Below are 71,818 nucleotides of genomic sequence, written 5' to 3'. Positions count from 1 at the left end.
TTTTGCATAACTTTTTTGAAACTTGATTCTTCCTGGTAAATAATAAAAGCTAACATTTGAGCCCTTACTCTGTGCCAGGCACCCATCTAAGCCTCACAATGACCCACAAGAAAGTTGCTATGGATTGAATGCTTTGTGTCCCTCCAAGTTCCTATGTTAAAATCCTAACCCTCAAAGTGATAGTATTAGGAGAGGGTGCCCTTGGGAGGTGCAGCCCTCATGAACAGGATTAGTACCCTTATAAAACAGATCACAGAGAGTTCCTTGACCTTCCCACACATGGACACAGAGAGAAGAGAGCTATCTATGAACCAGGAAGCTGGCTTTCGCCAGGCACTGAATCTGCCAGCACCTTGATCTTGGACTTTCCAGCGTCAGAACTGTGAGAAATAAACTTGTTTATAAGCCACCCATCTCCCGTATTCTCTTCTAGCAGCTCTAATGGATCAAGCCAGAGTCGCCATTATTATTCCTATTTTCCAGATGCCCTAAAGAGGGCCAACATACCAGAACCAGGAAGTGGCACAGCCAGGATTTGAAGCCAGCGGTCTGGGCCCGGAGCCTCTGCTCAAAATCAACTTTACATTCTATACCCCTTAAGTAAATTGTATTTGCAGGAGTCAGCTCTGCTTGGTGTGAACGTGATGAGTGAACTGTAACATCACTAAGTATGTATGAAGCACTACCGACTTCTAGGTCTGGAAATCTATAGTGGTTTCTCAAGCCAGGTCTTGATCCTACTACTAAAAGCAAGTAGGGAAGTAACAACGCTGCCTTGACTTCCATGTGCAAGGACTCAGTCTTGTGTTTCACGCTCCCTAATTACCAAGAGTATGTTTGCCAAACGGCCCCTTTCCTGAGTTTCCTGGACAATGTTCCTTCCAGGGAGCCACAGACTTTGGCCTCTCTTAGCAATGAAGTGGATCTTTACAATCCACAGTACTATTTTACCTTATGAGGCACCTGTTAGCACTTCGCTTTTCTCCAAGGTTTTACCATCTCTTTGCTACTAAGAGGTCATCTGTTGACTGCTTCACTCCGTGAAATACAGGGTTTTAAGATTCAGTCATCACATATTTGTCAGTTAAGATGGACAGTCTGTGCTACTATCTCTGAAAAAGACATTTTTCCTATTTCTTTAAACACCATGGGTTCTAGCGCACCTGGGTGACTCAGTGGCCTGGGCATCCTGACTCGATCTCAGCTCAGGTCTGGATCTAAGGATGGTCAGTTCAAGCCCCGCGTTGTGCTCCACAGTGGGATTGGCACCTACTTTAAAACAAGCAAACAAACAAACAACAAACAAACAACAACAACAACAACAAAAAAAACCCCACAAAAAACAAGAAACAAAATAAAAGCACCATGAATTGCAAACAGGGGTATTAGGTACTCCTTGGGTTTTACATTAAATTCTGAATACAAATGTCTTCATTTGACTTCAAAAATCTGAATTGTTCTCAATTCCTCCCTCCCCTGTCATCCACGCATTTGCTCAGGCTTCATGCTACCGGACTGCACTTCCTTGCCTCTATGCAATGTGCTTTGACCAACTGGAAACAGACAGGAAACAGAGGCTAGAGATGTACCTCATCACTGTGCTTGCCCTCCTGTCTTCCACCAGGAGAACATGTTTCAGGCATCCACTGGTCCAAGGAGGATGAGAGGCATGTGGAGCAGACCTAGACCCAACATACAGCTCAGAGCTCAGCAGAGCCCAGCGCCGATCAGCTGAACGCCAGCTAACCCACAGGTGGGCGAGAGAGAAACCAACACTTGCTCCTAGAAGCTGTTGAATCTGAAGTTTGCTTGTTAGGCAGTATTACTGCAAGAACAGCTGACTGATACATAATAAAGCCTCCTCTGTTTGCCATCGAATTATCTCTAAGACCACCTGTATTCATTTCCCTGGAAGAATGTAACAAAGTACCACAAGCTGGCGTGCTTAAACAAATTTATTGTCTCACAGTTCTGGAGGCTAGAATGCTGAAATCAAGGTGTCGGAACGGTTGGTTCCTTCTGAGGGCTGCAAGAAGGAATGTCTCACGCCTTTCTCCTGAGGCATTCCTTGGCCTGTAGAATAATGTTCTCCCGTCCCCACAATTTACATGTTTCTGGGTCCAAATTTCCCTTTATAAGGATACCAGTTATATCACATGAGGCCCGCCCTACTGACCTCATCCTAACCTGACCACCTGCAAGGACCCCATCTCCAGACAAGATCACGTTCCCAGGTACTGGTGGTTGGGACTTCAACAGCTTTTGCAGAGGACACAATTCAACCACAGCACTACCCCAGATGTCCTTCTGGTGGGGGAGAAAGAAGACTGGTAGGGCCTAATGGCCTTTGGTTAAAGCGAATCTAAGAGTTAATTCTTTTTAAAGAGATATCTATCTATCTATCTATCTATCTGAAAGAATCTCGAGCGGGCCGTGTTGAGCACAGAGCTCAGCAAGGGGTGGGGGGCTCAATCTCACGACCCTGAGATCATGACCTGAGCCAAAATTGAGAGTCAGACGCTTTTTTTAAAAGGTTCATCCAGGGGCCCAAGAGTTCTTCACCTTTTTGTAGAGTTGTAGCTGGGATAAATATTGGGTTTTGCTGTCTTCTTCTAAACATTCAGTGTTTTTAAAGCCACTGGTGTAAATCACCTCCTTCCCTACCCATCCCCTATCGAAAACCAGTGTTCTCTTTATAGCCGTCACCCTATGAAGTCTCATACTCATTCCTGCGCGCTTCCGTTTCCTGCAGCCCTCATAGTGAGCCCTGTTGCTGTAAGCTGGTGTTTTATGCTTATCGTTCTTTGCTCCTTAAGAGGCTGCCCACAGGTTTTCTTCCTCTACACGGTGCACTGAATAGCCCTCAAACGTCTTCCAAGGACCCCCCACACAGAGGCTGCTGTGGCCAGAGCGTCCAGTGCTACTGAAAGCTCTCAATGTGTCAGAACAGAATCAAGTAACCTCTAATCCTTCCCCTTGTTATTCTTTGCATTTTGAATAAACCTGCAGAAGACCCAACCTCCAAATGGAATTTGTTCCGGTTTTGCTCTCCACAGAAATAAACAAACTTCACCTAAACCCATGAAATCAAAGCACAATCCAGGCTTCAGTTAAGTTGCATGTTTAGCTGAATAAGAAGTATAATACCTTACCCTTGTGTTGAGAACCTTCTAGCTGTCAGGGCAATGTCTGCACCCCGATATGTTGTCCATATCCTTTCAGAATTGTGAGGACAACTTGAAAACTTCAACAACGTTCCTTGCCTCAAGGTCTCCACTAACTGGCCTCCATCTGCTGCCAATCTTTCAAATGCTGGTGGTGTAAATGTCTTTTGGTTTGGGGAGTACTGGGAGCTTAAAATCAAGCCCCAAATTAATGGTTTATCTAATTGCTGTTTTAACAAAGTCCACAAGGACATTTATAACCTGCGGAAATCAAACAGAAACTCACTTGGGCAGTTACGACGGCCACAGCTACTCCTTCTGAGGCTACCTGTAACAGTAAGTCCATAACCAAAACATTTGGATTCAGCCATGTGTGCCATGGCCTACAGGGCCACCCATCTTCCACCTACAACACTCTTGCTCAGAACTCCTCTGAGCGCGGTCCACAGCCAGGCAGCACTGACGTTGGCCAACTGGACCGTGAGACGTGCAGACTCCCAGGCCTGGCCCCAGACCTACTGAACAGACTGTTTTTTAAGAAAATAAAATCAGGTACTCCTTCTGCGCAAGTTCGAGAAGCACTGCCCTCATTTTTCTATTCCTGTTTCTGACTAGCAGGACAACTACTGTTCCAGCTGAACCTTTTAAAGTCCTCGGCCAGCTTCCCTGTAATACTAATTAAATAGCTTTTGATAGTGATCCTATTTGTCAATCTACAAAAGTATGGGGCTCTTTGCCTTCAGTAAAGAGGCGGCTTTGGGCTGCTCCCCTGTCCCCATTCATCTCTTCTGCCACATGCAAGGGGAAAGAAAACAGTCAACCTCTTCACGCCCTGTGGCGTCTTAGCAGAAAGAACATCTCACAGCAAAGAAACAGTGGGGTCTTTGAAAGATCTTTGCCTGAGGGCTTTTGCCTCTAAGCCAGCGGGACCCACAAGAATCCACAAGTGGACGGAGAGCCAACTGCCACGGGATCCTGATCTTGCTGGCATGCATTTCTGCCACAGCCTTCATGGTCTCCAGTAGGGCCCCTGCAGGTACTAAGAAGGGACAGTCAGAAGGCCCTGAAACCACTCCTGCCCTGGGAACTTCTGCCTCACGATCACTGCATCCTGTACTAGATCTTAAAAGTAGCACATACTGGGGGCGCCTGGGTGGCTCAGCGGGTTAAAGCCTCTGCCTTCCGCTCAAGTCATGATCCCAGGGTCCTGGGATCCAGCCCCACATTAGGCTCTTTGCTCAGCGGGGAGTCTGCTTCCCCTTCTCTCTCTGCCTGCCTCTCTGCCTACCTGTGATCTCTGTCAAATAAATAAACAAAATCTTTAAAAATTAAAATTAAAGAAAGAAGTAGCACATACTTACTTGGAGCTCCTGCGCCTTATTTCTCTTAGGTTTTGGTTCCGTGTCCAAAAATCCTGCTATCATGTCCGTCAGGCAGATGGGAGACCAACTATGCCAGGAGCACCCCTGGGCCACCTTGGTGGTTCGGTCGGTTAAGCATCCAACTCTTGATCTCAGCTCACGTCTTGATCTCAGGGTCGTGAGCTCAAGCCCCATGTTGGGCTCACACTGAGTGTGGAGCCTACTTTAAAAAAATTATTTTACTTTAAGCAATCTCTACACCCAACATGGGGCTTCGATCTACAACCCCGAGATCTAGAGTTGCACAGCCCACCAACTGAGCCAACCAGGCACCTCTGTTTTTTCTCTTAATGTTTAATGTTTCACTTGGGAAGAATTTCAAACTTAGAGAAAGGTTGCAATAAGGACTGGAGTAAATATAATACCAATACAATACTTGTATGGAAACTACCATTCCTATTCCAACTTGTCAACTGATACAATAATCCCCTTTAAGCATCTCTCCTCCGATATGTGGCCCAGGGCAGGACCCGATGTCCCGTTTTGTTGCCACATCTCTTTAGCTTCCTTTCATCTGGAAATCTTTTCACAGCTTTTTGTGTCTTTTGACATTAATGCTTTTAAAGAATATAGGCCTTTTTAAAACAGTGTTCTCCTTGTGGGCCTAATGCTTCCCCGTGGTCACAGGACTGCACAGGTGGTGATGGGCCCTTCTCAGAGCACTGGACGCTTGTATGTCCAACTGCCCATTGTTGGTGATTTTGATCACCTGGGCAAGGAGTTGTTCAATGTTTCCATTATCAAGTTGCTTTCACTAACAGTGTGTGGGAGGCTGAAGGGCCCCCCTCTGGATGTCCACATCCTAATTCCCGAACCTTCTCTGTTGCTTTCTGTGAATGTTACCTTACATCACAAAAGGAACTTTGCAGCTGTGGAAGGGATCTTGAATTGGGGAGATGGTGGATTCTTGGGGATTATTCTGTAATCCCAAAGGGGCCTTACCACAGGGACGCTGACGAGTCAGAAGCAGAAGACAATGTGAAGACAGTAGCAGAGAGGCTGCAAGAGGAGACAATGGAGCTGGCTCTGCAGCTGGAGGAAGGCACCAGAAACCAAGGCATGCAGACAGCCTCTGGAAGCTAGAAAAGGCAGGAAAATGGTTTCTCCCCTTGACTTTCCAGAAGCAACCAGCCCTGCGACACACCAAGGACAGAGACATTCAAGAGGGTAAGTTGACGGGGCGCCTGGGTGGCTCAGTGGGTTAAAGCCTCTGCCTTCAGCTCGGGTCATGATCCCAGGGTCCTGGGATCCAGCCCCACATCGGGCTCTCTGCTCAGCGGGGAGCCTGCTTGTCCTCTCTCTCTGCCTGCCTCTCTGCCTGCTTGTGATCTCTGTCTGTCAAATAAATAAAATCTTTTTTTTTTTTAAGAATTTTATTTATTTATTTGACAGAGAGAGATCACAAGTACGCAGAGAGGCAGGCAGAGAGAGGAAGGGAAGCAGGCCCCTCCTGAGCAGAGAGCCCGATGCGGGACTTGATCCCAAGACCCTGAGATCATGACCCGAGCCGAAGGCAGTGGCTTAACCCACTGAGCCACCCAGGTGCCCCTAAATAAAATCTTTTAAAAAATCTTTAAAAGAGGGTAAGTTGACAAGTGACCACAAACAATAAAGAAAGAGAGAGAGAGAAAACTAACTCACAGAAATGGCTGACACCAAAATGGCCACAGATCCTCAGGTCATTCCAGTTTTACACTCTGAATGCTGTACATCTTCCTGAGTTTGAGCTTCTTCGGCCCTTTAGGGTACCAAGAAGGAACCCAAAAGACACAAGCCCGAGTGAAAGGCCCCTTTCACCAACAGAGCACTTTCACCCATACTGGGCCAGTGCCCTCACTCGGGTAGGGGAGACATTCTGGCTCCTTCTGTGAGTGAAGATGCGAGGACTTCTCCCTCTGTCTGTTTTTCTCCTTGAGCATACCAACCCTGTGTAACATCTTCACACCTGCCTGATTCCTCCATGTCCCATTTGGAAAAAGCAATCCCAAGAACCCCCTTTTATTGTGCGCTTTAACCTCCTAAGTACATACTACACGTACAAAGCGTTACACCAACGTGACCAAGAGGGACGGATCGTGACCGTTCGAGCTTACATTCTAGCCAGCTGTCAACCAGACTTGGCCTGAAGAACTTGCCTCCTGGGCCCCCAGACTTCAGTTAAAAACCTCCAGCTCTTACACATCCATCAAAACCCATACCGAGGTGTATTCTTTCTCACCTGAGAACAAAGGCACACCGTCTCTCCAGACGTTAAACATTTAAACATATGTGGACGATACGTAATGAAGAATATTTACTATGCCTTGAGGAAGAAAACAAACGCTGAGCATGAAGGGCCCACGCGATGACTGTGCCAGGTGTGTCGGCCGAAGCCCCCTCAGCGCTGGGAGACAGGACGGGGCATTTCGCGGTATCAAACTGAACTCACACAACCGAACCCAGGCAAAGGAAGAGTTGTCTAGAAAGTGGAAGACCGGAAACGTAGCCCAAGGAGCATTTCTTTCCCTCTGCAATGAACTCAGAGCTGTCCGAATCACTTAGTGAGAACCTAAATTACTAACATAATCATCAACCTATCAGTAACAATCTCCTCTAAGTTAACACCACATCAAAGCCCTCGTCTACAGAGACCTGCCCGTGGCCTGCATTTGTAACCCTAGCTTTTCAACTGTAGTCCATGGGGTGGGAAAACCCTCCAGTCGTCCCTCTTTGGGTAGTGGGGGGCTGCTGCCAAAACAGACCTGGCTTATTTAGCTTGCTTCTCCAGGGTGAGCCCCCAATTTCCTCTGCCACATTCCTGAGCAAAGTGGCAAGAGAGGGGCCTGTTCCCTAATACTTCATCATAAAGCCACAGCTCACTGCAATGGCCACATCGCTGGCTGCTGCCCAGGGACGGCATCTGCATTAATGAGCTGCCCCGCGGGTCTCCGAGCCCCCCAGATACAGGTGATAAGCGTACCTGTCCAGTCACATTTATCATCTGGCTTCCCAGGGAAATCACATCCAAGAGTATTCAAATAGCCTTCCAAAAGCACTGGGCTACTTCTTGCCCATGTTCTAGTTCTCATTTTTTGAAATAATGAATAAAGCAGAAATCAGTGGGATGACGGCACAGGTAATTGAGATTTTAAATGGTTCTGGCCGAGAAGAACTGACCTGCCAGCATCGATTTGAGGTTCTGACAGCAGGATGAAGGGATCCAGCTACCCCTCCCCATTACCTAAATACAATCAAACAATAGAAGCAAACACCGTAGGCCAGAGGATCTTAAACTGAGACCAATGGACAGAACTGTGTCCCTAAACTTGAATGGGTAAATATTTCTGTCTTTACTTGCACTGACCTCTAGCTGAAATGTACTAACTTCCTTTAAGCATGAACCTAGGTAACAAACTGTATTAGTGCTGGCGCTACCTGGGACTTTGTCAACAAGAGAAATCAGATGCATTCTTAACTGCATTCATTTGCTGCAGGTCTTATAAATGTTTATGTTCGTTACTACTCCAGAAATTATGGTATCTGATCCACCACAAGACCTAGCAATGTAAGAAGTTATTACAGCACAAATATTAAGTCATTAATTTAAAAAAATATATAACCCATTTCCTTATAATCAATCATATCTACTTGATATATTAAAAAACAGGTTTCAAACAGCCAAAGGTGTCCAAGGTACTCAAAAAAAAAAGTTTAAGAAGCCCTGTGGTAGGCTAGATTCAAATCGTGACTAGCTGTGGGACCCCTGGGGTACTTTTCACATTCTGACTAGCAGCCTACTCGGTGAGAGGAACAGTGAATTCACCAAGTTATTTTAAAACTGAGCAAGATAATGTAAATAAAAGGGGTTTACTAGCCCAAAGCACAGCGATCTAAAAGATTATTTAGCACAAAGACACTCAGCAACACAGTGATGGAAAGAGGTGGGTTCTTCGTGGCCACATAGCGGCTCCTATCAAATGATGAGGCCCGACTCGCCTCTGGAACAGTGAGTGCCACGCCAAGTGTGATTCCAGACTGAGTAAGGAGCACCGCCACAGTGGGAATCCGCAGGCCGCTTCCTTCATCAAGTTCAGCTGAAGTAAACCAAAGCACTTAGAAAACCAAGAACTGGCCAAAGGACCACACTCTGAGTTGTGCCGCTCTCCAGGCTCAAATACAGGCCAGTGACATGGGACCTCACACACACACTTCTTCACCCAATCCCAGGGGTCACAGGAATGGAACAAAATGCAACAATCTGAGGCAGATGCAAATTCCTATCAGTAACAGTTAACGTGAGCAAGGGCACGGGTATTCAACCTTTTTATTCTGACATCAGCACTGCTTGTGCCCAGTGAAGAGTTAAGCCAGCCTTCCTCCAGCCCACCGTTAATCAAGCTTTTAAGATATTCAATCACCCTCTCCCTCGGTCCGTCCCCAAGCTTGCCCTCTCTCAAATAATAATTTTTAAAAATTCATTAAAAGGGGGGGGGGCACCTGGGTGGCTCAGTCGGTCGAGCATCTGACTTTTGATTTGGGCTCAGGTCGTGATCTCGGGGTCGATCATGGGACTGAGCCCCACGCTGGGCTCTGCACTCAGCAGCGAATCTGCTTGTTGATTCTCTCTGCTCTCAACTTTAAAAATATTGCATAAAATATTCAATAGCATTTGAAGGAGAAAGGAGCATTTTAAAAAATAAACCAATTCTTGGTTTCTGCTCATGTGTTGAATGGAATTTCTATTACAGCCAGTATTTGTCCTTAATTAAAAAATGGCTGTATGATAGGATGTTATATTATTTTCGATTACCTATAGATCATATAAAGCAAAACACCCATTAAAGTGAAATAATATTTTAGATCTAACAGTTTAGATCTTATTACATTTCCTTAAAATGCAGCAAAAGTAGAGGTTGTTTTTAGCTCTCATGGTTCAGTTCGCCTCAACAGTTATGAAAATGTTCAAAAACAGTAAGGCATCATCCTTTCTCCAAGACAATGGAATGCGCAGGGTCGGAATCTACCACATCACCCACAGCAAGTCTCTCGTTTCCCTCTCGCTCCCACAGCGCACCCCTTACTCTCTCCCAAATACACCTTTGTGGTCTGGCACAGCCCCTCCCTCTCAGCTCTGACTCTTGGCTCTGGCGGCACGAGTGTGTCACCAGACTCGGCCTGGGCACCGAGCTATGCCCCACATACTCGTACCACCATATCCAGACAGCAGACAGACTTGGTTTCTTTCCTAATATGGAAAAAAAAAAATCCAAACCATTAAGCTAAAATGGTGTTCTAATGGTTATAATACCACCATTTTTTTTAAGATTTTATTTATTTGCCAGAGAGAGAGAGAGAGAGCAAGTACACACAAGCAGGCAGAGGCAGGCAGAAGTGAGAGAAGCAGGCTCCCTGCAGAGCACGGAGCCCGATGGGGGACTCGATCCCAGGACCCTGGGATCATGACCTGAGCCGAAGGCAGCGGCTTAACCCACTGAGCCACCCAGGTGTCCCAATACCACCATTTTAAATCTCACACGGTAGGCAAATACAAAGCCTTTGCAAAGCATTCTAGAAGTTGTTCAGGGGCGAGGTAGGGTTCTTCATGTCTACCGATGATGTTTTTAAGCTCTGTGCACAAGAAAAATATTTACTGAGAGCCGATCTAGTTTCAACCTGACTAACTCTCCCTTTATTGTTATTGTTTCTTCTCCCACGCCAATCCCGTAAAAAAAAAAAAAAGACAAGTCGGCATGCACTCATTTTTTAAAGAGTATCCGTGAGAGGGCGCTGGCTGCCTCAGACAGTAGAGCATGGGTGCGAGTCTTTATCTTTGGGTCTTGAGTTCAAGCCCCCATTGGTAGAGATTACTTAAAAATAAAATCTAAAAAAAAAAGAAAACAAATGATTAAAAAAAAAATCTGTTAGACAAACCTATCTTGATAGGAAGGATGTTCTGGGTTGACACTAATTCTCTGTCAAAACACACACTGAGTATTTCCATTTTTAATGCTTTGCTTACTGCAAATTCGCCATACGTGAACTCAATCCCTTGATATGGCATAAACCTTTTATGAAAACAATATAGCCACTGATGTCTAATAACCTGAGTCAGTAGACCGCCGCCCCGATGTAGCTTGTTATCCACAAACACGATACCAAGCCTTTACTTGCCTGCATGTCCTCAGGGGAGTTTACCCTCTCTTGTTGTGGTCTCTCCACAAACTACCATCCTATCTCTGTGCATCTAAAGATCTTCTTAAAAAGTTTCACTGCAGCAATCCAAAATGCTCTGTATTTCCACATCTAATACACTAGTAAGAGTGGGAATAGAAATAAGCTTCTGACTTTCAACTTTACAGTAAGGCCAAATCTTTTCCTATCCTCGGGTCAATTTTATAAAGAAGAACTGGTGAATGTAATGGGTTGTGTATCATTTACCACGGTGGTAAATGAAGTCATTACTACTGTTCAAGAAAGGCCCTACGGCCATCCCGTTATAAAGAGATAAATGGCACTGAGTGACAGAGGAGAACTAAAAAAAAAGACCAGGGGACACCTTTGTTCTGTGAGATCAGCAGTGAGAAAGTGGGGACCTGGCTGAAATAAAACAACAAACACATGAAATTTCTCATTTATAATTTTAATCGAAGCATTACTATTCATTTTTTTCTTAACTCTTTCTTATAAGCACCAAATTTTAATAGCTAAGTCAATTTTTTGGGAAAGAAACACCATCAAAGAACTTTCCTCCAGAACAAAACAATGATGTTCATTCCTCCAAATAACCAAATTCGAAGTCAACCGAAACAAAAAGAAAAAGCCCACACACACACACACAAAATGTAACAAAAATCACATTCTAGGGGTTCAGTGCATTTAGCAGCCTTCGCTGTGCTGTCTAATCATCCTTCAGCTGACTTTCAAAAAAAATTAACACCCTAGCACATCAAAATATACATTTTCCATTTGCTTTGTTTAAATTAAAAATAATAATTAAAAAAAGAAAACTTGAAGGAAATCACAATCAATTGCCTGACTCATTTCGATGTCATGTACAGCACACATGATTGGGAGAGATTGGTCTTCAAGGTTTAGCTTTCTTCCAAACAGTGTAAAATACCCACCTGGATAGGGAGTCAAGGAATAAGAGCAGGTAATTCAAAGGAGGACAGACAGCACTGAGAATTTGTTTGCTGGCCTACAAACTGGAAGACGGTGAGTTTCATGGCTGAAAGCACTGCGGTGATGGGAATTAAGTCCTCTTAAGGGAGGCCACGTTTTGGCCTGGACACCTCCCACCTGTGACCGGGACGCCGGTGGCGTGAAGGGAGCCGAGTGGAGAAAAGGCTAAAGGCATACGAACACTTCCTCGGAAGACGATACCGCTTCCTAGGTCTTAAAATGTTTTAGGGAATGAGTATGACAAGGAAGGCTTGAAGGGAAGTGAGAGATGGGGGGGGCGGGTGAGGGAGAAAGTATGAGGGAGAAAGAGGAGGAGACAAAGATGGAAGCATGGAGCGGACTCAGAGGTCAGAAGCCTTTTCTCCAAATGTTATCAACTGACTGCTACAGTGTCTCAATATATAAACAGATCTGACTACAAAAATGTTCCAAAAGGAAACCGTGATGAAGGTGGACGGTTTGGAGCGGGGAGAGAGGTCAGGGATCTCCAGAGGTCATGGAAGAAAATGGCCGCCCCACAGACAGACTGCTCCCCTCTCCCAGGGGGACCTAGGGAGTTTCCTAGGGCCTGTGTCTCTGTCAGAGGCTGCCGGGGCTCGCAGGCAAGGACTTCCCTGAGGGCCAGCAGTAGTCACAGGATCCTCGTAGTCACGGGACCCTAGATAGCAATGAAAACTGCTGTGACAGGAAACTGGACTCCAGCGCCTCAGATGAGGAAGTTTTTATCTGGAGACCAGAGTCTGCTTTAAGAGAAAGAGAGGCATTTTAAATTTCGAATCTGGTTTTTCTCCGGACTAACTTTACTAACGGGAGCTAATGAACAACACCAATATTAGCTCTGTAATCCCCCGCATTATTTTTAGCTCTTGGTTTCTAGTGCAAATCGGGATCAAGTGAAGTGTAGAAACTAATATTAAGGTGGGATTAATTTTAATATAAAAGTCGAATGAGCATATTCATTCCTTCTGCCTGCTCCAGCTCAGGGGGAGCTTTTGAGTAGAGCTTCTGCAGCTTTAGATGCACAACGGTCTCCAGGCAGGCAGGCTAGTTAAGATGGCTCAGCGGCCCAGGCCGCCTGGCTGGCTCAGCGTCTGCCTCAGCTCAGGTCCGATCCCAGAGCCCGGCATAAGGCTCCCTGCTCAGCTATGAGCCTCTCCTTCTGCCTGAGCTTGCTCGTGCGCTCGCTGTCATAGGAGTAAATAAAATTTTTAAAAAACAAACAAACAAACAAAACCCAAAAAACGAAAAAAAGATGGCTCACCAGGCCTTAAAGCTCCAGCCTCTGCTAGGTGGGGCTTGAGAAGGAGCCCGGCGTAATCAGTAAAACGACCTGGGGAGCTGTGGCAGGGAGCTATGGCAAGGCCACACCCCAGAAGCTGAGGGTGCGGCCCAGGAATCAGCATTGTTTTCAAGTTTCAGGAAATGGCAGCCACGTCTGAATACCATGGCCGTCTATAGTACAGAGCTAATTTCATCTGTGATTGGACGGAAATGTTGAAGTGGCATGGGATTTAATTGGTGTTGTGATCTGGCAGCACAGTGGTATGGTCTAAGGATACAATTCCAAGTATGAAGGAACACAGACGATCTCCTTTGAGAATTCCACAGGACAATACAGGCGCCCAAGCTGTTCTTCGTAGAGCGACAAGGCTTCCGTCAGATTGACACAGTTACCCTAAATCAAAGAGAAAAGCAAACAATGGGATTGTTGAGTCTCACTGAGGGTCCCCCCCAGCTCATTTGAAGACCTCTAAACAATGAAAACAATTCTGGCTTTAGATTAAAGTTCATCTTTGAAAATGAGATAAGGCTTCTGTACTTTGACAAATTGTTTTCAGTTCTACTTACAGATCGATTAGCTCATTATTCTTCTACCTCGTTTATCAAGCCATTTCAAATGATTCGGCGTATGAAGCAACAGAAAGTAGAGAGACCACTTTCTCATCAGGAACACAGTCATTGTATTAACAGCACTCAATGAGCAAAGATGCATACACACCGCCGTTCAAGATGTTTGCGCCGTCATCACCACGGTGTTGAGAATGAAGCATCAGAATGATAATGTTCTCGATTTCCAGAATGGCTTAAGACTACAACCCTGGGGGTGCCTGGTGGCTCAGGTCATGATCCAAGGGTCCCAGGATCGAGCCCCGCATCAGGCTCTCTGCTCAGCAGGGAGCCTGCTTCCTCCTCTCTCTCTCTCTGCCTGCCCCCCTGCCTACTTGTGATCTCTGTCTGTCAAATAAATAAATAAAGGATATCCCACAATTCCACTCCTTATCAAACATCTCTTGACTTTGCTGTTTTAATATTTCTCCCTTTCTTGCCACCACCTTTTCAACCTGCCCCCAGCACCCCCACAGCAGCCAATGGTCAGGGAGATAGAGGGAAGCCTGCTGGGGGCATCTGGGAAAAAGTTTCAGCTTCCGGACAACCAAGGATAAACAGAGTGACCCGCCTCTTCAACTTCTCTCCTACCTAGTACCTAGAGGTGACATCAAAACCCGCAGCAGCCACTCTGTGACCACAAAGGAAGAAAGGATGAATGAGATGCAGGCCAAGACCAGAGCAGAGCGAGGAACACAGGATCTGCATAGTTCTAGAGCAGGACTGCCACTGCTTTCTTATTTTTTTTTTTAAAGTTATCTCCACACCCAACGTGGGGCTCGAACTCACATCCCAAGATCAAGAGTCCCATGTTCCACTGACTGAGGCTGCCAGCCATCCGTAAAGGAGAGCTTCTTCCTCTGTAATGCGCATAGGAGTCACAAGTGATTTTCACTCAGTAGGTCTGGGGTAGGGCTTATAATTCTAGCACCATTTCCCCCAAGGGCTGCTCATAATGGGTTCTTAATACCACCTACTACCTTTTAACCTCTGAAGTTCCTAACATTCTGAAGACTACTGAATGTGCCTGCCGATTCTAGTTCTTGTTAACAGCTTCACTTCCAATGTGCCTCAGAACAGCCAAGTACAATGTAAAATGAAAACCATTTACAAATGAAGCGTCCTGTGATGTAAGCATCCCCACAAAGGGCATTTCAAAACCAACCAACCAACCAACCAGCCACAGGCAAGTAGGCAAAAAGAACTATTCTGAGAGCCGCCCTTGGTGGTTTTAACTTAGCACATTCGCTCAGCATGACGTCGTCCTCCAGTGCCAGCCCGTTTAGTAACCCATCATCTAGGGTCCCGCAGTGGGATTTGGCCAAAGAGCCCTTCACCAGGATATAATTTGGTTTCAACATCAAGTTCACTGTGAGAGTATATAAACACCACACGTGTAATTTACGATTCACAAATAGAAAACACTGCCTGGATGTTTTTAGAACACATCACCCCTGGGGAAGCTATAGAATGGAAATGCCACCTCGGTGCACATTTCAATGGTTTTTCTTGCCATCTTAAAATTGACACCACTCTCTCTCCACTGAGGGCTTATGGGAGGATGTCCTTGCTGAGAATGTGGTAAGGAAATAGGAAAGTTTTAATTTGTTCTTCCCCAACATTGTCACAAAGCAGTCTTAAAAAGGAAAGGGAAAAAACCTCACCACAAATGGAGACCTACCCCAAAAAAGTAATGTTTCCTCTGTTTTTAAATGGAAATGCCTTTCTTTCTTTTCTTAAGAAAAACGTATCAGGTCTTTCTCCGCTGCCATAATGGTGCGCACGAACATCCCGGCCGACGCTCTCAAGAGCATTAACGGAGCCGAGAAGAGAGGCAAAGCCAGGCACGTACTAAGCTAGGCTCCGAATTCCACGTCCAGTTTCTCCCCGTGATGTTGTAGCGGCAAATCTGTGATCACTGATGATCACAGAGCTGGGAACACTGCCGGGAACCTCACAGGCAGGTCAGACAACTGTGGCGTGATCCTAGATCTGATCTAGAAAAATGGCAGAATAATCTGCTCTCATCCCACCAGTTTGGTTTCACTCTTCTGACAACCTTGGCTGGCATCATGGACCATGAGAAGAAGCAAGGTGAAAATACACAGGAGAGAAAATCCTGGGATTCTTTTTCTTGGGATGTAACACAAGCAAATAAAACCTCTCAATGGATTAAAAAAGACATTGGAGATGCAGAACAAAAACCCAATAACAGAGAATTAAACACCTTTTAAGGATGTGAAGTGTAAAAACTAATATTAAGTTGGAGGAAGAGAAGGGAATAATGGTGTGGGGGGGGCATTCTAAGAGGTGAATGTATCCCAGTTCATTAGTTTGGTTCTAGAAAATCTTCCTCGGCCCATGTTAGGTGTGGGTAGGTAACACTTGCTTTTTTACTTTACAGATTTCTGTACTGTTTATACCTTTTATTATTATTATTATTATTATTATTATTATTATTTTTAGAGAGAGCACAGGGGCAGATGGCTCGGAAGTTGTGAGAATGAGGCCTGCACTGGACTCTGCGCTCATGGGGGAGTCTGCTTGAGATTCTCCCCCTGTCCCTCTGTGCCTCCTACTCGTGCTTGTGCTCGCTCTCTCAAATGAAATAAATCTTAAAAAAAAAAAAAGTCACATGGTTAACCGACTGAGCCACCCAGGCACCTATTTTTATCTTTTAAATTTAACAGTTAACAGGTTATGATTTCGGGGTGCCTAGGTGGCTCAGTTTTTAAGCGTCTGCCTTCGGCTCAGGTTATGATCCCAGGGTCCTGGGATCAATCCCCGCATCGGGCTCTCTGCTCAGCAGGGAGTCTGCTTCCCTCTCTCTCTGCCTGCCTCTCTGCCTACTTGTGATCTGTCTGTCAAGTAAATAAATAAAATCTTTTTTTAAAAAAAAGAGGTTATGATTTCTGTAATGTCAAAAAAAATAGCAGGTCCAGAAGAATACATTTTTTTAAAAGATTTTATTTATTTTATTTGACAGAGATTACAAGTAGGCAGAGAGGCAGGCAGAGAGAGAGATGAGGAAGCAGGCTCCCTGCGGGGCTTGATCCCAGGACCCTGGGACCATGACCTGAGCCGAAAGCAGAGGCTTAACCCACTGAGCCACCCAGGCGCCCCAGAAAAATACATTCTTAACACCACTGTTCTTAGCAAGTTCAAAAGCAAGGTAAACAATATAAGGATTTAGGAAATTTCACGCATGTGAAACATCTATAAAGAAAGTATGAGGGGGTGCCTGGCTGGCTCACTAGGGAGATTGTGTGACTCTTGATCTTGTAGTCACGAGTTTGAGCCCCACACTGGGCACAGGGAAGGAAGGAAGGAAGGAAAAATATGGGAATTAAAAAAAATGGGTTACCTTCTGAGGTAGACATGGATTAGGGAGGAATGTAGATGTGTCAAGCGAGGGTACTAGTAATGTCCACTTATCAAGGGGGGGTCGTATTTTGCCTAATTTACACAAATGCCATAGACATTATTTTGTATCAAAGAAACTCTACAGCTTTTCCTAATGTGAAGCGGAGAAGAGAAGGGAGGCAGATCAAGTCCGAGGACCTGTCTCGTCTAGTCTCACGAAAGCCTATCTTCCCCGTTCAAACTACCTGCCTCCCCGCCCTGAGGCAGCGCAATTCCCACCCCTGTGGCTCTTCGCAGCCCTCCCCAGGTTTCATTGTAGACTTCCTATAAAGCATGGGTCTGCAAATTTCTTCTGTAAAGGACCAGACTGAAAATAGTTGAGGCTCTGCAGATCCAATGGTCCCCCATCACAACTACTCAATGCTGCCCCTACAGCATGAGGGCAGCCAAAGGTAAATTGTCACGAAAGCGTGTGGCCGTCTACCAAGAAAATCTTATCAAAACAAGCAGGAGAGGAGATTTTGCCCATAGTTTGCAGACCCCTGCTTTGGAGTCAAGTCTAGAATGTGTTAAAAAAAAAAAAATCGTTTCTAAACATCAAGCCCAAAAAACCCATTCATGAGCAGCTGTCGGTTTCCCAAGAAGCTTCCCAATATTTTCACCAAGTACAAGATCTAGGATTAACCACCATGGGGTGGATCTTCGTGCAGGAAGAGAAGGAAAACAGGATCAGCTGAAGACCAAAGTGTCTCTTAGAGTTGCCAAGTTGTTTTCAGCATTATTAATCTCAGACCCCATCAACCGCCCTGTACCTGCATTAAAATGCCTCCTTGGGAGAATAAAGTTAAGACCTCTCTACTAGTCCTTCACATTTAAACATACTAATGCTTTTTAAAGGGGTGCGGGTGGTCTCCCAAAAGCCCGTAAGAATTATAGGAACCACAGTGCAATACCACCAAAGTGCTTATCTTCTGCTTATAGGTCAAGGGATTGTTGTACCAAGTAAAGAGACGCAGATCATCATTTAGCTCCTTTCGTGATCATTTTCAGAATATTCTTCAGGGCTTTGGTAGATTTTATGTATATGTATGTTTTACATAACAAAAGATACAAACTTTAAATTTAAGAAGCCCATAGAAAATGAGAAAAAAAATTTGCTTCCATCTGGTGGTAGGAGCACATACTACAGGCAAAGCAGTTTATGAAACTTATGTGGATAAACTGGCTTTCCAATGAACAATCTCCTAGAGGAAAAAGTCAAAAAAAAAAAAAAAAAAAAAAACAACCCAAATCACAATCTGTGTCTCCATCTGCTGGCAGAGACAACACACTACAGCCACAGCCCAGGGCTGGGCAATCAGGACAGCAGGTCTTGAGGACAGAATGAATTCCCAAGGCAGGACAGGTCAGCTATTTATAAACTACTGTTTGAAAGAACATAATTCAATTACAACGTTCTATCCTTAACAAATATAAATTTCAATAAAATACATGCAAATTTCAAAATATAAAATTCTTATTGAGACTTTTGGGGAAAAAAACCAGTTAAGTAATCTACCTGTGTAAAGTATTTCCCATCCTGTTTCAGTACTTTCATCGAGAGGTCAAGAATCAGTCTGAGAAACTCCCATGTGGAATCTGGATGTTAAAACAAAATTTTTACGTTACATAAATATGGGCTTGCATGCATCAGAAACATCTAAAAAGTCAATTATCCACATTAATATTCAACAATACCTCCCAAAAAGAAAGAAATAGCCAAGAGCTTAAGACCTAATATTCAAGAGCATTTACTGTCATTTCGGGGGAGTCCTGTACACACGTGTACATACTCAAGCAAGGTCAAAAGTATTCATGTGCTTAGCACTGCTTTAACGATACCAATAAAGATTTGAACAAAAATGCAGTGGTTGAAATCTCAAAGACAACAGCTTAAGAGGGAAGCAGGACATCCCAAGAGAGAAACAGCAAGGGTCGTCACATGGGGACCTGGTCCGCAAGCTCAGCAGGAAGGCAAGATTATGGGGAAAACACTAACTCTGACACACCAAACCAGCAGCGATGTGGAGTAGGTGGTCTGAGAATGGGGAACTGTCTCTGGTGTTGCTCAGAAAGCTCACCAGTTTGTCCCAGTACAGGTTAAAAATCACGTAACAGAAATAAATCCCCAAACAAGCTAATTTGTCAATGATGTGATTAGGAGCCATTGCATTTAGTGTCTCTCTCCAACGACTGAGTAAATGTGTCCATTTAGTGTCTGAAATCCAACCATCTTTCCACCGTGGGCCTCAGCTGAACTACCTTGAAAAACTGAAGGAACCAACGAAGGAGACCATCTTTAAGAACCTTCCATTCTCACAGAGTGCCAAGGAAAACATTTTCATGAACATTATCTCGGTTATAACAGAAAAAAACAGGATCTACCTTCTTCTGGAGATGTGGAGATCGGAACAGCTGTCAAATCATTAATCACATAATCAAACTCTCTCCCTTCTTTGGCGTACCTCTTCAGTACTGGGATACAGTCTTCTATTAGAACCTTCCAAAGAGAAGAGGAACAGACACACGTGAGCTGACTCATGTGGGTGGAAGCGCTAAAACCCTTGGGGAGGGGGGCGGGAAATGAAACTGCTGTTGGCGGCACATGGCCTGCCTTTGAGCAAAAGTGACTTCCAGCCGTGCCCTACGGCTACAATTCCGTGCCTGCTAGAGGCTTTGTCTGCCTCCTCACTTCATCCAAGCAACATATCTACAGGTACTATTATTAGCCACACTGTACCAATGGAAAACCAAAGTTAAGAGAGGTTACGCAGGGGCACCTGGGTGGCTCAGTCAGTTAAGCTTCCGACTGAGGTCATGAGCTCAGGGCTGTGAGATCGAGCCCCACATTGGGCTCCGCGCTGGGAGAGGCATGGAGAGCCTGCTTAAGGTTCTCTCTCTTCCCTCTGGCCCTCCACCCCTTCCTCTCTAAATCAAACTAGAGAGAATATATAGTGTTTGCTTCAGCTGCACACACACTACAATTGGAATGATACAGCGGAAGAGGAGCATGGCCTCTGCACAAGGACGAAACACAAATTCCTGAAGGATTCCATACTTTTGAGAGACAGAGGGAGGGAGGGAAAAGGGGGGGGAAGCTTGCCCAAAGGTACCCGGTAAGAAACGAAGTCAAGAAGTACACCGAGATCTGTATGAAAGCCAAGTTCATACTTGAACTCTAGTCTACGGTCTCTCCTACTACTGTCTCTATCTTCTTCTACTTTGACTTTTTCTTCTATGCTAAACACTGAATGACTTCACTGTCTATTGATTTTTTGCATCTCACCTCAAACTTTTAACCTACCGTTTTTCCTTTTTATTTTTTTTTAACTACTTAGAATACTGTTGGTAAGACAACCGTGTAAGAAATACCAACTCGCACAATCACAATTATTAACAAGTACAGTAGTTAAGAGCTGGAATTCTCGAACAGATCCTGTGCAATAAACATAATTATCCTTGAACAACATGGGTTTGAACTGTTATTCGCTTATTATTCACAGTTGTTTTTCCTCCTAATACAGCAAATAGGTATTCACAGTATTTTTTTTTCTAATACAACACTGTAGAAGTATTTTCTCGATCACATTTACTTTTCTCTGGATTATTGTATGAATACAATACATAATACATATAACATACAAAATGGGTCCACTGACTATGTTCTTGGTAACACATCCAGTCAACACTATGTTACTAGTTAAGTTTTGGAGGAGTCAAGTTATGTTGTAGATTTCTGACTGTGTGTGGGTGGGGAGCAGGACCCCTAACCCTCATGGGTGAATAGTACAGGAACTCGGTTTGGGGCCTGCCTTCATTTCTCTAGTTACAACACACTTACTCATGAAAACCAAGTTCATGGAAGTCAGAAGTCAAGTTTGCCAGAATTCCCTAAAATAACCTATTCCAGAATTTTTCCTCTGAACGTCCTTACACAGATCCTCAGTCACAATTTGAAGAACCTGATCTCACAGCCCTATTGTTTTATAACTTGCTTCACTTAATGCGCCATCTAAGTGCAACCACACAGAGATCAAGACACTACTCAATCCCGTGGGACATGCGCAGTGTTCTCCTATGCTCGCATACACTCCTACCAACACACATTCTCACACAAACGCACACGTGGTTTTTCTTAGAACTAGGATCACACACCTTCTGAACTCAAAAATGTTCATCTAACACCATTCCTGGTAAAGATAGATTTTTTTTCTGGGGGAGGGGTAGTGATATTTCTTAAAATTGTATCATTCCATGAAAAACGTATAGACAGATGCCGGTCTGCTGGCCACACATGCGAACACTGGGTTGCTGAAACCAAAGGCATGTCCACTTTAGTTTTTATAGTTTCGATGACAATCACACTCCAACTAGCAGTGCACGCAAGCACCTCATTCTGTTGTGTCCCCCTTTTTTTATCTGTCCCTCTTTCTATTCTGTCCGGTTCCTTGCTACTGTTTTCACATGAACTTGCTGGGCCGTTAACAAAGGTGAGTTTATAGGACATATGTACGATTTTTGTCTTCTGGGAAATACTAGTTCACATCCTTTGCTGTTTTTCTCTTTAGTTATCTTATTTTTTTAAATCTTAAATTGTAGCGGCTCTCTGCATTCTTGAAAGGATTAAATCCCTGTCGTGTTTGCTACCAGTTTTTCAGCTTCATTTATACAATCAGGTGGTGGTTGTAGTTTCCGGGTTTCTTGTCTTTCTTGAAAAGGTTTTCCAGCTCTAAGGTTAAATATGCTGAATAAGTTTTTGCATCCAGAGCTTAAGCTGTCGGAGATTAATTTTTCTATGGTTTCTAGGGTCACGTTAACTTTGTTCTGATGGAGATGGACAGCTCATTGTGTTAGCATCACTTATGACATCAACTCAATCTCCTTTTCCCAAGCAAACTGAAATACATCCTAGGTCATCTTTACTTGCATGAATACACACGCAGACATGTTCAAAGTCTCCTTGCCATTCCTCTTTATGTGCATTCCTGTGTCAACATCACACTCCCTACTTCATTACTATGCTTTAACGGTAAATTACTAAACAACAAGGCAAATTTCCCTGCACTATGATTTTTTTTTTAAATTTTTCTTGGCAGGGCGCCTGGGTGGCTCAGTTGATTAAGCGTCTGTCTGCCTTTGGCCCAGGTCATGATCTCAGGGTCCTGGGATCAAGCCCCACATCCAGCTCTCTGCTCAGCAGGGAGCCTTTTTCCCTTTCTCTCTCTGCCTGCCTCTCTGCCTACTTGTGATCTCTGTCTGTCAAATAAATAAGTAAGATTTTATTTATTGGAACACCTGGGTGGCACAGCCAATTAAGCTGCTGCCTTCGGCTCAGGTCATGATCCCAGAGTCCTGGGATGGAGTCCCACATTGGGCTCCTTGCTCAGCGGGGAGCCTGCTTCTCTCTCTGCCTGCCACTCGGCCTGCCTGTGCTCACTCGCTCTCTGACAAATAAATAAAATCTTTTTTAAAAATCTTTTTTAAAAAAAGGATTTTATATATTAGAGAGTGAGCACGCACAAGCAGGGGGAGCGGCAGGCAGAGGGAGGAGGAGGCTCCCCGCTGAGCAGAGATCCTGAGATGCGGGGGCTCCATACCAGGACCCTGGGATCATGACCACAGCCGAAGGCAGGCATTTAACCAACTGAACTACCCGGGTGTCTCAATAAAAAAAAATATTTTAAAAAATTTATTCTTGGCTATTCTTAGGTATTTATTGTTACAAATGAAATTAAAAATCATCTGACTTAATTCTAAAAACTTCCTTGGGATTCTGATTGGACTTACTTATAATTAGGAAGTTAAAGACATTGTTCTGGTATTCTCATCCTAAAAATATAATATGCCTCTCCATATATGCCAATTCTTTTTTTTTTTAAAGATTTTATTTATTAATTTGACAGAGAGAGACACAGTGAGAAAGGGAACGCAAGCAGGGGGACTGGCGGAGGGAAAGCAGGCTTCCTGCCCAGCAGGGAGCCCAATGTGGGGCTCGATCCCAGGATGCTAGGATCATGACCTGAGCTGAAGGCAGACACTTAATGACCCAGCCACCCAGGAGCCCCTCCATATAGTCCAACTATAGTTGTGGTAGTTTAATAAGATCTTGACATAATTCTTATCAGTCCCACAATACCATTCTTAATTAAATATACTCCTAACTATTTAACAATTGGTCATTATTCCTAAATGTGAAACCTCAAAGTACAAAAATCCTAGAAGAGAACACAGGCAGGAACCTCTCTGACATCAGTCACAGCAACATTTTTCTGGATCTGTTTCCTGAGTTAAGGGGAAAAAAAGCAAAAATAAACTACTGGGACTACATCAAAATAAAAAGCTTCTGCACAGCAAAGGAAACAATCAACAAAACTAAAAGACGACCTACAGAATGAGAGAAGATATATCTGCAAATGACATTATCTGATAAAGGGTTAGTATCCAAAATATATAAACGACTTACACAACACCCAAAGTACAAATAACACAACTTAAAAACGGGCAGGAGACACGAACAGACATTTTTCCAAAGACAACCTCCAGACGGCCAACAGAGATGGGCAACAGACACATGAAAAGATGCTCAGTATCACTCATCACCAGGGAAATGCAATTCAAGGCTACAATGAGATATCACCTGTCAACACAAGAAACAAAAGGTGTTGGCAAGGATGAGGAGAAAGGGGAACCCGCTTGCACTACTGGTGGAAATGCACATGGCAGAAGCCATTATGGAAAACAATATGGACGTTCCTCAAAAAGTTAAAAACAGAGCGCACCCTCTGACCCGGCAACTGTGCTACCAGGTATTTACCCAAAGAATACAAGAACATTTGCTAATCCAAAGGGATACTTGTATCCCAATGTTTATGGTAGCGGTATTTACAATAGCCAAGATACGGAAGCAGCCCAAGTGTCCATCAACTGATGGAATGAATAAAGCATGCACGCGCGCGCGTGCGCACACACACACACACACACACACACACTGGAATATTACTCAGCCATCAAAAGAATGACACCTTGCCATTTGTAATGACGGTTGAGCTACAGTGTATTATGCTAAGTGAAATATGTCAGTGAGAGAAAGACAAATGCTGTATGATTTCACTCATACAGGGAATTTAAGGGAAAAAAAATGAACAACCAAAAATAGAAACAAACCAAAAAACAGTTAACTATACTGAACAATCAGATGGTTACAAGAGGGGAGGTGGGCAGGGGGATGGGTGAACAGGTGATAGGGATTAAGAGTGCACTTAGCATGATGAGCAGGGAGTAATGCAGAATTGCTGAATCACTGTACTGTATATGTGAAACTAATAATAATACTCTTGTTAACTACACTAGAATTAAAATTAATAACTTGAAAAAAATTGGTCATTATTCTTTGTCATTATTCTGATAGGATCTCCAGGCCACTCTCTACCTCCAATTTCCGTTCAAACTGTTCTGGATTTAACATAGCTTAAAAAAATTTTTTTTGGACTGTCTCCATCCAATCACTTCACCAAATTCTCATGAACTCAACTCATTTTTGAAGTGAGTATCCTAGACTGTCTAAGCATTTAACAATTTAACATCATCTGCAAATAATCATTCTTTCTATATTTTTACTCTTCATTTTCCTAACTTACTGCCTTAGCTAATGCCTCAAAAACAATGTTGAATAAGGATAACAATAAGCATCTTCACCTTATTTCTAGTTTTACTGGAAACGCCATATGTATTTTGCCATTTTGTGTGACACTAAGTTTCTGATAAGTCATTCAATTTCTATTGAAATTTTATCTTACTTAAAAGACTTTTTATTAAGAATGCTAAATATCCCAAGCGCTTTGTCATCTGTTAATATACTATCTTCTCTTTTAAATAATTCATACAATCAATCATGTTGACAGATTTCTTAAGATTCCCATCTTTATGTTTCTGAGCTAAATCTTCTTTCGGCCTAAAGAGTTCTTTAAATAAACTGCTGGATTTTGTTTTACTATTTTTCCTTGAGAATCTTGTATATTCATCAAAATCAATCTTTAGTTTTCTTTTTGTACTACCTTAAGGATTTTAGTATTAAGGTTAATCTATCATAAAAGGAATGGGGAGAACTTTGGAACATGTTCTATTTTCTAAAACTGGTTAAGCAGGGTAATTATGTGTTTTTGAAATAAACATTTGCAAAGACCTGGTGCTTTTTAGTAATGGTAGTATTTTAATGGATAAGGGGCTTGCCTGTGGTACCCCCAGATGAGGAAATCCCCAACCCATCCCTTGAGAGCACTCAGAAAACCCTCAACCTCAGAAGAATTTTCCAGGCTCCTCCTAATGGTTGTTCTAATCCAGCAAGAAGACGGAAGGGGTGGGCGGGTGTCTTCCGACATCTAACTTCCTCAAAAGCAGAACCATTTCAAATAAAATACTTTTCCATTCCCTAGAATGTCAATGTCAAATGTCAATGTCAATGTCACCACCTGCCTTTGGTGCTCTGCTTTGCTTTCAGACAGATGTGCAAGTCAAGAGTTGTTTTTCAAAGCCATTAGTAATGGTCCCTCCATACAGCCAGCTGCTAATTACAACACTCTACAACTCCACCGTCCCACATGTCTGGGTTGGTGGTTCTGCATATGCTTACATTGTTCTCAATCCATATAAGGAAGTTTCAGGAGCCAGGGAGCCCGGTATCAGAGTGAATCACTCTTCTAAACTTACCCTATAATCTTGAATAAATGTCCTTTGAACTAAGCTGAATCTTCCTCAGCTACAAAAGAGGAGCACAGCCACTTGGTGCAGGGTTGAGAATTACAGGTTAAAACACCTTAGGCAGAGAGTCTAGCTAACAATGCAAACAATATTTGACAACAATGGTAACGTTTAAGCTCCGTGTGAGTGCAACAAATCTGCCATGCTCTGATGAAACTGACCCCACCCCGCCCCTTCTTAAAACTCTCAAACAGCACATGTGAAATATATATCCTTCTTTTCCCTTTTGCCCACGAAACAATCACACCTACATTTCAACAGAGACAGATCTCTCTTCCAGTTTAAAAAATTAACATGCATGAACCATGAAATCAAATTTGGATGCCAACATATTAGGGAAGATGCAGTAGGGGTAAACAATTTACAGATCAACAAATTAAAGCAGTCGTCTGAATTGTTTCCAAATCTGGAGACAGGCAGTGCCTGGGTGGCTCAGTTGTTAAGCCTCAGCCTTCGGCTCAGGTCATGATCTCAGGGTCCTGGGATCAAGCCCCACATCGGGATCTCTGCTCAGTGGGGAGCCTGCTTCTCCCTCTCCCTCTCCCTCTGCTTATGTTCACTCTCTCGCTGTGTCTTTCTGCCAAATAAAAAAAATCTTTAAAAAAAAACTGGAGACATACTTTTGTTTCCTTTTTTTTTTTAAAGACACACATTTAAGATCCTATTCAAATAAAATGTATTTGCTTGGTTATCTTGTTCTAACAAGTACTGTAGATATAAGCACTGAACACGTGCATGCTCAAAATACAATACAAAACATATCCAACAAGCTGTAATGATTGGTCAACTTGCAAGCACAGTACAATTTAGGACAGAAACTAATTTGCTTAGCAAGAAGCAACTGCTGAGATGTACACAATTCACACAAAGAGTCTGAAGGGTAGCAGAACACACCACCTCAAAGTACGCCACTTTGGTCTACTACATTGAGCTGTAGGCACGTGAAAAACAGCAAATGGAGAAAACAAGTTTCTGTGAACTCCCCTTCAATCTGCCTGAAGACAAATCCTCCGAAAGAAACTCCACTGTCAGAGAGCCTCTCCCTGGTGGGTTCAACCAGGAAAGGGTGACCTCTATCATAGGACAAGAGACGGATACCACATCCAGACACACTTAGTCACAAATATCATATACCTCCCGCGTCTACTCTTCCAAGGGCCCATTATCATTCCTAAAAATCACTCACTTTGCCCAAGACACCTATGACCCCTTAACCCTACTAAGATGATATTTAAGCCTAAATTCTAAAGCGACCTCCGAGTTACTCACTTATCTCTGGGTCTCTCCAAGCACATAAGAGAAACGTTACTCAACTGCTGTTTTTCTCTTGTTAATCTGTCTTCTATTATATAGGAGTCTTAGTCAAGATCCAGAAGGGCAGAGGGCAAGGGTGCTGATAATCCTGAGTCCGTCTCTGGCCCTCTGATCTTGTTCATGTTTGCTCAATGACCTCTTGGGACTACATGTTCTGGAACCTTAGAGATTAATAGATGTACGTCAGAAATGCCTGCCCAGGAAGGCTGGGATGTGTTTTGGCTTCCTGTGAATCTGTTAGAGATAACAGTCTTTCCCCTTCCTCAAACACAGGTGGTGCCGTAAAATCTAATGAAAGCTTGATTAAAGGCCAGTTAAGTCAGTTAGGTGCACACATACCCAGTGAAGGTCATGGGAACAGTACGCTCGGACTCCAGTGCCCTTCCTACATGTCCTCTTCCTCTATAACATCCGTGGGCCACAGTCTGGACCTTGCAGAGAGTAACTATGCAGCTGCTGCGACCATCCTCTGCCCGATCCAGCCACTCAGTTAAGCGTCCCGGAGTAAAACTCGGTGTAAACTCTACCGTGTGGTCTCCTTTGTTTTCCGGTCACCAAGTGCCTAATCAGTTTGGGGGGTTAATCTACTGTCCCTCCCCCACCTTCTAACAGTAGAGGGCAACGTTTTCCTTCCCTCCAAGATGATCTATGTATCTTCTTAACCAATTTCCCTTAAAGTTGTTTTAGGAAGGTACAATTCAAGTCAATAACATATTATTAGCGGACTGCAAAATGTTATCTAGAAAACATAATTACCTGATAGCAGTCTCCTTTAAGATTGTCTAAGACGTCCCCACATGTTTTTCGCATGTATTTCTTACATCCATCAATCACCATTTGGTCAATGTTCCAACAGGTCAAGGAGAAATTAATCCTGAATTTGGATCTATCAAAGAATTCTGAAATAGTAATACTCTAACGAAAAGGCAGGGGCACCTGCATGGCTCAGTCGGTTAAGCATCCAACTCTTGATCTCAGTTCAGGTCACTATCTCAGGGTTGTGAGATCGGGCCCAGCATCCGGCTCAGCATGGAGTCTGCCTGAAATTCTCTTCCTCTCTGTCTGCTCCTCACTATACTCTCTTTCTCAAATAAATAGATAAAAATCTGAATAAAGGAAAGTAAAATCTTTATAAAGGTAAAACAAACATAAATTTTATAACACTAACTTGGGTATCAGATTTACCAAAAAAAAAAAAAAAAAAAAACACAATGATTTCATTTTTGTACCAAGGTCACTCAAAAAGAATGGAATTTTCTCTTCTCATGAAGAAGCCCTTCCAAAGTGATAAGCAGTAGACACGCTACCAAGGGTACTTTCTCGCTTTCTCCACTAGGGGATCTCTGCTGTTTTGTCTGTAGCCATATAAAAAGGCTACTGGTACTAAATGGAATGTTTTTGTTCAAGGCAGTATTTATAAGGCATTTGCCTCGTAACATTAACTGGAGTCTTAAGACAAAAAGAGGAAGGAAACAGAAGCCAACTGAACTTGACCTCCAAACAAAGGATATCTCTACCATAGTGACCATCTTTGGTTTCAGTTTGACTATTTCACATAATATGCCCCCATCTCCACCCCCAAGAATCAGCACATCTTTGCCACTGTAGTCTTCTTTTCCACTGCCCATGATGGCCTGGGTATACGCCAAATCACTCTCTGCCAGATCTAGGGAGGAAAAACACAGGTACAAAATGTAAGTCTACCGAAACCCATACTGCGACCTGACTTGCCATCCTAGAAAGTGCTGGAATCTAGTCTAAAATTCGCACTGTTTTTCATTTTTGATCTTTAAAAACTGTCAACAATGTACAGAGGTCCTTTTTTTTTTTTGCATTGTGGACTTTTCATCAACCCTACTCACCTGACACCTAATATATCCCATACACATAATTGGTCAGCAGGAAAAAGAATTCAGTCTTAAGAATGTTCTGATATGCTGATTAAAAGCAATCACATCTTTTATTACATGAAACAGCCTGAGAGTTGCTCCAAGTAATAGGAGAGAGAAAAAAAGCAAACTAGGGTTTAGAGGAAACAAGAATGGCCCAGAACTGCTAAATTGTTAGCACTCAGTGGTGAGTATACGCAGGTTCATTTTGTCTACTCAGGTTTGTAATTTTCCATAACAAAAATATTTCTTAAAAAATAGGCAGGGGCACCTGGGTGGCTCAGTGGGTTAAAGCCTCTGCCTTCAGCTCAGGTCATGATCCCGGGGTCATGGGATCGAGCCCCACATTGGGCTCTCTGCTCGCCAGGGAGCCTGCTTCCCCCTCTCTCTCTCTGCCTGCCACTCTGCCTACTTGTGATCTGTCAGACAAATAAATATAATCTTTAAAAAAATAAACAATCATCTTTTCTTTATATGAGTATCGTGCCAATACTCAACACTAAGTATACTAAGAAAAAGGAACATCAAGACCAAGTTTTCATGGCTCTGCCATAAAACGTGAAAGCCTAGGGGCACCTGGGTGGCTCGGATGGTTAAGCGTCTGACTCTTGGTTTAGGTTCAGATCGCGATCTCAGGGCCACAGGTTGGGGCCCCGGGGGGCCTGGTTGGACTCTGCCCTCTGAGTGGTGTCCGCTTCCCCTCTCCCGCTGCCCCTCCTCACCCCCATTCACACATTCTAAGATTAAAAAAAAGATAAAATCTTTCAAATAAAAAATAAAAATATAACATGAAAGCCCAGACAATCCATGGGTTATTATGACATAAATGTTCCTTTCAAAAAAAACAGCACTGCCAAGGACAAACTAGGACACATCCACAATGGTGCTCTTTGTCATGAAAGCACCATAACCTAAAACAGTTCACTTTGCTATGCTAAGTGACTAGGATACCTAACTAGGGTAGCTAGTTAGCTAACTAGGTAGCTACCTAACTAGGGTAGGGATGGAATACTTACTAACATCCCCGCTAAGGATGAGAATATTCCCAAATTGCTTCGAGTGTAGAATTTTAATGTTCTGATAAGGTGAATCTTCATCATACACCACTTCATCTATGTCATACTCAACCAGGCGACCATCAGCGGTGGGCCAGTATCTGTCGATAGCTCCTCCTCGAACTATGGGTGGTAATCTGAAAAAAGGGCAAACAAGAATGAGCATTTATAGAACACCGCTTATGGGGCCGCTATCTTAAAAGTGAACCTGGAGGGGCACCAGAGTGGCTTAGTCAGCAGACGATGCCATTGTTGACCTTGGGGTTATGAGTTCAAGCCCCACGTTCGGTGTAGTGATTACTTAAAAAAAAAAAAAAGTTTGGGGGGAAAAGCGAACCCGGAAGCAGGAGTGTATAAAAGCAAGCCATGTGGGGCACCTGGGTGGCTCAGTGGGTTAAGCCACTGCCTTCGGCTTGGGTCATGATCTCAGGGTCCTGGGATCGAGTCCCGCATCGGGCTCTCTGCTCAGCGGGAAGCCTGCTTCCCTCTCTCTCTGCCTGCCTCTCCGTCTACTTGTGATTTCTCTCTGTCAAATAAATAAAATCTTTAAAAAAAAAAAAAAGCCAGCCATGTGCCCTCTGACCAGTTCCAGAATAGTATATAAATGTAAAGCCTGGGTTTTCAGCTATATACAAAACTAGCAAATCTCTGCCACTGTTATACATTAAGAGATTACCTTTTTAATGAACCTTTTTGGCATGCCTTCAATTTTCCCTTAAAAAAAAAAAAGGCTGGACATAATGGCCACCTCAGACATCACACTTCAGTCCAAATACCTCAGCAGGAATCTCTGAGGATGGGTCACCCCACACCACGCTGCCACTACCATGTTCACACAAGTGTACGGGGGTCTAATACCATCATCTGGTACACAATCCACATTCCAATGCCCCCACGACTGTCCCAACCATGTCACTTACAGCTGTTCCGCTATTGGATGAAGGATCATAGCTATATTTTGTTTTCCTTTTTTACCCTCATTTTATCTAGTATAGTTTTTCCACCTGGTGTGTTTCCTAACATCTCAGGGAAGTGCAGATCAGGTGCTCTGCAGAAAATGCCTAAGGTGGGTTTGCGTGAACACCTCTTTCTTCATTAAGTCAGGGGAGCAGATATTTCCACAAGGAGCACATCAGGGGCAGAAGCTTTGTGCTTGTCTTATCATTAGAGATGCTAAGTGTGACCAGTTGGTTCAAGCGGATGGCACTAGATCCCTCCAATTGCAAAGGTACCTTTTTTTCCTTAGACATCAGTAAGCAGCCTGTGGGGTAGCCCTCTCAAAACTGCGCAAAAGCCCTGATCTCTCCACAAATCTCCAGTAGTAGCTTTGGCATCTAGAAGATTCTTGCCTGAATATATTATTACTACTAGAAGGATTGCAAACTGAGAATTTCCCATCCCATTCTTTGGCAAACGCTCAGTATTTCAGACAATGTGAATGTACTAGGAACTACCAGCAGAGGACACTAAATGACAATGAAAACCACAGCCTGAACCGGGGACTGGCAAATCGAAAAGAAACACAAAATGAGAACTAGCTCCCTACCTACCTGTGTGCAAGTCATGTGTTCTCCAGCAACAAACAGCTGTATGCTGAGATCTGCTACCTCTGACTTCCTCTGGTGAGTCTCTGCCCTCCCACTCACCTGTTTCCAGGAATACAGTCTGAACCTGTTTTAATGAAGCTTCCTCTGAGCAAACACTGACAACCATGAAGAACATTAAGACTGGGGCACCGGGTTGGCTCAGTCGGTTCAGTGTCCGACTAGATTTCAGCTCAGGACATGATCTCAGGGTCATGGGATAGAGCCCCACATCGGGCTGTGCGCTGGGTATGCGGTATGCTGGAGATTCTCTGTCCTTCTGCTTCTGCCCCTCCCCCTGCTTGCATGTGCACTGTGTGTGTGTGTGTGTGTGTGTGTGTATACATATAGACAACAACATTCAGATTTACAAAGCAGATTCCCATTAATTCTCATTTAATCCTAGCAACTCTTGATTTAACCCCTCCCTGCACTGCTTAAGTGAACAAAGGCAGCTGCTAGAATGTTCGTAGACCAGGCCTGTCTTGTAACATGTGGAGACCCAAACAGGACAATACATTCTCCTCCCTGGCCCAGAGCATGCAAACAGGACTTGAGGGAAGCCTCTTCGAGCCCTGGCTAATGGTTGGTGGCTACACAGAAGCAGGAGCGTCAACTACCAGTGACCTTAGATGAAGGTGAAAAATGCCAAGTCATGGGCTTTCAGGGGAGGAAACCCACCCCCTGGTTGACAGGCAAGCAAGCTATAAGAAATTACTAAACTATGCAAAAACCTGATGAAACAAAATGTCCATTCTCAACTGTGTCACTAAGTGCCTTGGCAGAAGTAAGGAACTCATGGCAACACAACGGTTTTCATTTGTTTTAATTTTATTAAATTTTCTTAAGATTTCATCCTTAAGTAATCTCTACACCCAAGATGGGCTCCGACTCATAACCCCGAGATCAAGAGTGGCACGCCTGACCGACTGACGCAGCTCGGTGCCCGGCAACACAATGGTTTTTAGTCTGGCAAAGAAACAACAAGGATCTCTAACAGGATGAGGAAGCCATTTATCTTGATGAAGTACTCATCCTAGCATGAAGGGCATCTCCTTGTAATGGGCTACCGGAGATGTTCTGGAGCCCAGCACAACCCCTCTTTCAACCTTCACTGCTGAAAATTGAAGAGGATTGTAGAGAGCAAGTCAGACAGAGCAAGTCCTGGGTCTCAGGTACACTGTGCCTACTGCATTCTCCCTCACCCCCGACGCCGACCCCGACAAAACTTAGTGGACATAAGCTTGTTTTCCTGTTCCTTTTCTTTGGAAAAAGAGAATATAAAAATAACTTATCTAATGCACCTCATAGCTTTTTTTTAAAGATTTTATTTATTCATTTGACAGAAAGAGACACAGCAGGAGAGGGAACACAAGTGGGGGATGGGGTGGGAGAGGGAGAAGCAGGCTCCCTGCCAAGCAGGGAGCCTGATGTGGGGCTCGATCCCAGGACCCTGAGATCATGACTAGAGCTGCAGGCAGACACTCAACGACTGAGCCACCCAAGTGCCCCCATCCCATGGCCCACAGGGGAATAATGATTTCAGATAATGTTACGAGTTACTTGATGACTAAATTTCTAACCATATCATTCCCCAGACAGAAAAATGGCATCACTGTTGTCCTTTTGAGGCCAATTACAAAAAGCCTGCCACCAAGTACTCCCAGTAACTTCTGGACCCCTCTACCGTGATTTTACGAAAAGCTGTAAGGAGCGATGACAAGCAAAAGCAAGGTCTGTATTTTGAACTGAAAATATGAAGCTGAACTCCACTCTCGCTTGGAGAACTGCTCTACCCGAAACAAAGACTTCTCGTGGGTGCCAAAACCCATAAATGTATTCCATCTACTTACTTACTCCTAGAAGTAACCCCAATAAAAGCAAGACCAATAAAAATCAGAGGCATTTTGATGTTGGCCAATTCATCATCACAGAGTTAACACATTTCAGAACACAGTGGGAACCCTCTGAATTCAGGTTGGTGCACACATACGTGTGCACCAGTCGAAGGAATGCTAAAAACTTCTGCAAGCAGGAAAAGGTGGAAAGCCCAGAAAAGTGGATGGGTGTGGACATGTTTTTAAGGACAGGGAAGAGGGAAATATGGCTGAGGAGCTGTATACTGAACTTAGGTGGGGTAAACAAATCTTGGTGCTCTGACCGACTTCCACAGTGGGCAAGTTGTACACTATTGTGTTCATTTACTGGCAGTTTCCTGCTTTCTACCCTATCAGGAGATTAACCAACATTCTAGTTGCCTTACATCAGCCCTGGAGCTTTCCTGTGGTCTGAAAAAACTTAGCAAGCTAGCTAATAAGTCCTCCACACACATCCTAGGTCTTGCCAAAATGAATGCCTGCTTCTGGAAAGTCCTGTCAACTAGAGAAATCTGTATTCTGGTTGCTTCCATCAGTGATGGCATGACCTTGATAAAGTCCCTCTAGGTTTCTCTGTGTTTGCTGTTGTGAGTAAGAGACAGATCTCCCACTATTCAGGGCCTGATAAGGAGCCATCCAGAGACAAGAGCAAACTGGTGAGAATTACTTGTGGGGCATCCATGATTAACTCCTATTCTTAATTCCCAGGCCTCTCACAAGACTCTGTCCATTCCAACAAATGTCAAAGCTGTGACTTCTATCAAAGCTCTTTTAAAATCTGTTGCCATGCACAAATACCATTGCAGTGTTCAAAAGAAATGTTCCATATCTGCGCTGTGCACTAGCCCTTAGCTCCTGACAGGGGCCAGTGAGACTGAGGAATGGAACTTTTTTATTAACTGAAATTTAAACAGCCACAGTCAGGATCGGGTCTCGGGGGCTTAACAGCTCAGGGTGGGTGGCCTCTCGGATTCTTAGTATCTTGCCAAGTTACCTTACTCAAAAGCTTTGAGGCAAATTTTCTATCACCCTGTCTTGTCATAAATGTTAGAACTGAATTCCACTCCGGAGCCCCAGAGCTGAGCAGAGACAGCAACCTTTTCACTTTCCTGGACCAGGGTGGGGAGTTCTCTCACTCCCCTACGACTGAGGCGGAAGCCTCCCCCAGCTCCTCTGCCTTATGCGCTTCCAGATCCTGATTCACTCACTATCTCCTCACTACCTGTGTTTCATTTTACACAGCGCATGCGTGCACACGTGTGTGTGCGTGTGCATATGTGTGTGTTCGTCTATTTTGTCTTGTTTGGGTGTGAGGCATCCAGTAGCTCAGTCTACCATGTTGGCCAGAAGCGGACACTACTCGGGGACAACACCGCCATTCTAATTTTACCAGTTAAACAAATATAAAAGGACATTCAGGAGTGGACTTACCGCTTCACCCGCACAGTACTGTCCTGACTCAATTCTTTCATTCGTTCTTCTACTTTGTTCAAAAGCTACAATTCAAAGAAAAGAAGTCATTGGGCTTACAGAAGAAGCTGAGTAGAACAGCTAAGGCTCCAGGAGGCTGAGGCCATGGTGACAGAGCTGGGCGATATTCCGGACCTCCCCCATCCCTGCAGCGGCCTCCAGGCCTGGCCCAGTTCCACACACCCACGCCAACCCAGCCTCCTGGTGCTAAGCTCAGTTCAAGTCACCAGCAAGATAACAGGAAAGGGGAGAGCACAAGGATAATGCAGATATAACATACTGCTCAAGTGTTTACATTTCGTCCAATGGAAAGTAAAATTACTCCGTTTTCAAGCAGCCAAAGGAACAAGGACAAGCCAGGTCCCTAACAATTGAGGAACCACTATTTTTCTTCTAAAATCACTTAGCTGGAATTTAAACTTAACTGGGAGATCAGCACTTGCATAAAATCATCTTATCATTAAAAAATATGAGATTTGATAACCCTCAAATACCTGTAATTAAAAATCGGTAAAAAAAATAAATTAAATAAAAGTAAATAAAAGTGAAAAACCAACACTGTCCACTTCTTGGCCTTGCAAATCACCATCATAACTCTGAAGATCCAACAACACCAATCCATGCGGGTAAATTCTCAAACTGGCAAAGCTACAAAAGAAAGCATAATTTGAAGGTTAGGAATTGTATCATGGCATTCAAAAGAAGAAAAAAGACACCAACCCACCTAACTAAAAGGAAAGACTGCTGCTCTTTTTCCCCCTACGTTACATGGTTAAGCCTTTGCTTTCTTACAAGAACGTCTTCTTGGAGGTGGGGAGCCACCAATCATTTAGGGAAGATTTAGACAGTCAGCAGATGCTAATGTTTTCACATAACAGGTTCTTGGGCCCCAAAAGTGATTCACTAGCAAGTTCTGTGAACCGGATTTTTTTTTAATTAAAAAAAAAAACTAAAGTAAATTCTACCCCAACTCATGACCCCAAAATCAAAAATCACATACTCTACTGATTGAGCCAGCCAAGTGCCCTGGTGAACCTGATTTTTTTTTTAATCTTTTTACCTTATTGAGTGAACCTGATTTTTCAGAAGGTTCCTGGTACATAATTTGGCCAAGTTTAGTAACCATGGCCCTTCATCTTCAGGCCTTCCCAATTAACCTTCAGCAAGTTCACAATGGAGCCATGGTTTTCTGACTGCAAGCAAGTGGTGGTTAAACTGACTGAGATCAGGGTTGGCACACTCTAGCCCTACAGACTGCAAACCAGATCCAGCCTCCAAGACTTGTTTTTGTAAAGCCTGCAGACTAAGAATGGTTTTCACATTTTTAAGGAGTTGTTTAACAAAGAGAGAGAGAATATGACAGAGACTCTTAAGTGGCTCCCTACGAAACAAGCTTTCTGACCCCTAATTTGGGGGATCTTTACATTTTTCTTAAAATATCAGAGTGGGGGGTGCCTGGGTGGCTCAGTGGGTTAAGCCTCTGCCTTCAGCTCAGGTCATGATCCCAGGGTGCTGGGATCGAGCCCCACATCGGGCTCTCTGCTCAGCGGGGAGCCTGCTTCTTCCTCTCTCTTTGCCTGCTTCTCTGCCTCCTTGTGATCTTTCTCTCTGTCCAAAAAATAAATAAAATCTTTAAAAAAAAATCAGAGTGAATCACATGCAATAAAAGTCTATTATGTAGAGAAACTTCTGCTTCAATCATACATGTACCTCTACTGTACAGACACAGATGACTGTGTACAGGGTTATGATATAAAAATACTTCTTGGGGTGCCTGGGGGGCTCAATCAGTTACGGGTCTGCCTTCAGCTCAGGTCACTGATCTCAGGGTACTGAGACCAAGCCCCACATCAGGCTCCCTGCTCAACAAGGAATCTGCTTCTCCCTCAGCCTCTGTCGCTGCTCCTTCCCCTACTTCTGCTTTCTCTCTGTCAAATAAAATCTTAAAAAATAAAAAGGAATAAAATAAAATTACTTCTTAGTTTAAGTTGTGGTTAAAGAGACATTTGAAAAGTACTAAATTAGAAGAACTCTATAGGCAGCGTGCCTGGATTAAAAACTCAACACTACTAGTTAATTTCACCTTCAGCCTTTAAAGGGCCCCCAAATCAAGTTCAGGTCCAGGAAACCACAAATAATTTACATCTGACTGAGCCTATCATTCCTCCCCACCACCACCACCACAGCACAAAGGAGAGGAGCTGGAGAGGAGTTAAGCGTGGAGAAACATCACCCTTAACCACCGGGGGCTTCTAGTGCAGTCCTCTGCCCATGGAGCGACAGAACCCAGGAGCACAGACAATGCTGAAGTTAAGAGCAAGTACAGGGGCGCCTGGGTGGCTCAGTGGGTTAAAGCCTCTGCCTTCATTCAGCTCAGGTCATGATCCCAGGGTCCTGGGATCGAGCCCCGCATCAGGCTCTCTGCTCAGCGGGGAGCCTGCTTCCCCCACCCCTGCCTGCCTCTCTGCTTACTTGTGATCTCTGTCTGTCAAATAAAAAAATAATAATAAAATCTTAAAAAAAAAAAAAAGCAAGTACAAAAAGCTCAAGGAATTAAAACCAGCCTGTGGACCAGGACCACACCATCAAAAAGGGGCTGTTAATCAAAAGTCAGGCCAGAAGCTGAGTATGGTCCTTCTGAGCTGGTGCCTGGTCGCCCAGGCAGGGGTGGGAGCAGTGAAGTTTCAGGACAGGCACCACGGGGATGGGGCCCAGGGGAGCAAGTGAGAGAAGAGGGAGACCAATGTTGAAAATACGTTTTTAAACGAAGCATGTTAATTTTCATTTTTTCTGCTTTCAGAAGCAATTTCTAAACAGCTCTTGTCATTCAAAATTCCCTTCCGGGAAGAATTCCAGGTCCCCCAGACAACTGGAAATGGTGTCCATGGTAGAAGATTTAAGAAGTGAGGCAGAGAAGTCAGCAGGGCCTGGCTGCAAAGGCAGGAGATTCTAAGAGAATCAGGCTTCAAAGGGCCAACGGGGGTGGCGGGGTGGCAATGTGACATGGTTCGATTTGCTACGGTCCCCAAAGGATGGACCACATCCAGGACAGCAAGAGACCTTGGCGGAGAAGGTGGAGGAAAGAGGCCAGGATGGAGAGGGGCTGAATGGAAGCCTGCAGGAGCTGGAAGGAAACGTGTTATTAACTGGGCCAGGACGCCGAGGAGGGAGGGCAGGGAAGCTTGCTGGTGGTGTTGCTTTGGGATCACCCTTTTGGTGGTGGTGTTGCTTTGGGATCACCCTTGAGAAAAATTATTCTAGATACGTGTGAGGTATCTGTTAAACACATGCGTGGACATTCACTACATAGTCACAAATACAAATCTGGGCCTGGCGAGAGAGGAGCTGGGGAAGTCTTTGAGAGGCATCAAGAGAGGGAAGACCAATTATCCCCGTGGGGTGGAGCATGTTGATTTAGAAAGAGAATAACAAAAGGGGACACTCAGAAGTTCAAGTTTCCCTCATCTCCAGCATTGCCTTTTGGGCCTCTGAGGTTGTGGGAGTGGTTATTTTTCCTTTTAAGAGAGTAACAAGGGAGAGAATGCGGGACATTAATGAAACCGTATGGAATTCTAGTACTTTGTACCCACTGGGGGAAATAGAATTAAAGCCATTGAAAATACCCAGGAGTTCACATTTTAAAATTAATAGTTCAAATTACAAAGAATCTTACTAGTTTTGCATACTAAACCAGTCTAGATAGAATACAAACCTAGACTTAGGATAGCACAAAGAGCTTAACACTCTGGGGTCTTCTGTTATCGGTCAGTTCTTAATTTAGGTTTCCTTTCCTATTCCCACAAAATACTGGCTCTCATGTACATATTGATTAGGTCAAGTCTGGATAGTCTATAAGAGTCTTAAGGAAAAGAAAAAAAACAGCCTGAAATCTTGGATCCCCTCAGCTTCCTGTCCCCCTCCCATTCCGCATTTGATAATGGTCTGCATTAATCACTAACAACTTCTACCAGGGCTATTCACGGCGTGGTCAGCCGACCACAGACCAGCAGCATCAGCTTGCTGAAAATGCGACTTCCAGTGCTGCCCCAGAGCGGCTCCATCAAAAAACTCTTGGATTGGGGCCCGGGAATCGGGTTTAACCACCTCTGAATCGTGGCCTGCAGTTCACACTGCTTCTGCTGCCCAGGGGTTCTGGGTCCTGGCCACACAGAATCACCTGGTTGGGGGCGGGGGCTGTGGAAAAATCCTAATGCCCAGTGACCTCAATGTCTGGGAGAGTGACTGGGGTAATGTCTTGCGAAAGCACTCCCGGGGGATTCTACTGTGCAGCGAGGGCTATGAAGCACTGAATTCTAGACCCCTAGCATGAAACAGATCCCTGGACACGACCCCTCCCCCTTTGTTGTCAGTCTGGCAGTCCGTCTGCCCGGCCCCGCCCCCACACCCCACCAGCTGAAGTGCTCAGATACGAAGGCCCCTCACCTGCCGTTTTTGTTGATATAGGTCGCTAGATAACCATGGTCTTGCCAGTTGTGCACGGACTCCGTCATCCCTTGCTCCTGGAAAATGGACTGGAGGCCTTTCAGAATGGTCTCGCCATCAGCTGGAGAAAGAGGGAGAGAAGGCAAGGTGGTCAGGATAAAACACATCCCAAAGGAAAGCCAGTGAGGTGCGGTCTGGTGACCGAACTTGGTAAGAAAACCTGAACACAGAGTTGCCGGAAGTCACTTGGGCCCGTTGTCATGAGCCATGGAGGTTCTCAACCCCACGCGGATTACCAGGTTACACAAGACAGACACAGAAACACCAAGCACAAAGTTATTGTGCCAAGGATGCAGACAGGTTTTCGGCCAACTGGAGAGGACACAACACAATGTTTAGTTATGCACTGTGACCTGCACTGTGACCCCATCCGTGGCCAGTGGCCCTTCTTGCCCAAGGGAAGCTCGGTATCCCCGGGTAGGACTTCGGTCAAGGTTATAGAAATTGCATTAATCTCTGCAGGTTCACATGATGCCTGAATCTTCAAGGACATCTAAAATTATGACGCCCACGAGGAAAGGCAAGATGCAATTTGTTCTCCTCTAGTTCGATCTGCTAAGCACTCACTGTCTGAGAAGAGTAAGGTAAAAAACAGAGAGGAGACCGAATGGATTACTCTGTACTGTCCCACGAGCCCTCCGCGGGCTGGTGCTTTTTCCACATGACAGAAAAAAAACAGTGTAGGCTGCAAAGCGTCAAAATGGACAGTATGTACAAAGAGTGTATCTGCGACCCGAACCAAGGCAAAAGAAAAAAACAAAAAGATTCACAGCTGACCGCAGTGTGGTTTCACCAGAAAACTCACACTAGAATTCCTTCCATAAACTAAGGAGTGCCAGTGCTTGGACTAGACGTTAAGGAATTTTTCCACCCTACTTAGAATCTATCTCCAGCGATGTCTGGAACGATGCTCCCAAGACCTTCCAGAGCACAGTAAGAATGAAGACCACAAACTGCGTTCAGAGGCCAAATTAGACAGGAAATGTGTCTTAGTCTAGCGAGCACAGACTTTTCAAAAAACTCCGAAGTTAGCTGCCACTTAAAAACCAGACTTCAGGGCACCTGAGTGGCTCAGTTGGTTAAGCTTCTGCCTTTGGCTCAGGTCATGATCACAGGGTCCCAAGATCCAATCCAGCCCTGCAGCAGGGTCCCGGCTCAGCAGAGCGTTGGCTTCTCCCTTTCCCTCTGTTCCTCTCCCTGCTGTTGTTCTCTCTCTCTCAAATAAATAAAATCTTTAAAAAAAAATTCCACCTACCCCCACCATAATGGGTGGAATGGTGGCCCCCAAAAGGTATGTCCACATCCTGACCCCCAGAACCTGGAAGTGTGACCTGATTTGGAAAAAGGGTTTTGCAGACGTAATTATAGATCCAGAGGTGAGATCATCCCAGATTAGGCAGGTGGGACCTAAATCCAAGGACAAGTGCCCTCCTGACAGAAGATGAGACACAGGGATAAAGAGCTGCAGGTGCCAGAACACCAGGAGCCCCTGCAGCCAGAAGATCCAAGGAAGGACTCTCTCCCCTGGAGCCTTTAGGAGGACCACGGCCCTGCCAATAATGATTTTGAACTTCTGGCCTCCAGAACAGGGAGAAAATATGTCTGTTCCTGTAAGCCACGTGATCACAGCACTTGTGCCAGAGCTCCGGCAGACAGATACACCCACCAAAATCGGTACTTTCAATTTCACTTAACAAATGATGGCAAACAGCGTAGCAAAAACGGCAGTGAAGGCATCACTTGCTAATCCTTTGAGTCAAACCGAACACAGAGCTATTAGGACAGCACAACCAAAACTCATGGATGACATTTAAAACACAACTAGTTCAGTGTGCGGCTCCAAGCGCCCACACAGCAGCAGGGACACACAAGTGGGTCACAATGGGGGCCTGTATGGTACCAGCCACTGCGTGAGATGAAGACTTCAAACTTCGCATGGCAGTATCAGCTGGGGTTCACCCACCAGGAAGGCATCTCCTCCTCTGAGAAGGCAGCACCCAGGAGGCCACAGTAAGAGAGAGCAGGGGACCGGAGTAGAGCCAGAGAATGTCAGGGTGGCCAAGCCCTCTGCCAGCTGAGCTGCGGCTGCACCCAGGAAAAGGCCCCCCATCAGGGAAAGGCTCCTGGGGCCCGCGCACACCACGCCCTCATCGCAACACAAGCACTGACCTCACACCTCATTAGTGTCGCTCAGTTCCGGCAAAACTGTGTCTTTGGGAAACTCACTGAGAAAAGAGCTGGCTTCATGATTCTGAAAGTGGTTTCAGGAAATTAAAAGGGGGAAGCTTGAATTCTATCCTCTGAATGATACACAGTTTTAAGACCAAAATCCACCCCCTAAAAATTTCCGACTTCAAACTTCATAAAAAGAAGAGACCTCGTGGGGCGCCTGGGTGGCTCAGTAGGTTAAAGCCTCCACCTTTGGCTCAGGTCATGATCCCAGGGTCCTGGGATCGAGCCCCGCATCGTGCTCTCTGGTCAGCGGGAGCCTGCTTCCTCTTCTCTCTCTGCCTGCCTCTCTGCCTACTTGTGATCTCTGTCTGTCAAATAAATAAATCAAGTCTTTAAAAAAAAAAAAAAGAACCTTGTTCAGTCTGTCTGCCACTGAAGCCTGCTGGGGACAAGCTACGAGGAAGTGACTGAGCCACAGGGCGGTAAAGACAACGTGCCCGGCATGGCCGAGTCCCACTGAGCCCAGCGCTACTTGCCCTGAACAAGAAAGCCACTATGTCATTATTCAACCCCTCCTTGGCTAGAACACACGTTTTCTGTTTTGAAAGTGTATAAAACAAGTCATCACTCCTGGTAAATGGCCGCAAGACTGGGTTCTGTTGGCACATTACAGAACACGAATCCCCTATGCTGGTGAGGGGGACCCTTCAGACAGGGCCACCCCACGCAGGGAAGGCGGACCTCGGTCCCAGGGCTGAGCTGGAGAAAACTCTTCCTTGGGCCAGGAAAAGGGGTGTCTTTGTCTAATACACCGAAAAGCCTTGATAGAGAGCCGCCCCCTTTTTCTAGCAGGCACAATTAGTGGAAAGGCACTGAGGGGGCCAGTGGAGGCCCTCCAACCAGGTTTCAAACTGAAGAAAAACATATTATGACAGAAACCCACTGGAGAGTGTTATGTATTTCTATACTATGGGCTTGCCCCTCAGTCCAAAGAAATCTGCCAGGTCTGAATGTTATTTCCGGCTGTCACCTCTGCCTGGTCCCTTGTGGGCACTCAATGTGCTGGCCCTGCGGGGGATACACTGATGTGCCTTTCTGCACTCACTGTTCCCAGCCCTTGGAGAAGATTCCAGAAAGGGGCTCCAGAGCAGAAACTACCCAGCAACTCTTTTCCAGAACTAAGGTTTGAAAATGAAAACAAAGCCAAGGACGTGAGCTCCACTAGGTTCAACAATGAGGCCTGCTTGGTCATTTTTTTTAAGATTTTATTTATTTATTTGACAGAGAGAGATCACAAGTAGGCATACTGGCAGGCAGATATAGAGAGGGGGAAGCAGGCTTCCCTGCTGAGCAGAGAACCCGATGCGGGGCTCAATTCCAGGACCCTGGGATCATGACCTGAGCCGAAGGCAGAGGCTTTAACCCACTGAGCCACCCAGGTGCCCTTTGCTTGGTCATCTTGATCTCAGGGGCTCAATAAATGTTTTGTGGTAAATGAAAATTTATTTTAGTTGGCTAAATTAATCAACCATATTGCTGTATCTTTGTAGAGTTTCTAGAATGTCTAAACCTGTGGTTTTCAATCCTAACAATGCATTATAATTACCTGGGGAGTTTTTTAAAAGTGGTATGTCACATCCCAGACCAATTAAATAAAAAGCTGTGGGTGAGAACCAAGCATCAGTATTTTTCAGAGCTCCCTGGGAAATTCCAATGTACAGCCATGGTTGAGAACCACTGAGCAAAACCACCAGATACAAGAAAGAACAAGAAATCCCCACTATTTCCAAACTCATTAGTAGAGTCACCAAAAGGTTATAAAAAATGTTGAAAAGGGTCTGAAAAAAGCCTGAACTCCTTACTAACAGGTAGCCTCTTATTAGCCAGTAGCCTAGGACATGCCCCAGAAAATGCTTTGCAGTTATCCAATTTCAACCTTCATGTCTGTCTAGTAAGAAACATGTAATATGACCAAACACAATGTACTTCACTGTATCGGGGTTCCTCAACTGGGGTTGACGACACGTGGTGTGAAGGACTGTCTTGTCCCTCATGTGCCTTTGGCAATCCCAGTCATACACACTACATGTGGGTAGTATCCCCACTCTGTTTAAAGAGAGAAAGAAAAGACCCCACACCCCCACTGCCCGGAGGGTGGGGGTTGGGCAGATGCGTGGTGGGAAAATCCCTTGAAAACTACCAGATGCTCCACAGGAGTGAAAATAAGCCTGGGGTCAGAGCATGCCCAAATGTGGGAACACCAGACTGCAATGTCAGAAGCGGCTACAAACCAGAAAATCTGAGAGTAAATTCAAATGCTAAAGAGAGATCATCACAGGGCTTTCAAGTACCCATGGTAATCTAAACGAGGCTAACAAAACGTTGGGCAGAAGTTCTTAGAGAACTCTGGCCAGGCAAGAATGATGTGCAGCTCTTACACAATTCAGCCTTCCGAAGTGCTCAGCAACACGGTGACCCATCCCAGGGCAAAATGTGTCCTTTGTCCACTAGACAACTCAATGTCCCCATTTCTAGACCACCGCCCACTGTGTTTATTCAACAAGAACTTAAAAAGAACCAACTTGGAGGTCTAGTCCAAATTAAATACACCACTACCAAAAGAAAGGAAGAGAGGATGAAAAGTGGATTGGTCGGGGGGAGAGGTAGGGAATGAAGGCCCACGTTTCATCTCGCTGCCTCATTTTCTCCCAGAGATCCATTTGTAGGCCACTCTTGGAGAGCTCGGGCTTGGACCGTGAGCTCCATCTAGATGGCTGAACACCCCCCCCCCCCCGGCCTCCTGCCTCTCTGCTCAGCACACTGTCCCACCCAGTCAAGTCTGAAATGGAGCTCGGACTTCTCTATCCCTCCCCTAGGTGTTAACGAAAACCCTTGTCACCTAAAATCCCCCACGATGCTCCCCTTGAAGGTTCTCGTACAAATCCCCCACCACAGCCTCCCTGTCCCTCCAAACGCATTGGCCAGGCACCCAGCCAGCCCCCCACCACCGCCACGCATTGGCCAGGCACCCAGCCAGCCCCCCACCGCCGCCACGCGCATCACACTTCCTCAACCCTCAAGATGGGGTCACCACTTTGCAGGGTTCCTGTAGGGAACCCGGCACCAGTGTTCCTTCCCTCCATCCCTTGTGGTCTGGTGTCGCTGCCACATAACCGGTGCTCCGTAGGCGGGCAGCCCCAAGTGCAAGTTCAGTAGAGCAGCTGCACTCACCAAGGCTGACCAGCCCAGGAAGCTGAGGAATTTGTGCTGAATAAATACCTAAGACACCCAGCACCCTGGCAAAGGGGGGGGGGGGGACAGACTTCAGTTAGACCCATTCTCACTTCTTTCTTCCGTTTCAAGTAATGGCTAAGATCCTGTGACCTCCTGAACAAGGTGAATTCCAGCTGCGGCTGCCCTGAGGGAATAAGCAATTCCCCTATATCTGGGGAAAAAACCTTCGAACTGCACCTTGCATCATGAAGTCCTTTTCAACCTGGAACACTTGAGCAAAGAACTCGGGACCCAATGTGTGGCAGCCGCCCGCGTGCAGGACCATCAGCCTGGCCGGAGCGCCCTGGCTTTCTCTGCAAAGTCAGAGGGCTGGAGCCCCGGAGCCGCTCGCATTCTGGCAGCATCTGGTTCGTGAAATGAGGAGACCAATTTCCATCCTTGTCAAGCGTATCTGGAATTACCAGGACTCCTGCCCATCAATGCCCTGCCCCCTGTTACTATGCTTCCTAGTTCTCCCCCGCGATGGCTGAAGCTAGTCCATCCCCAAGGGGTTGATGAGTCCCATCATCGCCTGTGCCCAAGTGGTGGAGCCCAATGCCCCGCCTCCTTCTTGCTCGGCCCCTCTCCACCGACCCTGGTACCTCCGAAGCCTGGTGCCCTTAACTCTCTCTCCTCCATGCTCTGAGCCAGACGTCTGGGTCTCTCCCCCATCCCTCCCCCATCCCCCTCTCCCATCCCTCTCCCTTCCGGGTCAGAGGCCACGCCCACGCCCCCTCCTCCTTTCTGAGAGCTGGACTCCCCACCAGCAGCTCACAGCAAGGGGAAGCGTCACCGGAGGAACTGGTGTTGGAGAAGAGGAGCCAGGTTTGGGGTTGCACGGTTTCCCCTCACACATAAACCAGCTTTCAGGGTACCCTTGACAGGCTCTGAAACCTAAAGAGGAAGAAAGGGCAACTGGACTCCAACGCAGCTGGAAGCCATTCACGTATCTGCTGTAAGCATCCACTCAGATGTGCTAATCTTGACAGTCGTGTTGCTGACATGACTGTATGCATGGGTCGAAACTCAGGCCTGTACACAAAATTTCCTCAATGTAAAGCATATCAAGTTTAAAAAAAAAAATCTATTCCAGAGTTATCAGCACCACTGGCAGAAAAACAAAACAGCACAGCACCCCTCGTGCACTCCCTCTCACCCACGTGGGGGCTCACAAGCGCCTACCGGTGTGAGAACATCTTCTGAACTCACCTGGGATACGCTAGGTGTGATCAGAAACGTCAGTGCTGACAGGCAGCGAGTCCAGATTACCGAAATCGACTGATACCCAGAGAAAGCCTTCCGATTTCACAATTAAAAAGAGCTTAACACTTAAAATTATGTTTAAAGAAATCTATTTTTTTTTTTTAATTTTAACAGAGGGTCTGTGTTTCGGGAGACATCTCAAGACATTCAGAAGCTCAATAAATTCCCAGAAATTAAAGTGAAGGTCAAGCAGATGGCTTCTTGCGCTCTCTGACTTCCAAAGCTTCGGCTTCAATTCCCACGTCCAGTTCCTTTCACAACAGCTGCAAGACGATTAATCTCATCAAACAACACCCAAGACGATGTTCAGAGCAGCAGGTTTCACAGAAATCAAAAGGGAGAAATCCGAATTGTCCATGAAGCTGTAAACGGGTAAACAAACTACGGTCTAGCCACACCGTGGACGACTTACTCAGCCAGAGAAGGAACGCGGAACTGCTATGTGCTACGACACGCAGGGCAAGACGCTGAGTGAAAGAAACCAGTCACAACGGGTCACTCATCGTAGCATTCCATTTATAGGACACAAGCAGAAAAGGCAAACCCTTAGACGTAGAAAGCAAATTAGTGTATGCCAGGAACTGGGAGGAACAGGAAGCTAGGAGGAATGGGGCTGGTGGCTAAAGGGTATACGTTTCTTGCCGGGGTGATGAAAATGTTCTAAAATCATGGTGATGAGGGGCGCCTGGGGGTCTCAGTGGGTTAAAGCCTCTGCCTTCGGCTCAGGTCATGATCTCAGGGTCTCGGGATCAAGTCCCGCATCGGGCTCTCTGCTCAGCAGGGAGCCTGCTTCCCTCTCTCTCTCTCTGCCTGCCTCTCCGTCTACTTGTGATTTCTGTCAAATAAATAAAATCTTTAAAAATAAATAAGTAAATAAATTAATTAAATCGTGGTGATGGTAGCCCAACTTTGAACATACTGAAAATTATTTAGCTGTATACTTTAAACTGGAGGAACGATGTGTCATTGGAGTCCTCTCAAGAAATCTGTCCTCAAATATCTAAACATAAAGGCAGCACTTTTAGATTCTCAGTTACTGTGAGGGAATCAAGGCGATGGAAAGTTCCAGAACTAGGTTGTTCCAATTCAACTAACCATATGCCATGCCCTAGGCACCAGATTAAAGGGGCTGGGAGGGGAGGTTTCCTCTGTTCCCCCCCATACACCTGCCACGGAGTAACAAGTGTCTGAGCAGCTGCTGAGTGCAGGCGCTGTCCCAGGCACTGGCCGTGGCTTCCACGCCACGAACGCACACCTGCAGCCAGTCCCAGCGCCTCACTGTGATCACAGTGGCAATGCACAGTGTGGCCACTACCGTTTATAACTGTGTAAGCGTGTATGTGAAAGTTGCCCTGAGAGTGGATCTTAAAAGTTCTCATCACAAGGAAAAAAATTATTTAACTGTGTGTGGTGATGGATGTGAACTAGACTTCTCGTGGTGATCATTTCACAAGACGTACAAATATCCAATCATTATGTTGTAGGCCTAAATCGAATGCTTTATGTCCCTTACACAGTTCACCAAAATATTCTTCTAAATTTAAAAATCAAAGCAGTGAGGTGGGGCCCCAAAGCATAGAAAGGGACAAAAGACAATTTGGAGGGCTTGTTTTCAGAGCAGTTTCTCTTTTTTTCTTTTGAGAGAAGAGAGCGAGCGAGCGTGACAGCGAGGAGACGGCAGAGACAGAGGCAGCCAGAATTCCAAGCAGACTCCAGCTGAGTGCGGAGCCAGATACAGGGCTCGATCTCACAACCCTGAGAAATCTGACCCAAGCTGAAATCAAGAGTCGGACGCTTAACCAACTGAGGCACGTGGGCATCCCCAGGGCAGTTGCTGGTGTTCATAGAAAGCAACCAAACCAAGAAAAATTAGAGACGGAAAGAAAGAAAAAGACCTACTGACATTGGATTGACAGCCATGCAACACAACACAAAATACATGCAAGTGTGCATTAAAGAAAACCACATGGCACTCCTTCTTAAAACTCACATTAGAGTACCCTAGGCATACTGTAAATGGGCGGCTAATTATTTCACGGCCCTGCCTTCCCTTTCCCACTGCAAGAGAACAGTTAGAAAGCCATTTCCCATTACCCCAACACCTGCTGGAAAGGGCCAAGAGCCTCACTCTGATATAACCACCTCAGTCTCTCCTAGAGCCAATCTCCTTACGACATTAAACAAGGGCTCATAAGAATAAAATTTATGAGACACAATCCTAACCCCTCTTCAGTCTGGAACCCAAAGAGTAATGCAGTACTGTACCCTCTTGTTCCCGGTAAACCCACCGCCCTCCAAGACCAGGAGTCTTCCAAGCAGCCACAACCCCCAAGCCTCAGTCAGCACCGGGAGCGAGGCAGGTCCATGAAGTGCTCACGTAGCTCGAACCATCCAGTCCTCGCATGGCGACCCAGTCCTCGGGGGAGGCCAACCAAGAGTTATAAAGAAAGGCACAGAAAAGGGAGATAATGCAAAAAGCCTGGCTTTCACCTGGGGAGCAAAGCGAATCGCAGCCATGAGATGCAGGACATCTGGCCACCTGAGCTCTCCCAGAAGGCGTCATCTGAGCAACATAAGGTGTGCCTGGACTCTACGGGTTCAAGATCCGTGGTTCCAGAAGAGGAAGTAGTAAACTCGGTCTGGAGCTGTGGACGAGAGCAGAAAACCACCAAGGCAGAGGGCACTGAAGAGGCCAGCACCACCAAAAGCCCTCTCTGGGTGCTGAACTCCATCCAGTGGGAGGAAGCCCAAGAAATGAGGTGAAATCAGACCCCGCGGCAGCAAAAAAGGGATGAGCAAGGTGGTCAGAGGGGACTGGTAGGGTCTGAGGTCAGAGGACAGGAGAAGATGACCGGAGGCGCCCGGACCAGGAAAAATAGCCAGCGCGTACAGCTTTAGTTCACCACGGCCATGCCCAGTCCGCTGTGAGGAGTGAAAAGCATCCCAGCTGCCAACGGCCACCTCCGCTTCATCCCACAAAACAGCCGGATGAGAACAGGTCACCGGCCGGCCCAAGGTCAGGCAGCAATGGTTTCCTTCAGCTCCATGCAGAAGAAAACCCAGAAAAAAAGACCCAAAGTAGAAACTGTGGGATCACCACCTTGATTGTGCAGGAGCCCTTAACCAGGATCATCAACACCCTGCTCTCTTCCCACTGACCTGAGGTGGGCAGAACGCCTCACGGGGTCAGATCTATTAACCATTTGTGTTTCTGCAAACAGTCCTAGGTTCTGTGCCCAACCTTCCATGCCAGGTTGCGAATCAACCATGAAATAGTATTTCCAGAGATAGAGCAGTTTTGGACTTTGTGGCATCAAAAAGCACATTTTTGTCAGAGCCATCCCTGAGGTGAGCCCCGGCACCTTCGCTTCTCCGGGCTTTGGCCAAGGCAGACTCCCTGAGGTCAACATTCAGGACTGCGCCCTTCAGAATGCACCTCTCCAAGGAGATGACGCCGCGCCCGGGAAGTACTGGAGAAGTTAAGTGCCACAGAGATCAAAGTCAAAGGACACCAGTCAAAACTCCCCATACAGAGGAAGGAGCGTATGCTATGATGGATTCCAGATGAGAAAAAGGCCATGTGGGGGCCTGGGAATCTGTACTTGAGTATTTTTCCAGATGGCTTTAAAGTAAGCCACTGCACTTAGATGGTCTGAAGGCATGGGTGGACAAACGCGTTCCTTAAAGGGCCACACGGTAAAGATTGTAGGATTTGGCAGGCCTAATCAGGGCTCTGGCAGAGCCAGAAGAATTCGATGTGCCCCAGGTGCCTACGTTTGCTGACCCCTAAATTCCTAACCAACAGGTATAGGGACACTATGCTGTAATTCTACAACCTGAATTTCCAGAAGTGACAGTCTTAGCGTTTGGGACTAGAATAATCTGAGGAATACTTTCTCCATTCAAGTTAGCAATTTATTAAATGCGGGGAGGGGGCGGTTGGAGGGAATCATAGCTAATAACCTATATAACCAGGACCCGCTGTAGATAGAAAAAGGATAATAAACAAATCTTACAAACAACTGTACACATAAATTTAGCAACTTAAAAAGAAATGGGCCAATTCCTCAAAAAACACAAACTATCACAACTCACCAATATGAAGTAATCTAAATAGCCCTGTAACTATCATAGAAATTTAATCTATAATTTTAAAACTCCCAAAATAGAAACCTTGCGCACAAGAAGGGTTTCACTGGGGAGTTCTACCAAATATTTAAAGAAAAATAATACCAATTCTATACAAAATCTCTTGCAGAAAACAGAAAAGGAATGCTATATTCATTTTATGAAACCATAGTCCTAATACCAAAACCAGAAAAAAACAAGAGTCCTCAAAGAGAAACCTACAGACCAGTATCCCTCTTGAATATATACACAGAAAACTCCTTTTGCAATCCTTAACAAATAAGATTTCAGCAACAGGGCGCCCGGGTGGCTCAGTTCATTAAGCTGCCTTGACTCAGATCGAGATCCCAGGGTCCTGGGATCAATCCCCACCTGGGGCCCTGCTCAGTGGAGAGCCTGCTTCTCCCTCCCCCTCTGCCTACCTGTGCACTCTCTCTCTGCCGAATAAATAAATAAAATCTTTTAAAAAAATTCTTCGACTTAAAAAGCGCCTTTAAATAAAGTAAGACCAACCTTCAAACTGCCTGCCAATGCTTTATTTTCCACCTCTTCTGCCAGCAGAACTTTCCTCATCTTTCAGGAAGTTAAATTCCCCCCTCTTTATAACCGAGCATCTTTATCCACTGGCACAATCTCAAAGTACTTAGCCCTAAGTTTCGCAATTAGTGTTCAGTGTTTTATGTATCATTTGACACTCTTCCAAACATTTACTGGACATCCCACCCAGCAACACAGTGTGTGGGATTTCGTATCATTAGAGCCTTCACGCAGAGGGAGAAATTAAGGCACATGTGAAACTACCCAGAGGGTCATCTAGAAGATGCTACCAGTTCTCAGCAGCTCCTTCCAGGTTTGCTGCTTAGCACATAAACCCATCGGACCCCAAGTACAGCCACTAGCTCAGTGGCTCCTTCCAGGACACAGATGACAGTAGCCATTTAATGAAATCCAGGCCCACCACAACTTAGGGCCCCAGAGTTGCTTTTCCTGGGGTCTGGATAAGTGCCCAGCTGTAAGGGTTTCAAAGAGCAACCGTGCAGTGGTTTACACATTTGCTTTAAAGATGCAACCGAGGAGGTCTCCCGACTCCTCAGCAGAACTGGGCCTGGAAGTGAACGCCCAGGAGATGGTGGCCAGCGCGGCAGCACCCGGCAGCAGGCCTGGTTTCAGGCACTGGGGAAAGCGCCTGCCCCGTGCGGCGCTCCAGAAACCCAACTCACGAACAGCTTTCCTGAACACGCTTTTCAACAGATGCCCAACCACACAGCCCGGGAACTTTCTAACGATCCTCACCTGCCAGGGATTAGTACTTCAAATTACAAAGCCCCGCATTCCAAATCCTAGCCGGATACCAAGCCTGAAACCAAGAGCTCTAACTTTCCCAGGCTGGGAGCCCCAAGGAGGCCCCCCGGGAACCTTACCTCAGTTGTCTCTCCCAACAGGGTAACAAAGGCCCCTGCGGCCATTCAGATGCAGCCCGATTGGTGACACAATTAAGATGCAAACAAGATTTCGAAACTGGTAACTCTCCACTGCAAAACCTTCCATTATGTGTCCACTTCTAGTATTTTTTTCAGTTTCCAATCCGGGAAGTTAAGACTATTCTATTTTTATTTTGCTTCTCTCCTTGTTAGGTTGGACACCTTTATGTCTACCTCTGTTGCCACTTGTATGTTTTTCTTTCCTAGGTTACCTAATCATAAGATTTTGTTTTTAAAGGGTGTACCAGGGTTTCTATCCCTACGACGACGGGGTTTGCTGTCTGTTCCAAATACTGAACTGTTGCCGCACACGATACATGCATTTTCTAGCCTGTCTTTTTAATCTTCGCCAACTTAAAAGCACCTCCCCCCGCCACCCCACCCCAACACACACTCAGCAAAGTGTCTACTAGCTGGTTAGGCAGTTGGAAAATGCAATCCTGAAAAAATGTCACATGCGGGGCTTCGGGTTACTTGAAAATGCACCTCTCTCATTAGCTGGGGTAGAGATCGTTCCTAATGCCTGGATGATGGAGTCAATTTCTTAAACAGCTGTTATCCCTTCCACGGCACTTAAAATACCGTCAGAACGACCAAATAACTAGATGAGGCTTCTTGAGAGATCAAGCACAAACTCACTTTACCATACGCCACCTCCACACGTTTAAAGAAATGGGTGTAACTTTGGAACTACACTCCAGAAAGATTCATTATGGTTTCTACAATTTTTTAATGGCAAGCTCACAAAACTAATTCCCAGAAATGTGCAATTACTCAGTCTGGAGTCAAATACAGCTTGATTAGTGCAATTAAGAATCGTTTGCAGAGTTGGGGGCCAAGAGCGTTAGAAACCACCACAAAATTCCACCCCAACCCCAAACAGTCCATAAAACAAACATTTGCCAATAGCATTCAAGTTCGAGAGAATACCTAAAGGACGAAAAATGCCTGCCCCGGAGCTGTTAAATTCTGAGTCTGGGTGCCTCCCAGCTCCTTGGAAGCAAGCACAGGGAGTGTGAGCCTCCAACCTGCGCGGGGGGGGGGGGGGGGACTGCGGGGCAGAAAGGACCCCAGGAAAGGCGGACAATGAGTTTCGACTTTAGCCACGTGGTGATGAGAACACACAGGAGAGGCTTTTCCATGGGAAAAGGGACAGGAATCTGTTGAGTTTGTGGTGATCAGGCCCTTCCCCAAAATGGAGACACACTGGGAGGCTGTGGCCAAGAAGCGGAGCCAGGAAAAAAGGTGAACACGGAATGTGAGAGCATAGCAGATGCAGTCTTGCAGGCCTTAAGGACTGGCTGCCTGGGGCTGGAGGTAGGAGGATGTCCCGTGTTCACAAGAAACGAGGGTTTTGGGTTTTTAATGAGGATCCTATTATACTGATTCTCATACTTAATTAGCATCAGAATCACTGGGAGGAAGCTGGTTAAAAATGCAAATTCCAGAAACTCCCCCAGCCCAGATCGGGAGTCAGTCAATCCAGAAAAGGACCCAAGCAAGCATTTCCCCCTTCCCAAGCATCTGCCTCCCCTTAAGGCTACATTGTTAAAGCGGGTATGTGGGGGCGGGGTGTTGTTATCCCAACGGTAGATGAAGAGTTGGGACAAGGGAGGATAATGCCGAGACAAAGGGGAAAGCTTTCTCTCCTCTTAAACCAAACACACGATGCAATCAAAACTGGATTTTTCAGGTTTTATGCTTATAGCTAGGAATCACACAAAGACTATATGCTTCTACCAGAAAGCAGCTCAACGAACAACACAGAAAGACTGGGAGCTCTGAGGATGCGGGGAAGGCTCAGGAAATCGGGGAGGGAGGGTTGCCAGAGGCCACAGGCTCAGCAGTGCAGAAGTGCGTGCTGGCCAAGCCCTCTACTCCTAGCCGAGCCCAGGGCAAACCTAGGAGGAAGGTAAGGCCCACCGTCCCTGTAATAGGACTCCTGATTTACGCATAACGGAGACTTCCAAAAAGAACCAGGGAAATTCTGATGATCTGTCATCTGCATGGCAGCATCGGCTTTGCTAGAACTTACACCGGGGGTTCTCTGCATCAGCACTACCGACATCTTCGACTGTCAGCACTGGGGGGGGGGGGGCTGTCCTAAGCAATGGAGGGGCTGAGCAAGCACCCCTGACCTACAAAATGCTAGTAACATCTCCCCACTTATGATAACCAAAAATGTCACCAGATACTGCCAAATGTCCCCAGGAAGAGGGAGGGAGACAGGGTGGTTGAGAATGTGGGCCTTAAACTAAGAGGCTTCGGCAGTCGTGGAATTAACAAAGGCCTTGGAATCAAACAGACAAAGCTTTGAATCCCAGCTACCCCATTTATAAGGTGAAAAGCTTCAATGGGCCTATTTATTCATCTTTAAAATGGGGATAACAGGACCTACCACAGGGTTGTTGTGAGGATTACGTAAAATAACGTGTAATGCGCTTAGGGCAATGCCTAGCCCAGGAGGCAACTAATAAATACCGGCTTTTATGTTTTCAAAGAGATGTCTGTCTTGAAGAGGAACCAGGGACATTAGCTTACAGCTCTGGCCTAGAGTGGAAACCTACCCTGCCTGAAAGAAACAATACACAGAATCCGCTCTCCCTTTCCTCTCCAAGTAGGGGGTCTGAACCAGGGGGTCCATGGATTTCCCAGGGGCCAACGGATACAATGGGGGGGGGCTGTGAACTCAGATGGGAAAAAAAATACACATACTTATCTTCACGAACTGAAACTTAACATTTTCTTCAGTTATGCTTGTAAAAGCACACGTAGACTATGATGGCTATCGTCACCAATAAAATCACAGCTTTTTCTTACACGATTGCTGAAATATGATTTTCTCAGTTCTACTTCAAAGCTATGGAAGTTATTAGGCCTGATGCTAGATCATGTTATTTCATGTGCTACTGAAGAAGCACGTGTTACCTTGTTACATATTTGGGATTTTCTTTTATCTTGCAAATTGTATTTTAAAGTAACTGCGTTACTTTATGCATTTAAAATTCTTACTCTGACGGGCACCTGGGTGACTCAGTCTGTTAAGCATCAACGTGATTTGGGCTCCTCATGTTCTAGGAGTTGTGAGATGGAGCCCCACTTCCCACTCATGCGTGGGGCATGGAGCCTGCTTAAAATTCTCTCTCGCTCTTCTCTCCCAACTCCACTCCAAAAAAAAGCAAAATTCTTACTCTGAGGCTCCACAGTCTTCCTTGATAAGGGTCAAAAGCACAAAGTAAAACCCCTATCCTAAATCTTTCTGGTTAAGTCCAATTCCCAAGCAGCCTTCTGTTAATTTATTGAACAAGATCTTTGTTATAAAACTACTTTCTGAATTGGAGTAACACAAGTCACTGTTTCCCTACATCCACTATAGATCGGCGGTCTACAACCTGAAAGTAACAGGATCAGGCAGGTTTCCTCATTCAAGACCAGTAAATGTGTGTGCCCTGTTTTCCCCTAGGGGACTGGAACTCACTTTCCATCTTGACCATAATATCAGGTCCATTTTAACCAGCACTTAGGAAGTATCTATGATGGACCAGAACTGTGTCCAGGATGCAGACACTGGAGGTCGGCCTTCGAAGATACTCCCAGCCCAGGGTTCTTAGAAGTAAGACAAGGAGAGGAGGACTGCTAGACCTTTTGAGGACTGACTGGCCAGAGACTGTTTGCTCTAACAGGGCCAGCAGAGCAAGAGTCCACACTCCCCACTGGACAACCTAGCCCACTTGCTGCCCAGCTTATATGACCGGGAACAAGTTATGTGTCCTGCACCAACCCAGAGAAACTCAAACCATCCAAACATGGAACATGTGTGTTCTTGTTAGCCTCGGCTGAGAAATCACAAACTGTTTTCTGGGTTCAAGAGTCCTCAGAATCCAATTCTTGACTTACAAGATGACCAAGGATGAGGTTTTGTTTTTTAGCAAAAATTAAAATTTCCTGAATTAGGTCATCAGCCCCAACACCAAACAGGCACCACCAGAATCAACCCATGCCCAGTGGAGGCTGAGTACTAGCGGGCTTGCACTGGTAACTAAGTTATATGGAATCGCAACATAATAACGTAACTAAGTGGTTCGAGTTTAATTCCATTAAAATCACATCATGGAACAGGAGCATTAGGAAGGATTACTGACAAATGGGAAAAAGAACATGAATCCAGGCTCCACAGGCATTTGACTCACCCTTGAGTCACATCCAGTACTTAACATGCCAACACTAATGCCTTTTGACTCATTATTATCAATTAAAATAAATGTTTTTGGAGACCTCACACACAGGTGGTAGATTTCTCACCAAGTGCCCCTAACTGTAAATTAGAACTTACAAGATCCCAGTCTAGCCAGATTCCCTTATTTTCCAAGTGTAGACAGCTATCAACAGCAAGGATGATATGTCTCCCCCAAACAAAGTTGTGGGGAAACACTGAATCAGAGTTCTCAGGGTACCTGGGTGAATCAATGGTTAAGCATCTACCTTCAGCTCAGGTCGTGATCTCAGGGTCCTGGGATGGAGTCCCACACCTTGGGCTCCCTGCTCAGCGGGCAGCTTGCTTCTCTCTCTCCCTCTGCTTCTACTCCTGCCCTGCTCATGCTCTCTCGCTAATAAATAAATTCTTTTTTAAAAAATTATACGTAAGGGCGCCTGGGTGGCTCAGTGGGTTAAAGCCTCTGCTTTCGACTCAAGTCATGATCCCAGGGTCCTGGGATAGAGCCCCCGCATCGGGCTCTCTGCTCAGCCGGGAGCCTGCTTCTCTCTCTCTCTCTCTCTCTCTCTCTCTCTCTGCCTGCCCCTCTGCCTACTTGTGATCTCTGTCTGTGAAATAAATAAATAAATAAATAATCTTTTAAAAAATTATACATAAAAAGAATCAGAGTTCTCTTACTCCCAAAACACTTTCGTAGGGACTCAAGAACTCCTGGGTACTGTTTCTTCTTAGAATGTTCTTCAGCTCGGCCGTCAAAATTTTTTCATCTTTAAGATGAACAGGCTGAAAGGAGCACCTGGGAGCTCGGTCAGTTAAGTGTCTACCTGGAGCTTAGGTCATGATGAGGTCGGGGGAGGGGTGTTCTGGGATCCAGATGAACAGTGAGCCCCCTGCCCCTGCTCAGCGAGGAGTCTGCTTCTCCCTCTACCCCCTCCCCTCTGCTCGCGATCTCTTGCTCACTCTCTCAAATAAATAAATAAAATAATTAAAAATGTTTTTAAAAAATTAACAGGCTGAAAATTAAGGATAATTGGCTGGAAATGTTTTATTTTCTCCTTGCCCAATTAAATTATTTAGATGTCTACACCTTGCCAGCTTAGAACCTGCCAGTTTCTCCTGCTCCCCTCTAAACTGTGCATCTATGTCCTCTCCCTCTCTAGCCACTGTTAGCTCCAAGTTCTCTTGCTTGGGGCACCTGGCAGGCTCAGTCTGGGGAGCCATGTGACCCTTGATCTGCACATCGTGAGTTCAAGCCCTGCGCTGAGCAGAGATTATTTAATTAAGAAAATTAGGGGCACCTGGGTGGCTCAGTCTGTTAAGTGGCTGCCTTCAGCTCAGATCATGATCCTGAGGTCCTGGGACATAGAGCCCAGCGCTGGGCTCCTTGCTCAGCGGGAATCCCGCTTCTGCTCTCCCTGGGCTCTTGTGCGCGCTTTCTCAAATAAACAAATCTTTCTTTAAAAATTAAAAAAAAATAAAGTTCTCTCACTTTTTCTTCATAAAGTAAAGATTCCCCCACACTTTTACAATGGAACACAGAAGCCCATTGTGAGTCGTCATTTCAACATACCACACTTGAATTAAGCAGAAAGCTGGTTAAGGCTTCAGGCACCAGCACAGACTGAAAGAAGTGCCAGAAGCTTCCAGCCTCATCCTGAGATTACCCTCCTCAGAGCCTAGAAAACCCATGTTCAATAAGGACAGGTCAATGTTCACACATGCTTCCACCAAGGACACTTCCTAAACGCTGCTGGGCGACCCAGAACCACTTCAAGCCTCATCCTCCTCACCTTTAAGTTCAGTATGCAAGAACCTTCACTAACCACTAATCCCTAAAGTTGGCAGGGTTCATTACTCAACAAAACCTGAGCCATCTCACACCCAACACTAGCTGCTCACTCCAATCACCATTTTATCTCTTGACTCTACCATCACCAAATACTCCATCTCCCAATACTCTCCATCCTCAACTAGGAATTGTGGGAACTAAAAAATGCTTTGTTTTCTCAAAGTCACTTCCCAACCACCTAATACACTGCCATTACTTAAGAACCTTGTCGTATTTTAGGGCAACTCCCTTAAAAATCAAGCCCTATGAAGTGTGCACTGTCCTTTTTTTTTTTTTTTTTTTAACCATGGGGAGGATAGTACTCTGAAAGCTTGAGAGGTAAGGCCAAAGTCCCATGTAGAGCCCATCAAGAAAGACAAGATGCAAACCTAGGTCTTGCTTCAAATCCCCCAACTTTTTTGTTTGTTTGCTTAAATTAAATCTGCCTTCGGAGAGCCTTTAAGCTTGGGGGAGAAAATGCAAAATGAGTTTTCAGAACTTCAAGAAAGGAGAAGAGAAAGAGAGAAAGTGAAAAAGCCACGGTTTTAGGTGGGAACAGTAAAGGTTGCTCCATCCAATTCGAGGAAAACGGTGAAAAGGCCAGATATGGATGAGATGCTTCATGGGATGCACGGGAAGCGCCGATTCACGTCTGCAGTCCTTACAGGTTTAAAAGCCAGCGGGAAAAAAAAAGCTGGCAGTCCTACCCCCTCCCCCCGCCACGTTAAAACCTAGAGAAAAGCATGCAAAAATACCCTTCCCCTTCGTAATTGCTGCACACAGTTCCCACTTTCCAGCCCTCTGTTCTGACCGGCTGTGTTCGGAGCCTCCAAGACTCCGAGACTTATAGTTCCCGCGCCCAGACCTCACCCCCCCTTCCATAATCTTCGTTTCCTTTCCCGTCCCCCGTCCCTTTCCGCGGGACCCGTCTCCTACGCAGTCGGCTAAGAATTCTGCGAGCGCGGCGCGGTCCTGCCCGAGCCCTGGCTCCCACGAGGGGAGCCCCCGCCCCAGGGTGGAGGGAATTTACCCGCCTCCGAGTACAGGAAAAGGTCACGCGGGCGGCCCCGCGCGGCGCACGCCCCCCGCCCCTGCACCTCCGCCCTAAGTGGGGGCCGCAGACGCGGGGGTGTTCCTCCCGGGCCGCGCGGCGCCAAGGGGACCCTTGCAGGGGCGGCCACGCCCGCACGGGACGCGCGGGTGGGCGACCGGGGCCTCGCAGGGCGGCGCCGCGGGAGCACGGCTGTGGGGGGAAGCGGGCCCTCCAGGCCCCGCGCTGCCCTGGGGACCGACCTCGGCGGGAGCTGGAGCGCGGCCCCCGCCCCGGCCGCCGGTGCACGCGGCCCCGCAGCGCGCTCGGCGCCGCAGCCGGAGAGCCTCCGGGGCCGCGCGGGCCGTCCGCATTGTTCGGCCCGCGGCGCGCGCCCCGCCCGGTCCCCGCTGGCCCCAGCCCGGCGGGCGGCGCCGGCGACCGGGCAGGTGGCCGCCGCGCGCCCTCACCTTTGGCGCCGAGCTTGAAGTCGAGCGTGCTGTGCCGTGCTGCTGCCATAGTGAGGCGAGGCCCTGTGCCATGCCTGGGGGAGGCGGCCGCGGGAGACTGGGGGGCCGCACGGCGTGTCGGGCTGCGGCCGGCGGGGAGTGAGCCGCGCCGGGGAGGCCGAGGGTAGGAGGTGGGAGGGACCGCCGGGAGCGATCCGGGGCGCGGGGGCGGGGTCGGGCCCGCCTCCGGGAGGGAGGAAGCGAGGAAGCCCGCAGCCCCGAACTTAGAGCGCAGGGTGTGGGGCCTCGCTAATGCAATGGTGGAAACGTGGGCGCCGTGCTCCCCGGCGTGCGTCACCAATGGCTGCTCCCGCGCCGATGATCGGGCGGGCGCTCCCGCCATCCGTTAGGTCACCTTAGGTTTGAACAGTGCAGCACGACTTCCGGGGGGGCCCACCCCTTACACATCCCCAGACCATCCCCCAAGCCGGGGCCCCTCTTATTTCCTGGCTAAGTCAAGAAAATCAAATGCTAGGATCCACCCCGTAGGCTAAAAGTACTGCCGCCTTTTCCTTAACTCTTGAAATGCTACAGTTAAACCCATTAGAATTATTTCCATTATTATTAGCAAGGGTCGGCTTGTATTGGGGGATCAAATGAAAACCTCTTGGTTTTACTTACCTACGTTTGCATGAAAAATGGGAATGGTGGAGAAGCAAGTCAGAGAATAAGGCTGTTAATGCTGATTTGGGATAGTACAGATTCCAGAGTTGCTCCCCCATTACTGATGCCCCTGTTCGAGGTGGTGAACCTTTCCCCTGTGGGCTTCTCTTTGACTTTGGGCTTATGGCTGTATTCAACACGATGTGGCAAAGGAGAGAACATCAGCGCGCCCTAAAGCCCTCCTTGATTCCACTGAGAGTAGCACTGAGCAAACGGTTCCATCATGCCAGCGGTCTTCCGTGCGTCCCTCCGCGTCCGGAAGCTCCACAGGAATCACTGTAATGGCCAAACTTTAACTGCTTGAACTTCTGTACCCTCGTGAAAGAATAAAGAACCTAGGTATTGAACTCGCCTCTCCGGAGACCAGTCCCTAGTGGCTGTTTTTCAGAGTCTTTCACCTTTCTACAAGAACTGAACAGTACAGCCCATCCTGTAAAGAACTGGATCTCCCTTTTCGCACTTGCTCTGTGTATGTTCCTTTCTGGGATCCCAGGGTCTCAATTTCTCGAGCTATTCTGTTATCTCAGGCGTGCGTCTAGCTACCTTAGATTGCAGCTCCTGCTTTCATCCTTGGACATTCTCCAGTACTCGCCACTTCTCTGAAGTCCTGTCAGGGGGACACAGTTGTCCCTAGTCATGCTGCATGGACAGCAAGACTCCAAAGGTCTCAAGTGTACCTCCTGTCACTGTCACACAGTTGCAGGGCAGGCCTCTAGGGCATGTAACCTGCACATTGGCACAGCGCCTGGAGCTCAGACAGGCCCTGAACTTGGTATCTCTGCTCCTTCTTGAAATTCTTAACAATTTTGAACAAGGGACCCCTGGCTCTCCTTTTGCACTGAGCCTGCAAAATATGTAGCCCGGCCAGCTTAGCAGCTTGTGTCCTTAAGCACGAGCAGCAGTGGCCAGTGAAGGTGTCTCCCCTTACTTCTGCAAGGTGGAAAATAGAGGTGAACTTCCTCAAGATGCTTTCTCATTAGCTAATCAGATTGCCATAAAAAAAAAAGTGGAGTTTAACACAAGTGGTTCATGATGTCAGCACAACATCAGTGATAAATAGGCCTCGAAATGGAGCCCACACTGTTGAGGTGCTTTTGGGAGTTATTATTTGCCAATGACAGAATCCTGGCAGAATTGCTAAAGGTAAGTCATGGGCAGAACCAAGGTCTTCAGCCCTCTTTAAGCATCTCCAACTGGGCTGTAAGTACCTGTTTGGACTCTAGAATGTGTTCTCATTCTCTGGGTTTTATAATCCAGGCCCCTGGCTTCAAGGCCTGTTACAGGATGAATAATCATTTTGTTTGTGGGAATTGCTTGTGCTACAGTTGACCAGTGTGTCCTGTGCAGCTTTTGTCACACCAGATAATTGAGCAGCCTATCCTGCAGCAGAGAAGCAGGAGAAATTTACCCAACTACAGCCTGCGCTCTCAAAACAGCCTCCTAATCAACAGAATCTTGGCAATGGTGAAAATGTGGATATTCATGGATTCACATCCTCTGGCCTGACCTTGTCTGCTCTTGGCCAAAACTGAGGCCCGAGACAGAAAAGCAGCCCCTGCCATCTGGGAACTGGCCAGGCAGTCTTCCATTGAACATAAATAATTCCCCAGGACACCGGCATCAGACAAGGCCACTCTGTGGCCAGGATGGGACAAGACAAAAACAAGACCACTCTGTAATCCTGTGTGAACACGGAGAACAAGTGAACCTTGTCCAAATCACAAATGTCCCCACACATGCCCGCATCCTGACTAACAGGAGGGACTGCTGCTTCCTCACCAGTCACAGCCTTTGTCGGGTCCTCCCTGCTTCTGGAGAAGATTGAGGGGGACGCCTGACCCTGGAATTACCTCGCTCCCGGCCCGCATCCAAACCAGAGCAACACCCAGCTTCCTCGAAGGCTCCCCTAAAGCCCCTGCCACGGGCCCAGTCCTCCACAGGGTTCCATCCCACATGGCTCCCCATGGTCCGTCGCTGCCACGAGAAGAGAACCGCTTGGTCCACGCCAGGTGCGGTCCTGGGGCCGGGGGAGGGGCGGCGGCTGGAGGGTGGTAACAACAGTGACAATAACCTTAGAGGGAAAACCGTGGGCTCTTTTATAGCCAAATGCTACTGATGCTAGGTATTACTCTTAGCCAAAACTCACCTTCATATGGTCCCACCTGCTTCTTCACAGTCGGGCCAATTTAGATGTCTGCAACAGGAGTTTTTATAAATTCAGAGGAATAAGGGCGCCTAGGTGGCTCAGTTGGTTGAGCTTCTGACTCTTGATTTCGGCTCAGCTCATGATCTCAGGGACGTGGGATTGAGCCCCACATTGGGCTCTATGCTCAGCACAGAGTGTGCTTATCCCTCTCCCTCTGCTCCTCCTCTCTCTCTCTCTCTCTCTCAAACAGATAAAATCTTTATAAATTCAGAGGAATAGCCATAATGTCTGTCCAGCTCAGTTAGCAACAGTAACTCTCTAGTGGGAAGAACAAAGTAGAAAATGGAAAAAGGCTGTCTGTTCACAAGGGGAAGGTGGTGGCAGGGAAGCAAGGTGCTAAGTGGAAACCTCGCCAGGGTCTAAGAACCCAGAGGCCAACAACGGTGCTGCTGTTCCAAACCTTCTTGTGAAGGGAGGTGGGGGGCGCGGTGGGGACCAGCAGCCCTTAGCAGCTGCACCTGCCATCAAAGCCAGGGGCCTTTTGTTTTTTCTGTTTTCAGCAGTTCACTTGGGTCCCTTGGAAACACTCTGCCTCCCTGCCCCCTGTGTGCCGCTGTGGTGAAATACTTCCTCTCTTAAAAGACAACAATAACAAACAAACTTAAAAACCTGGCCTTAGGGACGCCTGGGTGGCTCAGTTGGTTAAGAAGCTGCCTTCAGCTCAGGTCATGATCCCGGCGTCCTGGGATCGAGTCCCACATCAGGCTCCTTGCTCAGCGGGGAGCCTGCTTCTCCCTCTGCCTCTGCTTGCCATTCTGTCTGCCTGTGCTTGCTCTCTCCCCCTCTCTCTCTCTGATAAATAAATAAAATCTTTAAAAAAAAAAAAAAAAACCTGGCCTTAGCTATTAGGGTTGGAATGGCTGACAGAACCCTGTATCGCTCCCCTGCCATTCTTCAGATAGAGGTGGGCCTGGACCAATAAGCTGAACATGATTTGAATTTCTGATTAAAAAGACCGTGTAACTGAAACCATTCTAGAATCTTTGGCATAGTGATTCCCAACTTTGCCTCCGTAGTGGAATCACCCCCGGAGCTTTAAATCCTGCTGACAGAGATGCAGTCTTAACATCCAGATTGTTAGAAGAAACCAAAAACCCAGGAGAGCCCAACGTAAAACTGTGTCCCTGCAAAGCCAGAAAGTAGTGTGAACCACGAGCCATACGAGGCCACACCCACAAGGCTAGCTCTGATATAAGTAAACAGATTTTGAAAGCCAGGAAATAACAAGTGTCAGCAAGAATGTGGAGAAAGTGCTGGTGTAAATGTAAAATGCTGCCTCTGCCTTGGAAAACAGTTGAGCAATTCCTCAAAAATTTTAACAGACAGTTACCATATGACCCAGCAATTCCACTCTTGGGTATGTACCTCAAAGAATGGAAAACAGGTGTCCAAACAAACACTTGCACACAATTGTATTTACAATCGCCAAAAAGTAGAAAGAACCAAATTTCCATTGATCAATGAATGGATAAACAAAAGATTATTCCACCATAAAAAGGAATGAAGTTCTGACCCATGCCACAACATAAACGAATGTCAAAAACATTACACTGAGCACAAGAGGACAGACAAAAAGACAAATAATGCATGATTCCACTTGAAATGTCTAGAATAGGCAACTCCATAGATTTAGAAATCAGGTTAATGTTTGAGTGTGAGGTGTGACTGATTAATAGGTGTGGGGTTTCCTTTTGGGGTGATGCAGCATCTTGGAATTAGACACAAGTGGTGGTTGCCTAATACTGTAAAGGTACTAAGTGCCAGTGAGTTTTTCACTGTTAGAGAGTTAATTCTATGTTATGTAAAGTTTACTTCAACTTTAAAAAAAAAAAAAAAAAAAAGACTTGAAGACTTACCAGGTTGGTAAGGTGAAACTATACAGAAATTTTTTAAAAGATTTTATTTTTATTTATTTGAGAGACACAGATAGCAAGAGAGCACAAACAGGGAGGAGAGGGAACTGCAGGCTCCCCGCTGAGTAGGAGCCCAACTTGGGGCTCCATCCCAGGACCCCAGGATCATGATGTGAGACAAAGGCAGATGCCCAACCAACCAAGCTACCCAGCTGAGCTGCTCCATACAGAAATTTTTAATTTTTTGTTTTTTAAGTAGGTGCCATGCCCAGTGTAGGACTTGAACTGAAAACCCTAAGATCAAGAGTCACCAACTCTCGGGACTAAGCCAGCCAGATGCCCCTGCTGTAAAGGAATTTTTAAGTGAGCTGGATTCCCTGAAGCAAATTTCAAGTACATGACCCATCAGATGGAGTTGAAGTGAGGTATTTACAAAAAAGAGCAAAATTGAAGGTTGGTAGGAAACCATCCTCATGGTCATGGTTTTCCCAGAGAAAGGCATTCTTAAGCCTCAAATGCTAACTTACTTAATCCTAACAATAGCTGTAAGACGTAGGTATAATTATCCCTATTTTACAGACAAGTTAACTGAGGCATGAAGAGGTTCAAGGGCTAGAGAAACGGTCAAGCTCCAGGGTTGGGCTGTTCACCTCCTCATGGTACTGCCTCTGATTGCCCTGCCTGCTGGCTCGAGGCATCTGCGCTTTCCAACAGGTCCCCAAAGCCAAGGTGTATGAGTCCACCTGCCTCCCCATCAGGGTGTGTATGTAATCAAGAGGCTGTTCTGCCTCTCTCTCTCTCTCTCTCTCTCTTGAGCTCCCAGCCGAGCTCCACCAAACAAGGTCTGTGGTGAATTCCTAGCCCACCTCCCACCAGCTATGTGACAGTCGTCAACAGGTTCAGCAAGTTTTCTGTGCCTCCTTCGCCATGTCTGTAAAATGAGCTAATAATAGTACCCACCTCACAGAGCTGTTGTGAAAAATTAAATGAGTCAATAGATGACAAGCACGGAGGGCAGTATCTGACACATGATGAGTATTCAGGAAATGGTAGATAGCAGTGAAAGGAGGATATTGATTTCATCATTATTTTTTAAGATTTTATTTATTTATTTTACAGAGAGAGAGCGAGAGAGCACAAGCAGGGGGAACAGAAGATGGAGAAGCAGGCTCCCCGCTGAGCAGGGAGCTTGATGTAGGACTTGATCCCAGGATCCTGGGATTGTGACTTGAGCAGAAGTCAGACACTTAACAGACTGAGCCACTCAGGCTTCCCTGTTGATGTCATTATTAAGGCACCATCTACTTTTGGCCCCGTGCTCCTTCGGGACGCCTGACCTTTTACCTTTACACTCCCAGTGCTTGGCACGGGGCCTAAACACAGTAGGCCTTCAACATCTGTGTCTTTGGAATGAACTGAGGAATAGATCATCATGCTCGACGCCCCAAAGAACTCCAAGCAGCGACCAGGTTCTCTGAGTTCAGATGCTGGAGAAGGGAGATGTGGATGCCAGGCAACCCGTGCAATTTCCCACTCTGTTCTTTATCATTTGACTCCTATTCCCAACCCCCAGGGTGCAGAGGCAGTCCACGGCCCATTCAGAAGCCTCTAAAAGTTTGTTGGTAGAACTCTCTGGATAATTATTTAAGAAAGGTAAATGACAAACTGGGTTTTCCTCAAGACATTTCAAGACAACGTTGTGGGTGCCATCCATAATCCTCATCTGTGTTTGGGCTGACTCTTTGATTTTTTATTTATTTATTTTCATTTTTTAAAAGATCTTATCTATTTATGTGTGAGAGAGATACAGAGAGAGAGAGAGAGAGAGAGAGAGAGAGAGAGAACCTGCACTTGACACAAAGCCCCCACATGAAACGCTGTCTGACCCACTCCACTTCCTCCTTTCCTCTCACTTCCGGCAAAGAACGGCATTGGGGGAGGGGAGACTTAATTACTGCAATGCATTCCTTAAGGGCCTGTGCCCAAGTAGTGACGTAAGCCAAAGTGTTACCAAAGAACATAGAGTGTATTTGGGTTCAAAAAGTAAGGCCTGGCTTCTTGTCTGAGTGCGGCATCTGCTACAGCTGTACTTGAAGGTGGGTCTACATTCTCAATTATTAGTGCTACTTCCATATCTATTTTTCTGTAAGAATGATTCCTTAGTGCCTAAAGCCTCTAGAGAGTCAGTTCCCAGAATCGTTAGGGTCAGGGCCTTGGTCAGCCAGCCTGGATCCTAACCTTGATTCTCCCATTAGCTTGCGGGTGACCTTTGACAAAGCCTCTCAACTTCCTGTCAAGTGTGCGTCATTATAGGCACCTGCTTCACACAGTTGCGGGGAGGATTAAGTGAATTCATAGAAGTATAGCACTTAGAACAGTGCTTAGTGCATAGAAAGCCCCACAGAAGGATTAGTTACTAATTATTAATGAGTTGCGATTAATGTTTAACTGATAGTTTCTTTTCCCTTGTCCAAATGGGGAGTACCTGGGCATTTACAGCGCACTCCCATTTCAGCTGCCATTTCCCTGCCGCAGAGCCAAAAGTTTTCCAAAGCCCACAGAGGGGCCACTTGTCTTAAAATGTATTTGATACGGGGCACCAGGTGGCTCAGTTGTTGGGCATCTGCCTTTGGCTCAGGTCATGATTCCCGGGGTCCTGGGATAGAGCCCCATATCGGGCTCCTGACTCAGTGGGATGCCTGGTTTCTCCCATTCCCCCTGCTTGTGTTCCCTCTCTCGCTGTGTGTTTCTCTGTCAAAAATAAATAAAATCTTTAAAAAATTGTATTTGATATAACCCGCCAGTCAGAGGTAGTCCCAGATGCCAGGCGCAGTGGGTTTGGAGTGGAGCTGCCGTTTTTGCAGCATGGCAGCCTCTACCCCCCCTCCCCCCCACTTTTAAAGTAGGTTCCAGGCCCAGCAGGAGCCCAGTGCGGAACTTGAACTCACGACCTTGAAATCAAGATCTGAGCTGAGATCTAGCCTCAGACACTTAACTGACTGAACCACTCAGGTGCCCCTGGGTTTTGCCGTTTTACCTACCAGAACTTTGGGTCTTTGCCCTCACCTGAAACATCCTTCCCCCACTGGAGAAGCCCACACATGAGCATTCGAGGCCCAGATCAAATGCCAGCCGCAGCCCCCTCATTTGCTCAGCCGAGTTCCCATAGGTCAGCAGTCAGATCTCCAATGAAGAGATCTGACCTTTTACCTTTACACTCCCAGTGCTTGGCACGGGGCAGCGTGTTAGAGCCCCTTGTACTTGGCCTGTGTTTCTCTCCAGCTAACACTCCTTCCTTCCTGGGGCTAAAATCCAGAAAGTTTGAGTGACCAGCCCAAGGTCAGGTATCAGGTGCTTGTTAGTGAAATGAAGGCTCAGGGACCAGGATCCTGGTGCCCCAGTTTCCAGGCCAGGGCTCTTTTCTTTTCTTTTAAAGAAAAGAGCCCTTGGGCTCCTGGGTGTCTCAGTCCCTCAAGCGTCTGCCTTAGGCTCAGGTCATGATCCTGGTGAGCCCTGCCTCGGGCTCCCTAGGCTCTGCTGCTCCTCCTGCTTGTGCTCACTCTCTCTCTCTTTGTCGAATAAATAAATGAAATCTTTAAGAAAAAATAAAGTTAAAAATGGTCTTTTAGGGGCACCTGGGTGGCTCAGTGGGTTAAAGCCTCTGCCTTCAGCTCAGGTCATGATCTCAGGGTCCTGGGATCGAGCCCCATGTCAGGCTCTCTGCTCAACAGGGAGCCTGCTTCCCCCTCTCTCTGACTGCCTCCCTGCCTACTTGTGATCTCTTTCTCTCTCTCTTTCTCTCTCTCTGCCAAATAAATAAATAAATTTTTTTTTTAAAAAAAAGGTCTTTTAAAAAATAAACTATATTGCTGTTACGTCCAACTCCCACTACTGAATGTTGTTCAGTATGGGCCACAGTATTCGTAAAGTATGTCATTTCTAATCTTTCCAATTCAGCAAAATTTATTCCGTTTGAAGACGTAATGGGGTGCCTGGCTCACTCCATAGAGCCTGTGACTCTTGATCTCGGGGTTGTAAGTTCAAGCCCCACACTGGGTATAGAGATTGCTTAAAAATAAAATTTTTAAAGACGTAGACACCGAGGCCAAGTGACCTGCTCAAGGCCACGTGTCAGTCTGCCGCAGAGTAAGGTCTGGAATGTGGGTCAGATTGAGTCCAAAGTCAGGAGAATTTCTCTTCTATCATGTTGCCCTCAGGACTAAAAACGAGAGCACATAAAAGCACTGAACGGTTCATTTAAAATATAGTCATTCTGCATGCAGACAATTGTTGTTTTAAAGCAAAGGAAGAAGAAAAAGAGAGATTACATTTTGGCATGCAAAGGCAAAACAATAAATATTCTTTTTCCTGTTTCGGATCCCACTGCAGCTTCTTCAAAGCAAGTGAATTTATGCATGTTGACACAGCTCTTCTTTTAAAAATCTGCTTTGGCTCCGTTTTCAGCTTCTTCCCTTTGGCACAACCAGTCCCATGATTCCCCTCTGTCAGGCTCTGAGACTACCTAAAATCCTTATGCAGCAATTACTGTTAAGATCCATACTGCAAAGGAGACTTCATTCCTCCCCACTAAGCCACAGGTCTCTTCCAGTTTCATACTGTATTGCCAAGGCACATCAACTTGTTACTCATAAAAGTCTTGCACTGTAAGGATATACTCACATTACTATTTAAAAAAATGAGTTCATGGGTGCCTGGGTGGTTCAGTGAGTTAAAGCCTCTGCCTTCAGCTCAGGTCATGATCTCAGGGTCCTGGGATCAAGCCCCGCCTCGGGCTCTCTGCTCCTCTGCTCGCCTCTCTGCCTACTTGTGATCTCGGTCTCTCAGATAAATAAATAAAAATCTTTAGAAAAATAAAAAATAAGTTCATAAGTTTTTTCTTAATCTTAACTTGCACATTTTCAAAATCATTTACAAATACATAGTTCTCTCATTTTTGTCTGAAATAGATATTGTTTCAATCTACATATACCAGTTGACATTAAAATTCCACAACTAAAAATTAACAGATATTATTTTAAACATGCTTCCTTTAAAAATACTAGTTTATTGCATTTTGGTTATTTGTGATTAATTAAAAATAGTTCAGAAACTTTGCATAATCATGCTTGTGCAAAAGAGAAATTTGTACTGCAATGCAAGATGTCTGCCAAATGGGAAAAATAAAGCTAAAAGAACATTCCATTGCAGTTAAATAGCAAAGGTAAGATCAACAACTGGGCCAAACTGACCTCATATGCCTCCCACCGCGAGACACAGAGAAGGACCCAATGTCCCTTCTGTGATCTTCTTGCCAAAAATGCACACACAACCTGAATCAAATCATGAAGAACCATCAGACCGACTCAAACTAAGGGACCTTCTACAAAACGAATGGCCCATGTTCTTCAAAAAATGTCGAAGTCAAGAAATACAATGAAAAGTGGAGGAACTATTCCAGGTGAAAAGAAACTAAGACGATGTGACAGTAAAATCACAACATGTGATTCTGGATTGGATCCTGGACTAGAAAAGGAAAATAGCCATACGAGACATTATTAGGACAAATGACAAAAGTGGAACCGGGACTGTGGATTGAACAATCGCTTTGTGGTCAATGTTAAGTTTCCTGACTGTGATCAGTGTACTGTGACTGCATAACCCAATGCCCTTGTTCTTAGGAATTACACCCTGAGGCATTTTGGGTAAAGGGGCATAATGTCTCCAATGAACTCATGGTTTGGAAAAAAATTATAGATGCACATATAAATATGTATATGCACATACACATGCAGGGCGAGAGACAGGGAAAGAGAGGGAGACGATAATGCCAATGGGATAAAATGTCAATGATGGTTGAAACGGAGTAAAGATAAACAAGAGCTCCTTGTACCTTTTTTTGCAACTTTTCTGTGCGGGCATTTAGAATTATTATTATTATTTTTTTAAGATTTTTATTTATTTATTTGATAGAGATCACAAGTAGGGAGAAGGCAAGCAGAGAGAGAGGGGGAAGCAGGCTCCCCGCTGAGCAGAGAGCCCGATGCGGGGCTCGATCCCAGAACCCTGAGACCATGACCTGAGCCGAAGGCAGAGGCTTAAACCACTGAGCCACCCAGGCGCCCCGGCATTTAGAATTATTATTGGGGGGGCCTGGATGGCTCTGTCAGTTAAGTGTCTGCTTTTGGCTCCGATTGGCTGTGATCCCAGAGTCCTGGGATGGAGCCCTATGTTGGAATCCCTGCTCAATGGGGAGTCTGCTTCTGCTTCTCTCTCCCTCTGTCCGGGCCCAACCCTCCCCCTCCCCCATGCATGTGTTCTCTCTCTCTCTCTCTCTCTCTCTCTCTCAAATAGACTTTAAAATGAAATAATTATCAAAATAAGGTTACCAGGGAACCTTGGTGGCTCTGTCAGTTAAACATCTATCTTCGGCTCAGGTCATGATTCTGGAGTCCTGGGATGGAGCACTGCATGGGGCTTCCTGCTCAGTGGAGAGTCTGTTTCTCTCTCTACCCCTCCCCACAGTCTGTGCTCTTTCTCTCTTCTGTCTTGCTCTCTCAAATAAATAAATAAAATCTTAAAAAAAAAAAAAAAAAAAGGGTAGTAAAGTGACGCCTGGGTGTCTTAGTCCGTAAAGCCCTGGCTCTTGGTTGCAGCTCAGGTCATGATCTCTCAGGGTCCTGGGATTGAGCCCGAGTCAGGCTCCCTGCTCAGCAGGGAGTCAGCTTGAAGGTTCTCTTCCTCTTCCTCTGCCCCATTCCGCCCCACATGCTCGCTCTAAAATGAATAAATAAATCTTAAAGAAAAATAAAGTTACTGAAAACAGTGACTGTACAGAAAACATAAGAATGTCAAAAAGAAGAAGGAAAAAAATCCCTAAGGCTCCTGAAGTGTAGATAACATAGCAGCATCTAAGACATGCTTGAATCTCTTGGTAACAGGCAAGCTTGACTTAAGGGAAACAGCCTGCTTTTTAAAGTGCAGGGTTGAGGAGGTGGCTCAGTCGGTTAAGCCTCTGCCTTCGGCTCAGGTCATGATCTCAGGGTCCTGGGAGCCTGCTTCTCCTTCTGCCTGCTGCTTCCCCCTACTTGTGCAAGCTCTCTCTCTCCATCTCTCTCTCTGTTACAAATAAATAAAAGTCTTTTAAAAAAATTAAATGCAGGGTTGGGGAAAATAGGAAGGTCTCCTTTTGGATACTTTCAGCTCATTGTTCACAGATTTAATAAAAATACCCAGTAGGTTCGTGCCTTCTCCAGCCTCTCCAGGAGGTCTCCAGGTCGCCGCTCACCTTCACTGCTGGCTTTGACACCTGTATAACCTCCGTTCAATGCCCGCCTCATCCTGGGTGGGGCTGGGCTTCTGGGTGGAAAATTTCAGTCGAAGCCCTATGGGCAGTTCCTTGATCACCGGATCTCCAGTAATTCTGGATCTGGTGCCAGGTACAGGCCGAGGACCGCTCCGATCTGTGTGCTGTCCCTGATGTTAGATTGCATGAAGCCCTTCAGTCCCTCATCCCGCACTATTTCCTGCCCCTTCTCACTCTCCTCATCTCCATTCCCTCCCTATGGTTGGTCCTCACATGCTCAGCCCCTCAAGCCCTAGTTCTTTGTCCCTCTGCACTCCCAACCCTGGATCAGTCCAGCTTCCGGCCTCCTCCTGTCCTTTCTACTTGTTGCTCAGGATAACGAGGAAAACCTCACATTGGTGCCGACTGGTACA

At 46.0% G+C, this 71,818-nt stretch overlaps 1 protein-coding gene and 1 non-coding gene across 2 annotated transcripts; one reads left to right on the top strand and one right to left on the bottom strand.

Annotated features, from left to right (window-relative positions):
* Positions 1–11,188: 11,188 nt before the first annotated feature.
* SMS (spermine synthase) lies at positions 11,189–59,738 on the bottom strand. Its single transcript, XM_059157045.1, has 11 exons — positions 59,342–59,738; positions 39,424–39,544; positions 35,538–35,628; positions 34,942–35,006; positions 30,012–30,187; positions 28,618–28,772; positions 27,863–27,952; positions 19,421–19,535; positions 18,555–18,634; positions 13,306–13,421; positions 11,189–11,688 (listed from the first exon to the last, which is right to left on the bottom strand). The coding sequence occupies exons 1-11, from the start codon at positions 59,721–59,723 to the stop codon at positions 11,649–11,651; spliced, it is 1,431 nt and encodes a 476-aa protein (XP_059013028.1). The 5' UTR covers positions 59,724–59,738; the 3' UTR covers positions 11,189–11,648.
* On the top strand, positions 19,990–20,097 carry LOC131822359 (U6 spliceosomal RNA). Its single transcript, XR_009350231.1, has one exon. It is a non-coding gene; the product is annotated as a U6 spliceosomal RNA (small nuclear RNA).
* Positions 59,739–71,818: the final 12,080 nt, after the last annotated feature.

Source organism: Mustela lutreola, chromosome X (assembly GCF_030435805.1).
Source record: "Mustela lutreola isolate mMusLut2 chromosome X, mMusLut2.pri, whole genome shotgun sequence".
NCBI lineage: Eukaryota > Metazoa > Chordata > Mammalia > Carnivora > Mustelidae > Mustela > Mustela lutreola.
The sequence above is the reverse complement of the archived record's forward strand: the minus strand, read 5'-3'. Positions and strand labels throughout refer to the sequence as shown.

Bases quoted from the DNA above. Each gene is read 5' to 3' on its own strand.
- SMS (XM_059157045.1), bottom strand. From the start codon at position 59,723: ATGGCGGGAGCGCCCGCCCGATCATCGGCGCGGGAGCAGCCATTGGTG. The intron at 28,773-30,011 runs GTAAGTATTCCA...TTTCCTCCCTAG, and splicing joins CATCCTTAGCGGGGATGTTA to ATCTGGCAGAGAGTGATTTG. The intron at 27,953-28,617 runs ATATCCTTTGTT...ACCTGTTGGAAC, and splicing joins AGATGGTCACTATGGTAGAG to ATTGACCAAATGGTGATTGA.